The following is a 72089-nucleotide window of genomic DNA, read 5'->3' on the forward strand; positions in this document are numbered from 1 at the left end:
CATAAAGAGAAAGAGGTTTGGGCAGATGATAAAAGGAAGGGATTTGAGAAATTATTTTCAGAAGAAATTATTTTCGTCCAATTTGAAATTGGACGAGCATAATTATGGGAGGTTTAATAGGCTGTTCAAAGGGACTGCTAGACTAAAGTGAAGGAAGTAATGTGTGAGTGCCCAGAGTCTGGGCTCTAGAGCCACTTGGACTGGGGTTTGAATCCCAGTGTTGTTACTCCTGCTCCAAGTTTCCATATTTGTGAAATGAGAATAGAATAGTACCTACTTGTTGTGCAGTATAATTGAAATAGAATAGAAAGTACGTAGAAGAGTTGCATGGATCAGAGTCAGCATCCAAAAACATGTTAGCTGCTGTTATTATTAGTGTTGCTAAGAAAATTACATAAAGATCAGGAAATTCTTGGGCAGGGGTAAGTAGAGATACTTTGCCTGTCTTTGCCTCATTTATTCCCAAGTACAAAAAGAAAAAAAATGGCCAGGCACAGTGGCTCACACCTGTAATTCCAGCACTTTAGGAGGCCAAGGCAGGTGGATCACTTGAGGTCAGGAGTTCAAGACCAGCCTGGCCAACATGGTGAAACCCCGTCTCTACTAAAAGAGAGACCCCGTCTCTACTAAAAATACAAAAATTTGCTGGGCGTGGTGGCAGATGCCTATAATCCCAGCTACTCGGGAGGCTAAGGGAGGAGAATCACTCGAACCTGGGAGGCGGAGGTTGCAGTGAGCCAAGATCGTGCCACTGTACTCCAGCCTGGGCAACAGAGTGAGACTCTGTCACCAAAAAGAAAAAAAAGAAAAAAATTGGGCTGAATAATATTTTCTGTATAGAAGATAATAAGACCATGAATGACCCTAAAACTCAATGTTAAAAGTTTAACATTTAAGTTAAATTACAATTAAGGTAGGAAACATTTATTAAAGGGCTTGGGATAGAGGGATGGATCTCAAGTGAAAGAAAACCTGAACTTGAAGTTGGTTGGTTTCAAACAGAAGTGAAAAAAGAGGGAGGGAAGAAAGAGGAAAGAAGGAAAAAGGGCATTCACCCAGCCATGTGGAGAAGTGATTATTTTCCATCTACAGCTGGCCAGCATTCAGAAGCTGTCACTCTGGTATTTATAACAACTACTACTAAATTGAAAAGGAACAATAACATTTGCATCAAAACAGTTTACCCCTCAGTGTTTTCTGCATGGCAGCCTTTACTTCCTTGTTCCTCAGGCTGTAGATTAGGGGATTCAACATGGGGATTACCGTGGTGTAGAACACAGAGGCCACATTCTCCTGGGTCAAGGAACTGATTGTGGAGGGTTGTAAGTACATGAATGCAGTTGACCCATAGAACATTCCCACAGCTGCAAGGTGGGAGCTGCAGGTGCTGAAGGCTTTGGATCTACCCTCTGTGGTGCTGATGCCGAGGATGCTGGAGAGAATGAAGGTGTCAGAAACAAGAACTGTTAAGCTCGTGACTATGATGTCGAATTCAGACAAAAAGAAGACTGTCATCTCAACATCATAGGTGCTAGAGCAGGACAACTTCATGAGAGGGAGGATGTCACAGAAGTAGTGACTGATGAGGTGCTCACAATATGGCAGTTTTAACATGAGGCCAGTTTCTATTGTGGAGCCAATGAGTCCGATGGCACAGACCACAGCCACCAGCAGCAGGCAGGTGTGATGAGACATAATGATGTTGTAGAGCAAAGGGTGGCGGATGGCAACATAGCGGTAGTAGGCCATCACTGTCAGCATGTAACACTCAGCAATGACAAAAACAAGGAAGAAGTAGAGCTGTGACATGCACCCTGCGTAGGAGATGATGTTTTTCTCTGACACAAAGTTCACCAGCATCTTAGGGGTAATGACGGAGGAGTAGCAGAGATCCACGAGTGACAGAATGCTGAGGAAGTAGTACATGGGGGTGTGAAACTGAGAGTTCAGACAAATCAGAGTGATCACGCCCAGGTTCCCCACCATGCTGACCAAGTAGATCCCGAGGAAGAGGAGAAAGAGGGGGAGCTGGAGGTCTGCTCTCTTCGTTAATCCCCTGAGAATGAACTCTGTCACTGTAGAGTGATTTCCTGCAGCCATTCTCCTCTGGGTGGGAGGCCTGCAGGGATGCATGGGAGAAAGGAACCCCCTTAAAAGACTAATCTTGGATGGCTTGGGGAAGCCAGTCTTGAGCCTTTGGTGCTAGTGAAACATCCTGGACTCTGTGCTGATGCATCCTCCCCGCCCTCCTCCCCTCGTCCTGCTATTTGATGGTCTTCTTTGCAGGAAGACCAGCCTGAGTGTTTCAGGGATCATGAAGATGGGAGGAAAGCAGGCCAAGGTCTGGATCTTTTACCATGCACATTTTTCTAAAGCATCCTGGGGCAGTGTTTCTCAAAGGGTAGTCCTTGGACCAGCAGCACTGACATTACCTGGAGATTTTTAGAGATGCACATTCTCAGGCCTCAGCTCACACCTAATTAATCAGAAACTCTGGATATGGGGCCCAGCAATCTATGTATTAACAATCTTTCTGGTCATGGTGTTGTGTAGTAAAGTTTCAGAATCTCTACACTGTAGATAAGTAGTGTATTTCATATTTTGTAGTTGGAGATGGATTTTGCTTTAGAAATAAACTTCCCTTGTCATGTATATAATTCCTAAATATTCACTGAATGTGAACATGTAAATATCTGTCTGAAATTTATGCAGTGTCAGGGTGATAGGGTAGTTACAAGCTGTGTCATTGGCTGAACATTGATGTCAATTTCTATGTCTGAAAGATGAAGAAATTAATATTGATTCCAAAGGTGGTTGTAAAAATAACACAGGATAATGCATATTTAGAAATCTTTTTTCAAATACTCAGTGCCTATAAAAAAATGTGAATTGTCATTAAGAGTCTGGAATTTGTTCTTAATTTCTTACTTGACCTGAGGTCCTAAGGCAGTGGTTCTCAGCATTGGCTATACATTATAATCACGTGGAGCATTTACAAAGGATTGATGCCTGGGTTCTACCCATAGATGTTCTGATTTTTTTTTTTTTTTTTTTTTGAGACGGAGTCTCACTCCGTCACCCAGGCTGGAGTGCAGTGGCGCAATCTCCGCTCACTGCAAGCTCCGCCTCCCGGGTTCACACCATTCTCCTGCCTCAGCCTCCCAAGTATCTGGGACTACAGGCACCCGCCACTACGCCCGGCTAATTTTTTTGTATTTTTAGTAGAGACGGGTTTTCACCATGTTAGCCAGGATGGTCTCGATCTTCTGACCTCGTGATCCGCCCGCATCGGCCTCCCAAAGTGCTGGGATTACAAGCGTGAGCCACCGCGCCCGGCCCAGATGCTCTGATTTAATTGATCTGTGGTGCACCATGAGCATTGACCCATTGAATGTTCCATAGTAAGTGCTAAATAGCTAATTATTATTATTATTATTTTCAGATCATAATATCAAACCATTGTCCTATTACATCCCTGATGACAAAGTATTCAAATTACAGGCATATCTCCAGGAAGCATGAATAACCATTGCTGGATACAATATGTATAGACAGTCTCATCTGTGGGATGTATTTCTTAAGCTATAAAACTTAAATTCCCCCTATTTTAATTGCTTCCTTATGTAATTACTAACTTTTGCATAATGCTTTACAGCTTACACATTTCTTTCAAAGGTCAATCTCATTAACTTCTGAAGTTTTGGGAAATGGGGAGAAATGTGTTTAGGGAAGGATTTTTATTTTCATTTTTGTATTGAGAAAACTGAGGTGCCAGACACTAAGTGATTTGCCCAAGGTTTACTAATTATTGGTGACTTGGAACTCAAACTTACCTCGGCTCCGTCCTGATCATGAGTTTCCTCTTTTGCCTCACATGTGTAGCCTTGTAAATCTGCACACTCACAGCTCTTAGCAATGTATGATTAAAACAGATTTATGCTTGATATCTTAGTATATGCATAGCATAGGAAAAATGCTGTATTTTGTTTCATTGTCTAGGAAATTGAAGCTCTAAAAGTTAAATAAGTCACCCAAGGTAACAAAGCTAGTAAGAGGCAAAACTGGGCCTAAAACTCAGGACTTCTGACCACCAGTGTGTTTTGTCTCCACTAAACTGAATTGTTTTGTTTTAGCTTATCTTTGTGTAGCACTTTATTATTATTTAATAGCATTTAATTTATGTAATTTTTGAAGATAGAGGAAAGATCTATTGCTAATTTTGGATGCATTTAAAAAATTATAAAGGCAATATATAGGCATTGTAGTGAATTAAAAATGCAAACAAGCAAAAATTTAAAACAACCATTTTCCACTGCTTGGAACCAAATGGTGGTAGTGAATATCCTTCTAGACTTTTCCTATGCATATATGTATTTACATGTATATAAATATATATGTATTTTTACAAAAACATTTGTAATCTGCTTTTTAAACATAGCATTCACAAATGTATTGTCTCATTTGATTCCTATAACTGGCACTAACTGTATTCTTTTTTCTTAGAAGTAAGAGTCTTTAAAATCATTAGGATGTGGTGTGAAGACAAAATCTGCATTGCATTGTAAGCTTTTATATCAAATTATTGGTAATGAGGCATTTAACTTTACAATAACTAGTATGAGAAGTAGCTAAGACTTTTAAAATTCGAGTTAAGCGTTCCCAATCTGAAAATTCAAAGTCCAAAATCTGAAACTTGTTGAGCGCCAACATGAACCACAAGTGGAAAATTCCACACCTCTTCTCATGTGACTAGTCTCAGTGAAAATACAGTCAAAACTGTTTCATGCACAAAATTATTAAAAATATGGTATAAAATTACCTTCAGCCTACGTGTATAAGATGTATATGGAGCATATATAAATTTCATGTTTAGACTTGGATCTCATCCTCACGATATCTCATTATGTATATACAAAAATTCTAAAACCTGAAAAAAATTCGAAATTCAAGACACTTCTAGTCCCAAGCATTGTGCATAAGGAGTTATTCTCATTTATTACAATGGAAATAGAAATGTATTATTTTCATTTATCACAAAGAAGAATTTTTTCTAAATAACAACAGTAGATTTAAAAAATTTTACATATCTTTTTTACCCAATCTCTGCCTCTTAAAATGAAACAGAACACCCAACTTGAATAATTGTAACTGTAGATCGTGTGCTTTACAAAGCAGTGTGGAATGAACACCGTTCACTGAGTGCATGGCAGGTGGGAACACCATTGTGTAGGAGAATGCTAGACAGCACTGATTTAATATTTCACTCTCATAGTCTTCTAATAACATGAAAGAGGCAAATATAAACCACATATTTCTTTTACTTTCCTGTTTTTCCTCTTTTTTAAAGACAGAGTCTCACCCTGTTGCTCAGGTTGGAATGCAGTGGTGCGATCATGGTTCACTGTAACCTTGAACTCCTGAGCTCAAGCAAGCATCTCACCTCAGCCTCATGAGTAGCTGGGACTACAGGTGTATGCTACCACACTGGGCTACTTTTTAAAATTTTGGGTAGAGATGGGATCTCTCTGTGTTGTCCATGCTGGTCTCCAACTCCTGGCCTCAAGCAATTCTCCTCTCTTGGTCCCCTAAAGCTCTGAGACTACAGGTGTGAGCCACCATGCCTGGCCAAACCATATATTTTATATTAGTTACTACAATTATTACCTTTAGTTTCACTAAGCAATCGGAGCCTTAGGATTACTGCCAATGCGAACATAGCACACAGATTAAAAAAGCACATAGATGTGAAAATAAATATATGGTTGTAAATAGTCTGCATCATAAACAAGAGTTCATGGAGGAAATATTTTTCTCAGGCAATTGCTTTAAGTTTGTAATTAAATACCTGTGATGAGGAAAAATAAACACAGTCTGCTGGAAACTTTAAGGGCTGCCTTGGTTTCAACAATCAGAAAATGCAGGAACCATATTGTTTTATATTGAGTCCTACATTTACTCAAAGTCATTAAAAAATGGATCACTAAGACTGGGGGCTTGGGACTGTGTTTACGAATATATGGGCACAATATCTCCTGGGCTATAATCACTTGAGAGGCTGGGGTCCTCACTAATGGAGCAATTAGAGCCTTGCTTTACACGGGCTCTGAGAAGCATGCTTTGTCTCCCAGGTGTGTTAATTTTCCTGTTATTGGTAGAGTGATCTTGCAGCTAGGGAAACTTACAGTCTAATGCCAGCTTTGGAATATTTTACCATCAACAATCCCATTACTATTGTCCTATCGTCATGATTATGATCATTATGTCCATCATCACCACAACCACCTCACTCATTGCCATCAACACCGTCATCAGTTACTACCACTATGGTTGTTATTTATTATTCATGATTACGCACAATTGACTAGCTTTAAAATGTTTATTATAATGTGTTTTACAAACAAATTCAATTTTTTAAAAAACAAGCTGTATACTTTTAGTAAAGGAATGTTACATTCCTTACATTTATAAGGGAATGCTGAATTTGGCACCCTGCTACTGCACTAAGTAAACTGACAGCATAGAATGGCAGGAGGTTGAGGAGTATGTGAAGGTGGACTAAAAGAACTCTTCATTTCTATAGGCTCATTCATAAGAGATGTGTGTTCATAAGGAAATTTCCTATTCAACAACACATTCAGTATTTTGTTATCCATGAATATATTGCAATGAATATTTTTAAATTAAACTTTTTATTTTGAGATAGTTGCAGTTTCACATATTATTGTAAGAAATAATGAAGAAAGATTCCTTGCTGTCTACTTTATGCCATTTCCCTTCAGTGGTAACATCTTGCAAAATGATTGTACAATATCATACCCAGGATTATTGACATTGCTACAATTCATGGATCTTATTCAGACTTCCCCAGTTTTACTTACACTCATCTGTGCATGTATTTAGTTCTATGAAATTTTATCAAACACATAGGCTTGTGTATCTGATACCACAGTTAGTGTAAAAACACATCACCTGCATTTTCTAAGTTTCAAAACAATAACTTGATATCCTGTTATACTCCAAAGGTGACCAGTTATTTTTCTTTATTACAAACTCACCACTGTAAACACAGTTTATGTGTAAAATAAGTGTAATGGATAACAAAGGTAACTTATTGCAGTTATTTTTGTTGATCACATTTTTCTATCTTTGGCCTGTAGAATTCTCTTCAGTTTGTCTCTGGTGTCTTTGACATGGTGTTAGTAGTTTCTAGTATTATGCCTTCCTTGCTATCTGATATGACAAGATGTTATGAACTCATTTCTGTTGGGAGCAAGCCCCCCAAAGTCTGGCCATAAACTGGCCCCAAAACTGGCCATAAATAAATCTGTGCAGCAATGTAACATGTCCATAATGGCCATAACGCCCAAGCTGGAAGGTTGTGGGTTTACGGGAATGAGGGCAAGGAACACCTGGCCTACCCAGGGCGGAAAACCACTTAAAGGCATTCTTAAGCCACAAACAAAAGTCTGTGTCTTAAGGACGTGTTCCTGCTGCAATTAATTCGGCCCATCCCTTTGTTTCCCTTAAGGGATACTTTTAGTTAATTTAATATCTATAGAAACAATGCTAATGACTGGTTTGCTGTTAATAAATATGTAGGTAAATCTCTGTTTGGGGGTCTCAGCTCTGAAGGCTGTGAGACCCCTGATTTCCCACTTCACACCTCTGTATTTCTGTGTGCGTGTCTTTAATTCCTCTAGCGCCACTGGGTTATGGTCTCCTGGACTGAGCTGGTCTCGGCACATTTCATACATTTAATTCCTCAGACCTGGAATCAACCATTTCTCCAAGAAATTTGATTCTTTTAGCAGGGAAATGATATTTCAAGAACACAAATTAGGTGCTAGAGAGGCTCATTGCTCTTGGCTTAGCCATTGCTTTTAGGTCTTTTCAAACAGAACTAGGAAATGTAGGACTACATAGTTACCAAAGTGTCTTTTTTTTTTTTGAAGTCCAATAATCTTACTAGGATATATTTTAATGTTCATTCTGAGACAATTTTCTTAGGTGTGATGTTTCTTTTACTATGTTACTTTAAATCTATTTTTTTTAGTGCCAGAAAGTTTCTTGAATTATAGTTTTTATTACTTGTTCTATTGGTTTAGATTTCTCTGTTGAGGTTCCTACTCTATGCCAGTTGCCAGCTAGATCTTTACCTAGTGTCTACATTTGTTACTTTCCCCCAAATCCTCTTCATTTCATTTTTTCTCCCTTGTTTTCACCTTTGATTTCTCCTAAGGCACTATCTGTTGTGTTTATTTTATTTTGGTTACTCCTAGTTCAGTCTCAATTTCTGAAACTGTTTTTTATTTCTAACAATTTCCTGAGTCTTGTTGCTTAATTTATAATTTTTTACTAATTGTGAGTTTTATTATTTGTTTGTCGGCATGTCTTTGTGGCTTGCTCTATATTTTCTGTAGAAAATAATTCTTTTTTCTTATAATAATAATAACTTTATATGGGATTTACCTTGATTCTTTTCTATTCATTTTAATATGAAATTAGTTTTTTCCTAATTTCACACATGTGGAACCTCTTCTTTGTTTTTTCTGTGAAGTGCTGAAAATATGATGCCTTACCACCTGAGATCTCTTGGTTCTGCCCGTTTTCTGCTTTTATCTGGATTGTTTCTTTTGTCTCTAATGTTTCTATTCTGCTTAGTTTGGGTTTTATTCCTTCCAGTTTATTCTTGTAGGGAGTTTTGGTAGGTTTGCTTTGAGAGTTCATGGTTTATAGCGGCACTATTCACAATTGCAAAGAGTTGGAACCAACCCAAATGTCCAACGATAGACTGGATTAAGAAAATGTGGCACATATACACCATGGAATACTACGCAGCCATAAAAAATGATGAGTTCATGTCCTTTGTAGGGACATGGATGAAACTGGAAAACATCATTCTCAGTAAACTACCGCAAGGACAAAAAACCAAACACCGCATGTTCTCACTCATAGGTGGGAATTGAACAATGAGAGTTCATGGTATCCAAACTTCTGCACGTCTTCAGATCATACACCATTAAGGAAATGAAAAGGTGAGACAAAGATTGGGAAAAAATATCCAATGCATATATCAAAAAACTTGTTTTAGGAGATAAACCAAGTCTCTTACAAATCACCTAAAGACAAACAACCCAATTAAAATTGACTCCAAAATTTAGATAGTTACTCCATAAAAGAAGATATGCAAATGGTCAAGAAATACGTGAAAAGATGCTCAATATCATAAAACATCAGGTAAATGCAAATTAAAAACACACTGACATAACACTATATACCCACTAGAAATGTTAAAAATTTAAAAATCTGACAATAGCAAGTTTTGTTGAGGATGTAGAGCAACTGGACCTTTCCTACATTGCTGTTGGGAATGTACAATTGAATAACTTCTCTGTAAAGTGGTGCTATGATTTGAGTGTTCCGGGCAAAACTCATGATGGAAGCTTAATTCCCAGTGCAGCAATGTAGAGAAGTGAAACTCTTAAGAGGTGGGGCTCACTGGAAAGCATTTGGGTCATGAGGGCTCACCTTTATGGGCAGCTTGGTGCTGTCCGTACAATAGTGAGTTCTTGCTCACAAGAATGAGCCCTCACCAGAAACCAAGCAGACACCAGCGCCATGCTCTTGGACTTTCAGACTCTAGAATCATGAGCCAAATCAACCTCTTTTCTTTATAAATTACCCAGCTTCAGGTACTCTGTTACAGCAACACAAAACAGACTGAAACAAATGGTTTGGCAGTTTTTATAAAGTTAAACTTGCCTATGACCCAACAATTCTAACATTAGGTATTCATCCAAGAGAAATGAAAATACACACTTATAAAAAGCTTTGTACATGAATGCTTATATATGCTTTATTCATAAAAGCCTGAACCAGAAACAGTTTAACTGTCTATCAACAAGTAAATGGATAAACAAGTTTGTGAAAATAATCATACATCAGATTACTACTCATCAATACAAAGGAATATACTACTGATATACTCAACAATAAGGATGAATCTCAGACGGATTAGACTGGGCAAAAGATGCCAGACACAAAGGGGTAGGATTTCATCTGTATAAAATTTTACATCAGGCAAAATAAATCAATAATGATAAAAAGCAAGTCAGTGGTTGCCTGGGTTTAGGGACAGTGGAGGGATTGAATGCAGAGGTGCATTAGGGAGCTTTTTGTGGTAATGGACATGTTAATGTACAATAGGTGCATTTTGCATGGTATTTAATAATTTACTGTACTTCAATCAATAAAGTAGATTTAAAATGAAAAAAATAGATATGTTCAACAAAACATGTCCAATATTCAGCACCACTAGTAATCGAAGAAATACGATCAAAATATGTCATTTTCAGAATCAAATTGGATTGAGAAGTTTTTTGAATGATAATGTCCACTGTAAGTTAAGGTGTGGGGAAAAAGGTACTCTCATATATTACCTGTGGGGTGTGTATAGGTAAACTGTTTACTCCAGCTGAACCCATGGCTGGAGTCACCTCAAAACAGTGGCAGGGGAGTTTCCATAAGGATGTTCCCCAAACCTTCCCAAGATGGGTCTGGTTGAGATTCCAAAGACATAGTAAATGCTAGAGTGATCAGCATTTATCAGGACAAACTTACAGAGGGCTATGGCCACCCTCACCAGAGACAGCAAGAGAAAGGAGCTGTTCTACATGGGTATGTCCACAGTGACGGGGCCAAGGTATGGAGGCTTTATGAGGGCTTAAGGAATTTGGCTCAGGGCTGGGGCTAGTTTCTTTCAGTGTTTTGGGCAACAACCTAGATAACCTTTATCAGTGCCTGAGAATGTTCAAGGGCTTGGGTTTGAGCCTGCTGGGTAAAACCTGCAGCTGGCTGGGTCACAAAGTGGTCAGGGCACTCTGTGATTTTCAGTGAGGACACAGAAAGGAAGTGGGGAGAACTAGGGGACACTACACAAACACTTATATATGTATAGTTCAGCAGCACGTATAAAGGAATTTAACAAAGAGCAAGTCTGCAGATACAACAATTGCACTTCAGGAGTTTATCCTAAGAAAATAATGTAATGTTTGCAAAAAATGCACATTCTTCTCAGCATTCTTTATCATAGTGAAAAATTGGATGTACAAATTGTCAAAGAGGAATTGACAGATTTAATTATGGGTCTCCTGTCAAAGGAATACCATACGCCCATTAAAAATGATGTTTAATTATATTTATTTATATGAAAATGTTAATAATATTTTTAAATAAAAAACTTAAAAATATTATATACAATATGATCTACTTTTCTTAAAAACAATACTATGCAAATTAAATGAATGTGTAAAATGTATGGAGAAATATACACTTAAATGTTAGCTGATTATGCATTGTGGAAATATGAGTTATTTAAATTTTCTGCTTTATGTTTACTTATGTTTTGTAGTTTTATGAAATAAGCATATACTTCTTACAAAAAAACTTGAAAGTAAAACTAAATTTAGCAAACTGGTCATTTTACAAATTGAGTGTTCAGTGAATTGGCTTTCAGTAAATTGACTTTTTGGTTAATTATCTTTCAGCAAATTGATTTTCAGGCAACCAGTATGTATCATTAAAAGATAAAATCAGGCTGAGAGTGATGGCTTATCCCTGTAATCCCAGAACTTTGGGAGGCTGAAGCAGGAGGACTGTTGAGCCCAAGAGTTTGAGACCAGCCTGGGCAATAAAGCAGGACCTTGTCTCTACCAAAAAACAAAAAAAAGATAAAATCAGGTGGTTGATGCCTGTAATCTCCAGTGCTTTGAGAGGCTGAGGCAGTAGAATCAAATAATACAGGAATTTGAGACCAGCCTAGACAACGTAGTGAGACTCCATCTCTACAGATAATTTTAAAAATTAGCTGAGTATGGTGGTACATGTCTATAGTCTCAGGTACTCAGGAGGCTGAGGTGGATGGTTTATTTGAGCCCAAGAATTTGAGGCTGCAGTGAACTATGATTGCACCATTGCACTCAAGCCTTATTTATTTATTCTCTCTAAGAATAAATAAATAAATTTAAAGAATATTTAAAATAGATGAAATTAACATATTTTGAATATTGATGAAGGGGATTGACAAACTAGGAAAATGGTGCCATATTTTGACACAGGGTAACATGGGGAAAAGATAAATTTTAGAAAGAATGATATGGTTTGGCTTTGTGTCCCCTCCCAAATCTCATCTTTAATTGTAATCCCATAATCCCCACATGTTGTAGGAGGGACCCGGTGGGAGGTAACTGAATCACGGGGGCAGTTTTCCCCCATTCTGTTCTCGTACAGTGAGTGAGTTGCATTTCCCCAGCTGGCACTCATTCTCTCTCCTTCTGCCCTGTGAAGAGGTGCCTTTGGCCATGATTGTAAGTTTCATGAGGCTTCCCCAGCCATGCAGAACTGTGAGACAATTAAACCTCTTTTCTTTATAAATTACCACATCTCAAGTATTTCTTCATAGCAGCGTGAGAACTGATTAATACAGGGAAGATAATAAAATAGGTTTTCAATGTGTTGAGTTTTAAGTGTCTGCAGGACATTCAGGTGGAGATGTCTAGTAGGTTTTTGCTATTTCAGGTAAAAAAATCTAGCCTAGAAATAATAGATTTTATTTTCAACAGACCAAAGCATTCAAGGTGTGGGTGTAGTTAAGATCTTTCAGAGAAAGTATTTAGATGAGAGGAAGAAGGTTGAGGATCTGTGGGTCATCAGCACTTATAGGCAGATGAAGAAGAAGACTCGAAGGAGGAGAGTGAAAGGAAGTAGCCAGAAATTGGAGGAAAATCAGAAAGTTCATGGGCCTTGAAAGTGAAGGGATATGAATAATTCACGAAGAAGTTAGCTATCAACAGCATCGGGTAAAACAGTACTGAAAAGTTTTCACTGGGTTTAAAGACATCTTATTTGATTTATTCAATGACATCATGACATAGATAATAGATAAGTCAGGTTTAATTATTGCTGTTCTACAGACGGAGAAATGCCAGGCAAAGAGAACTTAATGTCTTGTTCAAGACAAGGCACTAAGAGCCAAATCTTTAGACTCTGCTCCTTCCACAATAACATATTTCTTCTTGATTTAAGATAGTAATCAGAGTAAAGTTCCTGAGAGCAGGCTTTGTGAAATTCTGGAACACCTTACCAAGAAAATCTGTGGCTTTCTTTCTCAGTAAAGGTCTTTGTAAGACATTTTTAAAAAAATTTTCTTGTCCATGGAGATGTCTCCATTAAACTTGGAATCACCTCCCGTCTTCTATCTATTAAACCACGTACCTTGCACTTGTAGGTCATCCCTGCTTAATCCCTTCTTTATTTTAATCCATCACATATCTTGATTTGTTTTTCACCCTTGGGAAATTTTAGATTTTATAGTATTGTACGGGCAGATTTTGCTTTATGAAATAATACATATGTTCCTGAAATGTATTTTTCTTTTTGAGGCAGAGTCTCACTCTGTTGCCCAGGCTGGAGTGCAGTGGCATAATCTCGGTTTGCTGCGGCCTCCATCTCCTGGGTTCAAGCGATTCTCCTGCCTCAGCCTCCCGAGTAGCTGCAATTATAGGCACACGCCATCACACCCGGCGAATTTTTATAATTTTAGTAGAGACGGGGTTTCATCATATTGGCCAGGTTGGGCTCGAACTCCTGACCTCTGGTGATCCACCTGCCTTGACCTCCCAAAGTGCTGGGATCACAGGCGTGAGCCACCGCGCCCGGCAATGTGATGTTTAATAATTTTATTTTGAAGAGGTTTGTGGTGCCTACTTGGGACAGCTCTGTAAACCAAATTCTTTCTACTGCCTTTGTGGTAAGTTTCTGTGTAGTTTCTTCTACAAATACCTTGACTTTGGAAGTCTCACTCAGTAGGCATACATTTTCTGGCATAATTGTCAATAAAACACCAATACTAGCATATTAAAGGCCACAAATTAATTTTTTAAAACGAGTTCTCTCTCTCTCTCTCTTTTTTTTTTTTCTGGCATGGAGCAGGGTAGCTAAGGAGAGTCACCAGATGACTACAGGAACTCCTAATGTATTACTTCAGAAAATAAAAGACCATCCCTGAATTTACGGGTTTGCAATATGGATTTTTACTGAAGTGTATTCATATGAAAGTCTGTTATATTCTATAATATTTTAAAGGAGCACCTATAATATGTTCATCACTGTATCAGATACTGAGTGTGTTAGTGTACACAAAAGTTATAGAACGTTGACTTTTCCTGAAGAAGATTTTTATCTAGAATAAAATAGAGTCTTGAAATAATCAATTAATAGTAGAAGGCTCTTTTAGACTAAGCACATAAGGAGATTAATGTAAAAATGAGTGAACAGGAGGGCAAGAGAATGATCGAATTCAAAGTTGTTTTCAGTTCTTCCTCTTGACTGCTCAGGAATATAACTATTCCTCACCCTTGAAATATGCTTCTCTTTTGGCATCAGTGAAATTCTCATTTATTCCACAATTATTTTCTAAGTTGAATATTGACTAAGGCCACATATATCCTCACAAATACCTTCAAGTTTCTTATTGTGATGCCTGTTTTTCAGATGGGAACACCGAGTTTAGACAGTGTTAAGTAACTTTTGCAAGTTCACACAATTAATGAGTAATAGAGTAGGGATTTAATCCCAGGGCTGTTTGACTCCAAAGCCTGTTCTTGGATGCGACCTGTGCCTTTTAAACACTTCTGTTGGTCAACTTCCTTTTCCCATTTGTGGGCGTTTTTGAGGAAAGTTTCAGTCCTTAGATTGCAATTATTTTCTCTTTAAACACTTGTTTGGAGCAATTCACCATTCCTCTGCTTTTTGTGATCTTCTCCATTCTTACAATTCTCCAGCTTTCATCTCTACCTCTTTTCTCCCAAGTTGTGATCTTTTATTGCTGACTTCTTTCTGATCTTTGCCTTTTAAAGGTTCTGCCAGCATTCTGTGGCCTTGTCTAAAATTGAGTTCATTACCCTCGTCACCCTTTGATCCTTCATTTATGTCATCCTATTCCTGACTCCCTGGGCTTAAAATCTTAGTAAGATTTGATTTGCGCCTCTTTCCATCATTCTCTCCTGTAAAAATTGAGACATCAAATCATGTTAATTATCCAATTACCACGTCTCCTATACTGTTCATCTCTTTCTGGATTTACTGCTTGTGGAAAGTCTTCTAGCTGATCTCCCTGCCTGCTGTTCTCTCCGTTTCAGCCTATTCTTACACCACTAGCTACATAAGGCACCACTGTTATTAAGATAAATAATTTTGAATGCTAGTATTATTTAAACTACTTCATTTTATGTCTTCTAAGTGCTGTAATCAGCACCACTTATTCATTACGATAATCATTTGAGGTTGGTTATTATATTCATTTTAAGATTAGGGACTTGCAGTTCAGAGAGAGGTTAAACACTTCCTAAGGTCACACATCTAATAAGAGGTAGAGCCAGGATTTGTACTGATGTTCATCTAATTCCAAAGTTCAGTTCTGAATACTTAGGGAAACCATAATTTATCATTCATTAGAATATATCTGAGACAGAAAGAAGGTGCTATTAATAGTTTTGCTGAAACAACAGGCAAAAACTGGGGGTATTCCAGGCAAACTGACAGTTGGTCACCTTATAGATACTATACTGTAGTTCCTTTCCAATGGTTATACCCACTTAAACAGTGCTTTTGCAGAAGAGAACACGAGCTCAGCTTTCAAGTTAGTATTTGTAATGAGCACTAGACAGCCTATTGGAAATATCTAGTAAAGTGATTGGATACCAGTTTATGGGCTTAATAGAAATACGAAAGCTATTAAATAGAGAATCATTTCCCCATTGCTTGTTTTTGTCAGGTTTGTCGAAGATCAGATGGTTGTAGATGTGTGGCGTTATTTTTGAGGCCTCTGTTCTGTTCCATTGGTCTATATATCTGTGGCACATATACACCATGGAATACTATGCAGCCATAAAAAAGAATGAGTTCATGTCCTTTGCAGGGACATGGATGAAGATGGAAACTATCATTCTCAGCAAACTAACACAGGAACAGAAAACCAAACACCACATGTTCTCACTCATAAGTGAGAGTTGAACAGTGAGAACACATGGGCACAAGGAGGGGAACATCACACACCGGGGGCTGTTGGGAGTTGGGGGGCAAGGGGAGGGAGAGCATTAGGACAAATACCTAATGCATGCGGCGCTTAAAACCTAGATGACGGGTTGATAAATGCAGCAAACCGCCATGGCACATGTATACCTATATAACACACCTGCACGTTCTGCACATGTATCCCAGAACTTAAAGTATATATATAAAAAAGAAATATGAAAGCTAAAGTTACAAATTTGGGAGCCTCCATATAGAGGAGCTTGTTGATTAGATGAGCTCACCAAACCTTAAAGAAGAAAAGGAAGTGCATAGGACCCTGAAAAAGGTGAAATGCGAGGGGAGAGGAAGAGAGGAAGAACCAACAGTACCAAAATGAATGTAGTCAAAAGTGTTTCTTTCTATGCTGTTTCCTGCTTGTGCTGAAGCAGGTCATCAGTGACTCTGACTTTGGAAAAGCCATTATTGAAATGCATTTGAAATAAAATTTTCATGGCAATGGTCTCTGAAATGACATCAACCCACAGAAACATTCCCTGGTGTTGCATCATCCAGATAAGAAACTTCTAAGGCTCCTAGAGAAAAGCCAACTTTTAATGAACCCCTAAAGTTTTCTCTGCCTTTGAGTCCCCAAGAGAGTTTATGATAGTTAATTGGTTTTCTCCATTTGTAACTTATGTGTAGTGGGATTAAGATCAGGCGTTGGGACTCATTAGAGACACCGTAGGACACAGCAAAGTTGTAAGTGTAAATCTACAGATGAGGCACCATTATTGTGGAATACTGGTTGAAAAAATCTCCCAGAGGTTGATAAGCAAACAGATGCTGATGTGTGTACACATACAAATGTGAAGTGATTAGTGCCGTGATTGAAGATGGACTTGACAAGGAGTCATACCTTTATGGTATGATTTCATAAACTTAAGAGAAACCATGATCAAAAACATAGCTTACCTACTTGCTCAATGAGGTTTGAGTTTCTCCAAATAAGTTTCTTTCCTTCTTGGCTAAAAGCATTGTACATGGCCCTGTGAAAGGATTTGGAGTGTAGGTGGCTGTTCAGCAGCTCACTCTGTCCCTGTAGAAATGACTTTATCAGATCCCTTCCTAAGAACGAATGTGAAAACTAAGGGAATTTAGAGCAGCTAGTGCTGGTTGTTTAAAGACCAACAATGTGTGCAGGCACTGAACTTCATTGCATAACTTGTGATTTTGTAAAAAGCTCGGAAAGGTCTTTTGCTTCTCTAACTTGTCACAATGTCCAATATTCGTTCATTCAAGCCAGTGCTATAGGTAGAGCTATTGTCTGAAGCATGAAACAAGGATGCACTGGGATACGCTAAGCAACATTCACCTGGTGGTCACTAGAGTAACTGCTATTGACCAGCACAACTCTGATCACAGTCTTTCAAGACTGCTTAAATGTCACCCTCTCAAAGACGCCTAACCCTACCATCCTATTTAAATGCATAACTTACAATTCTTGCCCTTTGTATTCTCTTTCGTTACAACTCTTGCCCTTTGTATTCTCTTTCCTTGCTTTTTTATTGCTCTTATTATCATCTAATATATAAGTTATTTATTTATTGTCTGTCTTCCTCCTACTAGAATACAAGCTCAGTGAGGGCAGAGACTTGTTTTGGTTAGGGCTTTATCTGCAGACGCTAGAACAGTGTCTGACACAGTTTCCCAATATTTGTTGAATGAATTAATGAATGTCATTCTCTTACTCAATGACTATTAGAGGTTACCCACTGGCTAGTAAATTGTGGTTAATTATAGCATTGTAGATTATCCTCAGTGTGTTCCTAGCATACTTTTCCAGACAAATCCATTATTTCTTTTCAAGATTTCTCCCAGGTTGCTGCACATATCAATAGTCTGCTCTTTTTTTTATTGCTGAGTCATATTCCATTTAGTGATTATACCACGGCTTATTTCTGTATTCTTCTGTTGATGCTTATTTGGGTCATATCTACTTTTTGGCTGTTAGGAATAAAGCTGCTATAAATATTTGTGTTTGAGTTTTTTTTGTGGAAATATGCATTAATTTTGGAGGTATATACATAGAAGTGAAATTGCTGGATCCAAGGTATTTGTTTTGTTTTATTAGATACTGCAACTTTTACACATGATTGTACCATTTTACATTTCTACTAGTGATATAAGAGTGTTTTATTTGCCCCACATTCTTGCCAACGTTTGGTCCTGTCAGTCTTTTTAATTTTAGCTACTGTGATGGGTATGTGGTGACAGCTCATTGTGATTTTAATTTGCATTTTTCTAATAAATAATGCTTGGAGCAACTTTCTGTATGCTAATTGGCCATTTGAGGTATCTTCAGAAATGTCTGTTTCAGTCTTTGTCCCATCAAAAGTTTTTAGTATTTCAATAATTTATTTGTAGAGTTCTTTATATATTATAGATGAGTCTTTTGTTTTTTTTTTGTTTTTTTGAGATGGAGTCTCGCTCTGTCGCCCAGGCTGGAGTGCAGTGGTGTGATCTTGGCTCACTACAACCTCCACCTCCCCGGTTCAAGCGATTCTTGTGCCTCAGCCTCCTGAGTAGCTAGGACTACAGGCATGCGCCACTACGCCCGATTAATTTTTTTTTTTTTTGTATTTTTAATAGAGATGGAGTTTCACCATGTTGGCCAGGCTGGTCTCGAACTCCTGGCCTCAGGTGATCCACTCGCCTAGGCCTGAGTCTTTTGACAGATACATATATTGTGACTATTTTCTCCCTGTAGTTTGTCTTTACATTTTCTTAATGTTGTATTTTAAAAAGCAGAAGTTTTAAATTTTGATCACATTGGGTTATTTTTTTCTTTTATGGTTATTGTCTTTTATGGTCAAGAAATCCTATTCTAAGGTCTTGAGAATAGGTCCTATTCTAAGGTCTGATTTTCTTCTAGATGTTTGTAGGCTTAGATTTTATATTTAAGTCTCTGATCCATCATGAATTAAATATGTATAGAATAAGATAGGGGTTAAAGATCATTTTTGTTTATATATTGCCATCTAGTTGTTCCAGAATCATTCATCAAAAATTTTTTCTCTTGTTGAATTGCTTTAGCACTTTTGTAAAAAAGAAAAATCAACTGACCCTATAAGTGGGTCTGTTTGTGGGTGCTGTGCTCTGCTCTATTAATCTATTTGCCTGTCTTTACTTCTCTACTAAACTGTTTTAATTTCTGAAACTTTATATAATTCTTGGAGTCAAACAGTGTAAGTTCTCCAACTTTCTTCTTTTTCAAAGTTGTTTTGGCTATTCTAGGTCCTTTGCATTTTCATATAATTTTTAGAATTATTTTGTCAATTTCTGTCAATATGTCTGCTGGTATTTTAACTGGTATTGAATTGAATCTGCTGATTAATTTAGGTAGATATAACAATTGAATGATATTTAGTTTTTCAATCCATGAATATGATATATTTTTCCATATATGTAGATTTTCTAAATATTATTCAGTTATGTGTTACAGTTTTTAACATAGAGGTATACAAAAATTTTGTTAAATTCCTAAGTATATCAATTTTTGTTGCTAGTGTCAATGTTGTCAGAAAAATTTCATTTTGTAATTATTTTTTGCTAGTTTGTAGAAATGCAGTTAATTTTTATACATTAACCTTGTATTCCATGACTTTATTAAATTCACTTTGAAGTTCTGATAGCCTGTTCATAGGCTTACTTTGATTACTAGGTATATTCAAGTCATGTGTAAATTAAGATGGTTTTATATCTTCCATTTCCATCTTTAGTCCTCTTATGCAAACAAATCAGAGACAGCAAACTGACACTGGCAATCTTATGGGGGAGGATTTAGTTTGAGAACACTGAGCAGCTGGATGGTCAGGTGCAGTGTTCAGCAAGGTGGTGGAGGGAGAGGCAGTCAAGAATAATTTTTTATTATATGCTTGATATGTTGACTCATACATGGTAGAGACTAAATTATGTTGTCCTTTTTTTTTTTTTTTTTTTTTTGAGACAGAGTCTCACTCTGTCACCCAGGCTGGAGTGCAGTGGCGTGATCATGGCTCACTGCAGCCTCACCTTCCCTGGGTTCCGGTGGTTCTCCCACCTTAGCCTCCTGTGTAGCTGTTGCCCAGGCTGGTCTCAAACTCCTGGGTTCCTGTGATCTGCCCACTTCAGCCTCTGAAAGTGCTAGGATTACAGGTGTGAGCCACTGTGCCCGACTTGTTCTTTTTGAGATTGTTGAGAAGCTCAACGTTTTCCCCTATTAAGTGGGCTAGGACTTCCCATAAAATGTTGAATAAAACTTATGAGAGTGGACATTTTAGACTTATTATTGACCTCACAATAAAAACAATCAGTATTTCACTATTGAATATGATGTAGGTTTTCAGCTGTAGGTTTTTCATGGACATCTTTTATCAGATTTAGGATACTCCTTCCTATTCCTACATTGCTGAGCATTCTTATCATGAATAAGTATTGTGCTTTATCAAACACTCTTTCTGCATTTATTGAGATGATTATATAATTTTACTGTTTTATTCTATTAATGTGGTGGATAATGATTGATTTTTAAAATATTAATTTAAGTTTGTTCCTCTTAGGTTATTTAAATTTTTAAAAATAGTTCATTTTAGGCCTTTTGTTGGAATCTTAAGTATATCTCTCTCTGTTATTTTTATTGCATTATTTGTATTACTGTATTATGTATTATTGTGTTATTGGCATTTTATATATTTTACTTCTACACATATTTTAAATCTACCATAAATTGTTTTCTATTGCTTTAAATGGTCAAAGTAATTTAAATTTAAGGAAAATTTTAAAATAGGATTTTATATTTACCCACATATTTCCTATTTTCAGTGTTTCACATTTCTTCCTGCAGATCTAAGCTTTCCTCTGGAACCATTTCCCTCTCCTTTTCTCAGCTTTTTTTGCAGTGTAGGCTTATTGGTAACATATTCTTTCACCTTTTGTCTGAAAATTCCTTTTTTTTTGAAGAATATTTTAGCCAGGATATTTTTGCCAATACTAGGTCGACAATTTCTTTCCTTTCAGTATTTTAAAGGTCATTTCATTGTCTTCTGACTTCTATTTCTTTTATTGCGAGTCAGTTATTATTATTTTTGCTTCTTTGAATGCAATACATCTTTTATCTCTGATTGCTTTTAAGCTGCTTTGTTTTTGTTATTGGTTTTCAACAGTTTGACTATGTATAATATGCCTAGGTGTGGTAGATTTTGTATTCATCTTGTTTGTGGTTTCCTGAACTTTTTGGGTCTATAGATTCATAAATTTTATTAAACTTGGGAAAATTTAAGCTATTATCTCTTAAAAATTATTTCTACCCAATTCTCACTTGACTCACCTTTTGGAACTCTAATTATACGTATGTTGGACTATTTAGCATTGCCCTAAAGGTTTTAGTTACCATGTTTTTTTTTAATATTACTTTTTTCCTGTCTGTATTTTAGTACAGATAATTTCTATCGATTTGTCTTTGCTTATACTGATATTTCCTTTGACTGTGCCTGATCTGCTATTAAGCTAATCTGGTGAATTTTTATTTCCAATATTTTGAAATTTTCATTTGGTTATCTTGATTGTTTCTATTGCTTTGTTGGAACTTACCATATATTAGCCAATTCTGTCCTTTTATCTAAATTTTTAAAAATAATATATAGAAGTTATTTTAAAGTCCTTGTCTGTTAATTTCAACATCTAGGTCAGATGTGGACCTGCTTCTAATATATTTTTCCATCTTGACTTTGGGTCAAATTTTCTTGCTTCTTTGTGTTTCTGGTAATTTTTGACTTTATGATATTGGACACTGTGGATATGTTTTAGAGACAGTGGACTATGTTGGCCTTTGTTATAGAGTGTGAAATTTTGTTCTGGGATGTAGTTAATGTAGCAGATCCCTCTGATCCTGTTAAGACCTGGATTTAGCCTTTGTTATGATTCAGTTTTGCCCTTAGCACAAAGGCATAGTCTTTACCCTTAGTGTATGACTTTTCGGGGGTCTCACTTAAAGCCTGGTTTGCTGACCAAGGCCTCTCCATTTTCAGTAGGTCAGAATTCTAATTTTTATCAGGCACTGTGGATCCTCTGTGATCTCTTTTCAGTTCTTAGCCCCCGGCAGCTGTTGTCTCCTAAGCTGGTAGAACCTTGCCCTACAGATATAAAATTTAGGATTCAGCCAAGAATTGAAGGGAGTCCTTTGTGCAGGTACCTGAGGGTCCTTTTTTTCTTTTTTTTGGCTTCTTGTTCTCCATTCCTTGCTCCACAAATTCCAGCTGTCTTAGCCTACTTACACTTTTTCATTCCACTACTAGAAGCTGCTGCCATTTGTTGGGGCACCACTTTACTATACATGGTTTAGAAACTGGCCTTAGAGAAAGTTGGGGAGAATGTGTTAGTTACCTCATTTTCTTGCCTTTTCGCAAGAATTTCATCCCTATGTTGTCTACTTTCCAAGTATTTCAAATAGTTGCTTTATATACTTTTTCCAGTCTTTTTTTTCTTTCTTTTTTTTTTTGTGGTCAGAGGGGTAAGTGCAATAATAGCTATACCATCACACCTGAAATAAAAAGTCTCATAACTTATGTTTCCATTATTTGTGTTTTACATTCCAGCCAAAATGAAGGTCAGGTGAGTTCATGGATGAGGAGAGATTGGAAATGTGGAGACTTAGAAGAGATCTGTGACCTTGGGTGAATGGCTTTACTTCTTTGAACTTTTTAGAGGTCTTTGTCTGTAAGATGAGGGCAAATAATTGTTCTGTGGATCTATCAGTTCCTGGCATTGGAAATGCTTGGGAAGATTTAAAAAACACAGCCACCATATCCATATCTATGGAGATTCTGATTCCAAAGGTATGGTTGGAGCCCAGCATTTCTTTTTAATGAATATTCTAGGTAATTGTGATAACCAGCTAGGTTTGGGAAACACTGGATGAGATACTCTCTCAAGTCTTTTCAGCTCTAAAATTTTATGAGTTTGTGGGTCTGATGTTAAAGAAAATAAGTAAATATCTTAGAGACAGAGACATAGGATAGACAATTTTAATCCAGGCAGAGGTTGGAGGTATGGAGTAAAAGACAGAAAAAGACAAATGCAAACCAAAGAGGAAGAACAAACGTGGATGTGTTCCTGCAGTGGGAATCTGGTCTACTAGGACTCAGTTTGAGGGCACTGAACAGATGGAAAGTCAGCTGGGAGAAGTGCTCAAAGAAAAGTGGGTGGAAGGCAGGGACAGCCAAAGGAAATTTTGACTAGTTATTAATTTAGAGAAAGGCTGGTCTCGGCAGACGTTGACAGCAGTTACCTGATAGGGATTCTTGTTACCATTAAACATATACTCCATGAGAGGACGGGGAGGGGAATGAGAGAAGTCTTTTCTTGTCTGAGCTGGGAGTAGAGTAGTGCAATTAATTCCTGAGATGAGTGGAATATGAATAAATTATTGAATATCCTATTCTAAATTACAATAGCCCTTTGTGTTAACCTTTCCAGGCTCTAATTGCTTCCTTTTAAAAATTAAATTCATTGAATATTTACTTGTTATTTTCCAAGAGACTGTCAGATCCAAGAAGGCAAGGGCTCTGCTTTATGGATTTCGGTAGCTGTCCTTGGGAGGTAGTTTAGTCTAGCAGCCACATAAGGGGCTTGGAGTCAGACAGACCTAAGCATACCTGTGGACTCTGAAACATCTTGTCTCTGTGAACAACTTACCTGTAAAATAGGTATTGTGAGAAATAAATAAAGATATGTTTGTATATGTGTACTTTGGATCTTGGCAGCAGGAATAAGGGTACCACGTCAGGTACCAAATTATTGGGTATTCAAGAAATGGTAATGATAATCATTTTTTTCACAATGATTTTCTCTTAATAGTACTGGATACATGTTAGTAGAAAGACAAATCAAGCAATTCCAGGAGATAAACAAACATTTCTTCTTCTCTAGGGAAACTAATCGCTAAGCAAGTGGTCTTCAGGGAGTCTCTATCTTAATAGTCAGATCATTGAAGTCTGTAATCCAGAATAAAACTCTTCAGTCTTTTGTTATTCACTGGTCAGGAAAAAGCTTTGTCTCCTTCCTGGAAGCTGGAGAGGCCTTTGGGCAAATGAACAATTGGAAGTCATGTCCTTCAGTGCAGGAAGCGTTATGAGATACATTAGAGGTTCTGATCCTTTGACCTGTACTGGGAAGAGAGGGCTTTGAGCTCAAATCTGTCATCTCATCTTCACTAGGGTCATCTTCCTCCCCCAGAATGTGGAAAAGAGGCAGTAGAGTATAGCATTTATGGCTCTAAAGGGAAGGAAGGTGAGTGCCTGCCCCGATGCTGGTCACTTATGTAACATGGTGATTTCAAGTGCAAACCATTTGAGCCATACTGCCGAAATTCACCTTCTGGCTGCAACTCGGTGGTTTGGGGACTTTTGTCTAGTTATGTCATCTTACTTGTTTCATCTGTAAAATAAAGATAATAATATTGCTACATGGCTCTTCAAACAGAACCTCTTATAGTAACCTCTCAATAAGTGTCAGCTTTAAAAAAATTATTAAATGTACAGCCACTTGAGCTAAGAGATCTTGGAAAAGCTTGAGCTCACCTACTTAATCTGACAGTGTAGACCCAGAGGTGGAAGCTCTGAGCAGAGCCACTGTGGCTTCTGCATCTCAGGATTCCCTTCAGGGAAGAGGTCCAGGTTTTACCAACAGAAGCAGAGACAGGAGAGGGAAAGACATAGAAAAGGGACTGACTTAAGGATCTAAAAGACATTTGGATTATTTTTGGTACCCCTTTCTACAGCAGATCCAGCTCTCATTCTGCAGTTACAGTTTAGTCTCATATTACACTTTGGGAGTTATAATCACTTGGACTGTGAAGATAGACCCATAGTGAGTGGTAAAAACCTTCCTACCAAAGTTCAAATCTCTCTCCTTGGATTCCTTTTCTAAGAATGGGAGATAGAGACTAAGAATGTGGTGGTGACGTTTCTTTCTAAGTGGTCCTGTTCTCTTGTCCCCTCAGACTTTCCTGCCCGACCAAAAAGAATGGCAGCCAAAAACTCTTCTGTGACAGAGTTTATCCTCAAAGGCTTAACCGACCAGCCGGGACTGCGGATCCCCCTCTTCTTCCTGTTTCTGGGTTTCTACATGGTCACCATGGTGGGGAACCTGGGCTTAATAACCCTGACTGGGCTGAACTCTCACCTGCACACTCCCATGTACTTCTTCCTCTTTAACCTCTCTTTAATAGATATCTGTTTCTGCACTACCATCACTCCCAAAATGCTGATGAGTTTTCTCTCAAGGAAGAACATCATTTCCTTCACAGGGTGTATGACTCAGCTCTTTTTCTTCTGCTTCTTTGTCATCTCTGAGTCCTTCATCCTGTCAGCGATGGCGTATGACCGCTACGTGGCCATCTGTAACCCACTGTTGTACACGGTCACCATGTCTCCCCAGGTGTGTTTGCTCCTTTTGTTGGGTGCCTGTGGGATGGGGTTTGCTGGGGCCATGGCCCACACAGGAAGCATAATGAACCTGACCTTCTGTGCTGACAACCTTGCCAATCATTTCATGTGTGACATCCTTCCTCTCCTTGAGCTCTCCTGCAACAGCTCTTACATCAATGAGCTGGTGTTCTTTATTGTGGTGGCTGTTGACATTGGAATGCCCATTGTCACTGTCTTTATTTCTTATGCCCTCATCCTCTCCAGCATTCTACACATCAGTTCTACAGAAGGCAGGTCCAAAGCCTTTAGTACTTGCAGTTCCCACATAATTGTAGTTTCTCTTTTCTTTGGTTCTGGTGCTTTCATGTATCTCAAACCTCCTTCCATCCTGCCCCTGGAGCAAGGGAAAGTGTCCTCCCTGTTCTATACAATAATAGTCCCCATGTTAAACCCATTCATCTATAGCTTGAGGAACAAGGATGTCAAAGTTGCCCTGAGAACTTTGGGCAGAAAAATCTTTTCTTAAGAAAGGAGTAGTATTGGAGGAAGGAGATACAATGCTTTGCTCATTAGCGTGTGTTTTCAGTGAGATTCAAGGTCCATTTTTTTCCTGTCTTGTACAGAAAGAGAATTTTAAATCTTTACATTTGGATGAGTGTTAAGTGCACATATTTTCTCCCTGTCTCTGCTCCACCTCAGTTATTCCAAGATTTCTTCATTTTATGCAAATTTTTCTATAATCATAGATCATTTAATCGTGAATTGGCCTTACACATTATTTAATCTAGCCTCTTCAATTAACACGTGTTGGAGACTCAGAAATATGTATGTTGCTCAAGGACACACAGCTACTTGGTGCCACAACTGGGACTGGGATCCAGGTGCTTGAATTCCAAGCTGCTTTTTTTTTCTTTATGTCATTTTTTCATGCTTGATCGCTGCCCTTGCAGATTTCCTTTTAAAAGTATGAAAACTTAACACATTAAAACCTAATTCTATTCATAGTAATTTAATGTGACCTCTCAATAAATAATTTTTAAATATTTCATTTTTTTTCAAGAGGATAGAAGGTGAAACATTTTCTTAAGTTGGTCTTTGCCAAATGAGAAGAGAGTTGTGTCAAGTTTGTAGTATGTGAGTGACATTGAGTTAAGATTGAGGTTGTGTGGAACCCTAGGAACCCAGTCTAGGGAATTAGGACGTCCATAGGATTAAGGGTTATAAAGATGCAGAGTAGAAATCGTACATTCATTTCAAGACTTAAAGAATCAGAATGTAGAGCTTTTTCAAGGGTTAGTTTGGGTGTTTGAGCTGTGACGGAGAAACATGTGGCTCAGCATAATCAACCAAGAGTCTGGAAGTTTTAGAGGCACAGTGAATAATGTTGAGAATGTAGTTAGTTATTAAAACAGCACTAAGCAGCTGATTATTAAAAGAGGCAATTTCCATTGAATTTTAAGTTACTGCAGACAGCACTCATATAAGCATATTTGGTAAAAGATAATTCATCCAAGACTGGGTTGTAAATCCACAACATATAATGATAATTATATAACACACCAGATCAATACACTTTGATCTAAATAATTTATTAGTAGCAAAGGAAGGTTCTTTGGATTAGCATTAATATGTTAAGTGCTGGGGAGACACTTTGATTTCTGAGCTTTTCCTTGGGAATATTCTCTTCTTTGGGAAAAAGGGAAGTTTAGATGAGGGTGTAGTTTTGTTCTTTGGTATGACACAAAGGGCTTGAAGTCATAAGACTGAGTGTGTGTGTGTGTGTGTGTGGTGGGAAAGATTTTTCTTTAGTCAGAATGGAATAGGAAAGAGAAGTGAGTTCAGGAGACTTGTGGGTGGGCGTCTTGTGGGTGAGGTGAATAGGCTATTTGAGGTAGAGAGCAGATGAAAACAGCGATTCGTGAGGCACATGATGAAGTTGGTTTTGTATCCTGGCTCAGTTGCTTAGTAATTGTGTGATTTTGGGCAAATTACTTAATGTCTCTAAATATTAATTTTTTTATTTTTGAAAGTGAGGTAATGATTCTGACTTCGTGGGGTCTTTAAAGAATTAAATGCAAGGCACTTACTACATTTTAGTTATCACCCTGCAATAATTCTTTTACATCATTATCAGCACTTCCTTGAGTTTTTCCATGAGCTGAGACAAGTCACTTCATCTTCCTGGAACTCTGCTTAGTCATGAGAAAAATGAATTCTAAGTAACATTAAAAAAGTCATATATTTTGACTAAGTAATATTTGCATATGGTACAGCATTAAACAATATAAATGGGGGTTATACAGTGAAAATATGTCTTCCTCCTATCTTATCATTCCATTCCTAAAATCTCCTTCCTAAAAACAACAGTTGTTGCTGATTTCTTATGAATCTTCTCATATTCGAGCATATCTATCTATGTATCTTTCTACCTATGCATGTATCTATGCATGTGTGTACATATCTATCTAATTTATCTAATCTATCTATCTGCCTATCTATTCATCCACCTATCTTGTTTTAAAGTTGTATAAAAAGGCATTTTCCAAAGGAAACAGCTTAGAAGAGGATGGGATAAGAGAACAAGGCAGGGGTAAAAAGAAGAGGAGCCAGTCACTGAAGAGGTCTGGGAAGGGATGTGGCTGAGGAAGGAGAGAAAGAACAGAAGCACACTTGGCCCTGGATGCATCACTGTGGGCCGCAGCCCTGCAGCCACAGGGTAACATTTTGGTTCCCTGATCTTCTGTCCTCACCTCGTGGTTGCACCACCCACATCACTATTTGTTTGATGTTGTGGTGAGGTCAGAGCCTCTGACAGTTAAGAATATGAGGATGGCAAGTATTTTAATCCATCACAAAGTTCTATACGTGCTTATCTATTTTAACTAATGAGGCACATGGTTTTTCTTTTTCTGATTCTTGGAGCAACTCATATATTATTGTTGAAAATTTGGAATGTGAAATATGTGTGAAGAAAATGATTACCTATATCTCAATGTGGTAGTTTGCGTTATTGGTCAAAATTTGTCATTCATCTAGTAGTATTATATATCCATTCCCTTGCCATTGTCTCATAGAGGTAGGGTATATTTCCTTGCCTATGACTGTTGGCTGGGCCAGATGAACTATTTTGGCTAATAGGATATTAGTAGATGTGATGTTAGCAGGAGCTTGGAATATCTTTGCATGGCATTTGCCCTCTTTTGCTTCTGCCATTGCCTTGAGAAGAGTCCCTCCTGGGTAACTGCTGCCGCTCCCAACTAATTCTCAATATGAACACACAAGGAGCAGTGTTCACTGTGCAGAGCAAGCAGTGCAGCCCAGCTGAGCCCAGACAAGATGAACCACCACAATCAATTTGTAGACATATGAGAAACAAATGTTCCTCGTTGTATGCCAATGAGATTGTGTTTGGTTGTTGTATAACAATAGCTAACTGGTCTACTCCACCATTCGGAGAACAGGAAAGGAGAATATCATCTGGAATATGAAAGTGTCTTCCAGTGGGACCATCCTGTATGTGCTGTGTTACAAAATGTTGTTGAACTTATCACTGTAATGTGATCTTTATTCCTTATCAATTTTTTTGAATTGTAATTTTCCATGGACTTAATCATGCAGCTATGTAATATTTTATTTCAGCTTTTTCCTGTTGCTAAACATTAACACTGTGTCAGTCTCCCCAACATTTAATTGATATAAATAATACCATAACTATCACTTTTGTGTTAAAATTTTTTAAAAAATTAAGCAATCTCCTACTAAAAGAATGTGTTAAAATTTTTATCTAGATTTCTGATTATTTTCTCAGGACAGATTCCTGTTGTGTCTTTCTTATTTTTCTATTCAAAATATTTTTCTATTTTCCCTGTGATTTCTTCTTCCTTGACCTATGTGTTGTTTAGAAATGTGTTGTTTAGTCATTCTTTTCTCAGATATATTTTCGCTAACTTGACAGGTGAGCCAGAGCTTCAACCCTCTCTCTACTCTGTGTTTTGGTCACCCTAACCGGAATGAATTCCCACTGCCACATCTCCATGTACCTTTATATCTTTAGCTTTTCCTTCATAGGTTTCTTCTATTTCTCTGTCACTTCTCCCCAATTGGTGATAAGCTTTGTGATGGAAAAGAACATCATCACCTATGTGACATCAAACACTCAGCCTTTTCCTCTGGCTTCTTTGTCATTAGTGATTACTCCATATTTATCCCACTGGCCTTGGATCACTATGAGGCCATGACCCTGCAGGTCTCTTTCATAAGTTTCATTTCTGTAGATGGTTCATAAGTTATAGAATTTGCTGATGCTGTGGTCCATCAGGGGACATGGACCGATTCCTGTTTTGTGATCACAATTGCATGAGCCTTAACTTGTGTAACATAGGCCCGCTTCAGGCTGCCTGAATCAGTACCTATGTCAGAAGCAGGTGGATTTTATTTATGAGAACCAGCATTGTACTATGCTGTGTTATCATTTTCACATTTTGTTTTCATTCTTTTCATCATTTTTCATTAACCCAGTTGTCCAAATCTTCAGCCAGATTCCATAAATCTGTTTATTTCTTTTTTTTTTTTGATTAGGGACATTCATTTACCTCAGATCTCCAGGAGCTATGAGTTAGTGTAAATTACACAGTCTCCTTCACCAAGATAAGGCCAGTGATGAACTGTCTGTTCAACACCTTGAGGAACAAGACTATCTAACTTGCTGCAATGAAACCTTTGTCATTTTCTTGACTTTGAGCGGTGATGGTTACTAGGACTCTTTTCGAATGCTTTCCAAAGAGTATTTGTCCTCTTAATGTTTTCCTTGTAGTGTAGGCCATATTTAACCTTTCTACCAATGGCTAGAATCATACACAGTCTTGGGATGGTCCAATTATGTTACACTGGCAACGGAATATCACATACACCACCACAGCTGGTTGCTGGAAGACACTGTCTTTGTCTTTGCTTTGTGAACTCTGTATGGCCCTGGTTTCTTCATAATATTTGTTTTGGAAGCCAAGACCTACGCAGAGCATCTGATTTGCTGAGATGGGGTGGTGTGGTTGGGCTGTGGATTCCAGGAGTCTGGGAGCTAGTGTCTGGTCATACTAGTGGGGAGATTTCAACTAAGATTCATACAAGGGCAGATTCCCCAGTGAGAACAGGGTTCTGATACTGAGAAGCCAAATATCTCTTGACCTTAGCCAAAAGGCACAGAAGCAATGAGAAGCCAGATAGTGACTGCATTTCCCTATCCTTCAGGTATCTGAATTTCACTTCTTCAGAAAGGCTGTACCTTACCTTAGAAAGTCAGTTCAGTTTCCCCAGTTAATGAGTCCGTAAGACCCTCAACTTACCTTTGGAGCACTTAACCCATTTCTAATTAGTTATAAATAATGACATCTAGGACCTTTTTCTAATAGATGTTTGGCTTGGGGTTTTACATGTCGTGTAGAGGTAATGTAAATTCCAGGTCTATGCACCTGTGTGTGCTGGTGTGGTAAGGAATTCTTAAAGCAGAGGCTTTTCCTTTCTCTCTGTTTTCCCTTTCCATCCAGAGTCAAGGTTAAGACCAGCCTGTATCCTCACCATCTCCCTGAGGGGACACTTCTTTTCTGGTTCATTCACTCAGGCTTTACGTACTTTGGGTGTGGGTTTATGAGGGTGGTGGGGAGGTAAGGTGGCCTCTGATTCCACATCCTTCCTGCCTGGGCTCCAGGCTTTATCTCTCGCCCTTCATGTGTCAAAACCCAGGCTGCAGGCTTCCTAGGACTGGCAGATACCTTCCAAGGGAAACAATGGCTCCAGCCTTATCATACTGGTAGATGCTGTGCTCCTGTCTTTATTTTATACTTTTAAAATCTCTCTTATTTTTAGACCAGCTAAGCCAATTAGTGGGTTAGTATGTTTGTTATTAACATTTTCACTCAGCATTTTTCTCTGTTTTAGAGGGAGGACATTTTTTTTTTTCCTGAACATTCAAACTGCTAAGTGGTTAGAAATAACAATTCAGAAAATTAATAAATAGACTTGTTTTGTGTTTTAATAAGCACAAAATAATTCCTTCTCTCTTATGCTTTCTTTGGCTATTTCTTTGTATTGGGTGAAACTCATGGGAGAAAAATAATGGGGAAAAAAGTCACATTTTCTAAATAAAAGTCAGAAATCAATTAAAATTTAGAGCTGGAAGTTGGCTTACAGACTCCTGGACAGAGTTTGGGTCACTGGGCCCAATCATCTCTCCTATGACAGTTTTACCCAGATTATGGATGAAGCTGGAAACCATCATTCTCAGCAAACTATCGCGAGGACAAAAAACCAAACACTGCATGTTCTCACTCATAGGTGGATATTGAACAATGAGAACTCATGGACACAGGAAGGGGAACATCACACACAGGGGGCTGCTGTGGGGTGGGGGGAGGGGGGAGGGACAGCATTAGGTGATATACCTAATGCTAAATGACGAGTTAATGGGTGCAGCAAAACAACATGGCACATGTATACATATGTAACAAACCTGCACATTGTGCACATGTACCCTAGAACTTAAAGTATGATAACTATTAAAAAAAGAAATACCAGTTTTACAGACTAATGCAGGTTACGTGGTGGTTGCTCTTTCACTTTGCTCAGTGAGGTGGCCTCTATTTGCTGTAATGTGGGAAGCCAGAGGGTGCTGTGTTTTATCAGCCTGGCTCATCCTGGTTGCAGTGGCCAAGGCGAACCCACAGGAGCCGTCTGTGTAGGCAACCTGCTTGGAGCAGATGTTGCAAGAGTAGACGCTGGGACAGGAATGTGGCTTTGACGCAGCCCCGAGCTAGCACAGAGGAGGAGGAGGAGCTTGGAGAGCCACCGTCTAGGAGTCGCTAGAGGCCACTTCTTTTTTTTTTTTTTTTCTGAGAAGGAGTCTCGCTCTGTCGCCCAGGTTGGAGTGCAGTGGCCGGATCTCGGCTCAGTGCAAGCTCCGCCTCCCAGGTTCACGCCATTCTCCTGCCTCAGCCTCCCGAATAGCTGGGACTACAGGCGCCCGCCACTGCATCCGGCTAATTTTTTGTATTTTTAGTAGAGACGGGGTTTCACCGTGTTAGCCAGGATGGTCTCGATCTCCTGACCTCGTGATCCGCCCGCCTCGGCCTCCCAAAGTGCTGGGATTACAGGCGTGAGCCCCCGCGCCCGGCCGAGGCCACTTCTTTATCTATTTATCTACTCTTCCAGTTTTCTTCCCCTGCCTCCTGCCATGCTCCTGTTTTCTGGGTTGGTACCTGCTGGGCCACAGTAGTACAGAATGTGGCAGGGGACAGCACCTGCTGTTTGCCTCAGTTCAGCCAAATGTTCTGACTCAGGCTTCTGGTCTTACAGCTCTTGCCTCCCAAAGATTCCTCTTGACTCCCACGCAAGTCAGCAATGGGCTGTTTTTGTTGCACCAGGGTGCCTTCCTAGGACAGCTGTCATTTGTAGAAGAGTTTCTGCCTAGATTTCTGAAACAGAGGAGTGTGAGGGCATGATGCTACAAAGAGGAAAGGAGCCTTGAGTGAGAGCAACCCTTGTCTCCATCTTATGGCTGAAGGACGAGGCAGTGGGGAGACTGGGGACATGCTCCTGGGAAGTGGCTTCAGCCTACAGCACAGGCAGGGGAGAGAATCAGAAATCCTAATTCTCGCATGGCCCATGTTCTTTTTAATAGGGGTTGTGGAATTGCTGAGTTGGAACCTAAAAAGACAGATATGTGTGTTTGCTTGTGTTTGTGTGTCTTGAGTTTGTAGAGAGAAACACAGGGAAGTGGAGAAAGAAGGGAAAGGTAGTGACGATTATTCACCACCTATCATGTGGCAGGCATTATGTCACTTAGGTGATGCAATCAGTCTCCTGGGAGGAGGGGAGTAAAGAGGTCTTGGATACATGACTTGCTAAAGCACGGCCTGATTCAGACCTTTAGAGGCCACCCACTGGAAATTCAAATAAAAAAGTTTTAATTCAACTTACATATTTGCAGAAATTAAAGTAGCTTCTCTTTAGAGTTTTGCTGTTGTGGTTGCTGTTTTCATTATAAAATTTTAGAAACGCTTTCAAGGACACTCACTGTGCTGATGTCCTAAGCATACAGTTCATCTGCCTGTTGGGTACCTCAGCCCAGCCCAAGATTAGGAAATCCAGTCACTGAGGGATTCATACTTTGAGTTGTCTTACTCTAAAACCTACAGAAAGAGTAGTAGAAGGTGGCGAGATCCTTTGCTGCTCTGAGACAATTCACCAGATAATTCCTGGCCAAATGTCAGGGACTTCAACAACAGGGGAAGGTTGCAGCTGCAAACGACCATTTAGTGGCGGCGATGGGGGATATAGCTATAAAGTTGACCACTTGGTTTGGTTGGGTGGTTGGCGGAGGTGGATCCAGGCCTAGCCCCTTCAGGCAGGGTCACTAGTCAGGCAACAGGGCATCTGACAGCATGTCCTCTGTAGCCGTGTGAGTGAACGACATGGTCCTGCTGAGCTTGGGGTGCAGAGGTGACTAGATGAGATCCTAGTATAGGGTGTCAACATGGTAACTGCAGGAAGCTGGCTCACAGTAGACAGCATCTGCAGCTGCAGTCTTGTATTTATTTGTGCTGTGAGCAGGGATGATTCTCTAAATAAAATGCTAGGCCCTTGTCCAAGCATCCTGGTAATTAGAGAGAGGCATAACTTGAGTGGATCTTTTCTGGAGGAGGGTCAGACTTTATCCAGGGCTGCTGCAAGCTGCATCTCTGAACAGATAAAGCCCAGTGGCTTTCTATTGTCCTTTCATTAATGAAGTATTTTCAGTGGGGTCGTATGAAGATTGAAGGCTTGAGAACATATCCTCCAAGTAATTGGTGTGGAATTTGGTTAGCATTTGTTTAAGTGCATTAAAGGCCCTCATTTTGTGTTTTGGGATGAGAATGGAGCATGAAGACCTTGCCAGAGAATGCTGTCCTTGTGTTTTATTCTTCCTGCCATGATGGTTTTAGATCTGAGCCCTGACTGTTTTTTTATACCCTCTCTGCATTTAGTGATAAAATCCTCCGCCCCAAACTTTTTGAAGCTTTTTAAAGACCAGATTAGATCCTCCTGCAAAGCTGGGAGATGCATGGCAAGGCTGAGTAGTAGAATTTCGCATGAATTTTGAAATTTATAGTTTAAAAAGCCTGAATTTTTGAAAGCTATAGTTTAAAAAAGCATGAATTTTGAAATCTACAGTTAGAAGATACGGGGTCGGGGTGTCAATTTCTCACTTGTGCCTTTGGGCAAGTCGCTTAACCCCAATGTTCTTATCTGTAAAATGGGAATAATGTTATGAGGTCATAAGAACGTAAGATTAATTGATATTGAGTGTTAATGTGCTTTATAAATTGTAGTGTGAAGGACAAATGTTACTTTTTATTTCAGTTGTGGGCTTGGCTAGTTTGGAGGTAGGAGGAGAGGTAGAGAAACAGTGACATGTCAAATGCTAGCGGTAAGGGAGTGCATCTGTGGACCTTCTTAGCCTTGTTGAGAGGGCTCCTTTTCCTGGACTCTGCTCTGGCCATCCACTGACCATATCTTCCAAATTAGTCTGCAGAACCAAAGGGAAAGCATCTAGCTGGAGCCTATGCTCCCATTTCTAAGATATTGAGACAAACTGAAAGTGACAAGGAAGCCTTTATTCACTTATTGCAATTTGCTTATTGTGTAAGCAAGAGGCAAAAAGAGAAAGAAGGTGGTGCCCTCTCCCCCCCGCAGAACAGCACAGCACTGGGAAGGGTCAGGTGGATCAGCCCAGACGGGGTGGGAGTGGGGAAAGGATCGGGGTCAGTGAGAGGGGGAAGTTCTCTGTGTGGAAAAGTCTGAGTACTAAAGAAAAGTGTCTTCAAGTCTCTCCTGTGGCAGACACACTGAGCAGTGTCTCAGCAGAGGTCCCCCTTCCCTCACTCCCTCCATCGAGGAGGTCTCTGAATGGAAGCACCTAGGGTAGGAATGCAGATATACATAAGGTTGTGGGCCAGGGTGGGAGGGGCCAGGAGAGGGTGTGAGTCCTTGACTGCAAATCTCTTAGAGACTGCAATGCATTGGCTATGCACCAAGTCTGGTGAGGGGAGGGCAGATTTTCCTCGCGAAGAAATTGCTTGTGTGTCTTGGTAATTGCTATAGTCAGGCCTGAAAGATCACACATAGATCTAGTTTGGGGCTAGACTCCTCATCTTCCAGGGTCTGTGTAAGCTTCTTTCCTGGCTCTAACCCTAACCATAACCCTAATGTTCACCCTAACCCAGCTGGCAGTGGGAAGTGGAGGAGGGAAGCTTGGGGCCATGGGCAGGCACCTGGGAGCCAGGGCAGCTTTCCCTGGCCACCTTCTGACATGGAACTTTGAAGATTCTCAGGACTCTAATTTGAATCTGGCTTTGTAGGGCTATAAAAGTAGCTTGTCAAAGCAAGAGGTAGAAACATATTTTATTTAATACTTTATTAGATTTATTTTTTATTTTTAAATTTTTTATTTCTTTTATTTATTTTATTTTTTGAGACAGAGTCTTGCTCTGTCACCCAGGCTGGAGTGCAGTGGCGCAATCTCGGCTCACTGCAAGCTCCACCTCCCAGGTTGACGCCATTCTCCTGCCTCAGCCTCCCGAGTAGCTGGGACTACAGGCGCCCGCCACCATGCCCAGCTAATTTTTTGTATTTTTAGTAGAGACGGGGTTTCACCGTGTTAGCCAGGATGGTCTCGATCTCCTGACTTCGTGATCCACCCGCCTCGGCCTCCCAAAGTGCTGGGATTACAGACGTGAGCCGACACGCCCAGCCTTATTTTTAAATTTTTAATTGTGATAAAAACACAATGGAAAATATACCATTTTGACCATTTTTAAGTGTACAGTTCAGTAGCATTAAGTATATTCACATTGTTGTGTGACAGAGTTCCAGAACCTTTTCATCTTGCATTTCTGAGACTGTATACCCTTACACAACAAATCCTACTTTCCCACACACCCCCAGCCCCTGGTAACCGTTCTACTTTCTGTTTCTATGAATTTGACATTTTAAGCATCTCATGTAAATGGAACCACACAGTATTTGTCTTTTTGTAACTGTCTTATTTCACTTAGCATAACGTCCTCAAGGTTCATCCATGCTGTAGCATAGGACAGGATTTCTTTCTTCTTTTAAGACTGAATAATATTCCCTTGGATGAATTTTCTTTATCTATTCATCTGTTGATATACATTTGGCTGTTTCCATATCTTGGCTATTGTGATTAATGCTGCAGTGAACATGGGAGTGCAGACATCTCTTCAAGATCCTAATGTCAGCTGGGTGTGGTGGCTCATGCCTGTAATCCCAGCACTTTGAGAGTCCAAGGCAGGTGGATCATCTGAGGTCAGGAGTTCGAGACCAGCCTGGCCAACATGGTGAAACCCCATCTCTACTAAGAATACAATAATTAGCTGGACATGGTGGTGCATGCCTGTAATCCCAGCTACTCAGGAGGCTGAGACAGGAGAGTTGCTTGGACCCAGGAGGCAGAGGTGGCAGTGAGCCAAGATCATGCCATTGCACTCCAGCCTAGGCAACAAGAGTGAAACTCAGTCTCAAAAAAAAAAAAAAATCTTGATTTCAATATTTTTAGATATATCCCCAGAAGTGAGATTGCTGGATTATATGTAGTTCTATTTTTTATTTTTTGAGGAATCTCCATACTGTTTTCCATAGTGGCTATCCCATTTTACATGCCCACCAACTGTTTACAAGGGTTCAAATCTCTCCACATCCTCACCAAGAGTTGCTGTCTTTTTTTTTTTTTAATAATAACTATCCTAACGGGTAGGCAGTGATTTCTCATTATAATTTTGATTTACATTTCCTTGATGATTAGTGATGTTGAATATTATTTCATATACCTGCTGGCAATTTGTACGTCTTTGGAAAAATATCTCTTCAAGTCCTTTGCCCATTTTTAATTGGATTATTTTTGTATTTATTTTGCTATTGAGTTGTAGAAATTTCTTATACATTTTGAATATTAGCCTTTCATCTGATATATGATTTGCAAATATATTCCATGTATTAACTTGTCATTCTGTTGATTGTTTCCTTTTTTGTGCAGAAACTTTTTAGTTTGATGTAGTCCCACTTGTCTATTTTTGCTTTTGTTGCCTATGCTTTTGATGTTATATCCAAGAAATCATAGTCAAGACCAATGTTAAAAATCTTTTACTCTATGTTTTTCTCAAGAAGTTTTACAGTTTTAGGTCTTATGTTTGCCTTTCTTTCATCTGCTTGACACTGACTTTTGTGTATGGTAAAATAGAGGTCCAGTTTCATTCTTTTGCATGTTGATATCCAGTTTTCCTAACATGATTTGTTGAAGAGATTACTCTTTCCTATTGTGTATTCTTGGCATCCTTCTTGAAAATCAGTTGACTGTATATGCATGGATTTATTTCTGGGATCTTTATTCTATTCTGTTGGTCTATATGTCTGTTTTTATGCCAGTACCATACTATTTTGATTACTGTAGCTTTGTAATATATTTTGAAATCAAGACATGTAATGCCTCCAGTGTGATTCTGTTTTTCTTTTGGTTCCATATGAATTTCAGGATTTTTTTCCACTTCTATAAAAAAAATCCCACTGGGATTTTGGTAGAGATTGCATTGAATTTGTAGATCACTTTGGGTAGTATGGACACTTTAACACTATTAAAATTTCCAATCCATAAACATGGATGTCTTTCCATATATTTGTGTCTTCTTTAACTTCATTTATCAGTATTTTAGTTTTCAATGTGCAAGTCTTTCACTTTCTCAGTTAAGTTTATTCCTAAGTATTTTATTATTTTTGATACTATTAGTGGGATTGCTTTCTTAACTTCCTTTTTAGATAGGCCACTGTTAGTGTATAGAAATGCTAATGTTTGTTGATTTTGTATCTTGCAACTTTACTAAATTTGTTTATTAGCTCTAACAGTTTTTTGTGTGTGGAGTTTTAGGGTTTTCTAAATATAAGATCATACCATCTGCAAACTAAGATAATTTTATTACTTTCTGATTTGGATGACTTTTATTTCTTTTTATTGCCTAATTGCTCAAGTTAGCACTTCCAATACTATGGTGAATAGAAGTGGTAAGGGTGGGCATTCTTGCCTTGTATCAGACCTTAGAGAGAAACCTTTCCATTTTTCACCATTATGATGTTCCCTGTGGGCTTGCCTTTTATGGTTTTATTATGTTGAGATACATTCCTTCTATACTTAGTTTATTGGGTGTTTTTATTATGAAAAGTTGTTGAATTTTGTTGAATGATTTTTTGGATCCATTGAGATGATTATGTGATTTTTTTTTTTTTTTTTTTTTTTGAGATGGAGTGTCACCCAGGCTGGAGTACAGTGGTGCGATCTCAGCTCACTGCAACTTCAGCCTCCTGTGTTCAAATGATTCTCCTGCCTCAGCCTCCCAAGTAGCTGGGATTTCAGGCACGTGCCACTACATCTGGCTAATTTTTGTATTTTTAGTAGAGATGGAGTTTTACCATGTTGCCTAGGCTGGTCTTGAACTTCTGACCTCAAGTGATCTTCCTGCCTCGGCCTCCCAAAGTGCTGGGATTAAAGGAGTGAGCCACCACACCCAGCCGATTATCCTTCATTCTTTTAATATGATGTGTTATATTCATTGATTTGTTTACACTGAACTATTCTTGCATCCCTGGGATAAACCCCACTTGATAATGGTATATGATCCTTTAAATGCACTGTTGAATTTTGTTTGCTAGTGTTTTGTTGAGGATGTTTTCATCTATTTTCATCAGAGATTTGTCAATAGCTTTTTGTTTTTTTTCTTATAGTGTCTTTGTCTGGTTTCGGTATTAGGGTAATCGTAGCTTCATAAAATGGGCTGGAACTAGAGAAAAGCATATAATGCAGCTCATCCATCAAGAGCAACATGATTTGAGAGGGAAAGGGGCATTTTCCCTGATGCCCCTCTCTGCGTAGGAGATGATGTTTTTCTCTGGCACAAAGTTCACCAGCACTTTAGGGGTAATGACGGAGGAGTAGCAGAGATCCACGAGTGACAGATTGCTGAAAAAGTAGTACGTGGGGTTATGAAGCTGAGAGTTTAGCCAAATCAGGGAGATCATGCCCAGTTTTCCCACCATGGTGACCAAGCAGATCCTGAGGAAGAGGAGAAAGTGAGGGAGCTGGAAGTCTGGTTGCTTTGTTAATCCTCTGAGAATGAACTCTGTCACTGTAGAGTGATTTTTTTCTTTTATTTTTCTTCAAGACAGAGTCTCACTCTGTCACCCAGGCTGGAGTGCAGGGACGCGACCCTGGCTCACTGCAACCTCCACCTCATGGGTTCAAGCAATTCTCCCACCTCAGCCTCCTGAGTAGCTAGGATTACAGGCGTGTGTCCCCATGCCTGGCTAATTTTTGTATTTTTAGTAGAGATGGGGTTTCATCATGTTGGCCAGACTGGTCTCGAACTCCTGGCCTCAAGTGATCCACCCGCCTCAGCCTTCCAAACTGTAGAGTGATTTTCTGTAGCCGAGAAACTCACTCCTCCCCTGGGTGGGAGGTCTGCAGGGATGAAAGAGAAGAGCCTAAGGAAGGCTATATATGAGGCTTTCTGGTTAGGCTAGATATAAGCATCTGCCCCTGAGTTTGTTATCTTGAATTCTTTCCTTACTGTTTATCTCCTCATTCCTTCTAATGTTTTCCAGGATTCAGGCAATTTTGGAGTGTTTTGGAGATCATGAAGGTGGGAAAAAGCTCCACCTGGAGTTTTACTATCTTTATCTTCCTTAATTACCTTAGAAGCCACTACTAGTATATCTTATTTCTTGGAATTAAAGACGTATTTTGTCCTGGAGATGGTATCTCCCTTGTCATCTATGCAGTTCCAAAATATTACCCCCAAAATGAAAACATGAGCTCATCTCATCTCAAATCCTAGTAGCATGGGCCAACTCACAAGTTAACTCCTATTTCTGAAAAATAGAGTTATAATACCAATTCTCAAGACTGTTTTAAAAATAAAAATCAATAATATACATGGAAATGTTTTCCAGATAATTCAGTTGCTATACAAGTATGAGTTTTCATTAGGCATCTGGAATTTGTTCAAGTTTTTCATTGAACCTGAGGTCCTAGGGTAGTTATCCTTAATTCTAGCTATACATTATGATCACCTAGGGAGCCTTAAAAATAATTACATCAGGTTTCAACCTATAGGAATTCTGTCTTAATTAATTTGTGGCATTTTCTGGGCATTGAGCTCTGTATCTCTGGGTATGCAGAGAAGTTCAGCCATAGAAGAAAGATTTTGTTATTTGACTGTTTTGTGTATATTGAACTAGAATAACTTTGTAGCTTGAAGAATTGGGTCAATTAGGCCTGGAATACAGTTTCTCTTGAGTAAAATAAAGCACTGAGGAAAGATCTGAGATTGTTTGCTGTCTACTGTGCTCAGAGGATTCAGAAAAAGTTCAGATTGAATCAGGATTAGGAGTAGGTAGAACTAGAAAAAAGCATATAATGCAGCTCACTAGCCAAGAACAAAATGATTTGAGAGGAAAGTGGGCATCTTCCCTGATGCCCCTCTCTGCATATTCTTAAATCCTGGGATTCTTAGGGATCAGTCTATCCTTAGCCACTTTCTCTCCTCACAGCAAATGTGTTCTATAGAATAATGTCAAGATCTCTTATGCTTTACCATTTCTCTGTTTCTACTGTATTGATTTCAAAATCCTATTTATAGTTTGTCTATTTTTAGAGCAAACATCATCAATGCAGAGAAGACATTCAGTTGATGGTAATCATGTGTAGATGCCCAAAAGACCCCTTAGAAGGGGTCTTGTTACATCTAAGTAAAAATGGCAGTTCACAGTTGATCTCAAGACACAACTGTCACTGGAGCATCTTCTTAGGATAGTTTTTTTTCATTTCTCCTTTCTATCTAATGAGAAAAAACATAAGAAAACATAACTTATAAAAGCAGATGATATTTTTTTTCTCATAAGTTATTTGCTAGAGGTAGTTTGGTAGATTGTGTTGAATAATTATACAGTGGAGAATGTAAGTTCCTTGAAGGTCAATTGCCTGACATTGGCTAAAGATTCCTACATTCTAAACAAGAAGGGTCATTAGATGAAATGACATTAAGCTATTTTGATCCTTAGATTTTACAATTTACCTTATGGGTGAGCAAAAAAAATTCCATGTGAGTGAAAATAATATTTTTTGAATTTGAATAATTTTTCAACATAGTGATTCAGCATAGTTAAAATTTAGTGAGTGAATTTTCACTGCCATCCATGAAAGATAAACTCCTATTGAAATTGTCTTTGGGCCATAAACAACTAGATAATCAGGCAAAATAAATGAAACACAACTTTTCTGATGTTTGACAACAGACAATATCAAACTGATTTCTGAAAGGAGGGAAAGAAAAAAAAAACATGAGCCCTGTGATTGTTTGGCTTTCTTGACTGTAGGTATTTTTCATGCCACAATCTAGAGTGGTCAAAAGAAAGAGATCAGTGATGTCTAAGTTGAAAAATCAGAAGTCAGTATTTGGAAAGATGTGTGTGGCTAGATGATGCAGGGCAGAATACCCAAGAATGGGGGAGCTATACATAGAAAATCAGAGATCTGCAGAGGAACGTCTATTTCTTGATCTGCATATGTGTGGGATAAAACTTGATCTGCATATGTGTGGGATAAAATTTCAGAGTGAAGGACTACATGAAACGAGTGGTCAAAAAACTTTAGAAACTTATAAAAAGCTTGAAATAGTTTGATTTCCTTCAAGCCACTGTGTAGACATCTCATAATACATACAGCATTAGGTAGAGACTTTAAAAGAGTGAAACAGCTTTGAATCTTCCTAACAAAGCTTTAAAACAAGACTTGGGATAGTCAAACTTTTATGTAAATAACTTAACTATGTGCCAGAAAAATATCTGATCGTCTTCAAAATAATACAACAAAATCTTCCACTCGATAATGTAAAAATCACAATTTCTGGCATCCAATAAAATGTAACCAGTAAAGGAAGCAGGAAAATATAAGCACAACGAGAAGAAAGAGCAATCAATAGAAATAGACCCAGAAATGACAGCAATGATAAAATTAATAGGTGGAGACCTTAAAAAAGTTATTATATTTATTAAAAACACGCTCAAGAATGAAAAGGAGAACATTAACACAATGCAGGGAAAAATGAAAAGTATAATGAAGACCTAAGTTGAAGTACTAGAGATGAAAATACAATATCTGGGCTGGGTGTGGTGGCTCATGCCTGTAATCCCAGCACTTTGGGAGGCCAAGGAAGGTGGATCACCTGAGGTCGGGAGTTCGAGGCCAGCCTGACCAACATGGAGAAACCCTGTCTCTATTAAAAATACAAAATTAGCCAAGCGTGATGGCTCATGCCTGTAATCCCAGCTACTTGGGAGGCTGAGGCAGGAGAATTGCTTGAACCTGGGAGGCGGAGGTTGCGGTGAGCCGAGATCATGCCATTGTACTCCAGCCTGGGCAACAAGAGCAAAACTGCGTCTCAAGAAAAAAAAAAAAAGAAAAAACAATATTTGAAATAAAGCATACACTGAATAAGGTTAATAGAAGATTAGACACTGAAGGAAAGAAAGATCCACAAACTTGAAAGTATAACAATAGAAATAATCCAAAATAAGGAACATTTTGGATAGTAAAAGGACTAAAAAAGTATAGAAACTCATTAACTTTGGAACCATACCAAATAATATAACATGGTTTAATTGGACAATCCACAGAATGGGAAAAATATTTGCAAATTACCCATCTGACAAGGGATTAATAATCAGAATATGTAAGGAGAACAAACAACTCTATAAGAAAAATCTAATAATCTGATAAAAAATGGGCAAAAGATTTGAATAGACATTTCTCAAAAGAAGACATACAACTGGCATACACGTATATGAAAAGGTGCTCAAAATCATTAATCATCAGAGAAAGGCAAATCAAAATTACAATTAGATATCATCTCACCCCAGTTAAAATGGCTTATATGCAAATTACAGGCAATAACGAATTCTAGTGAGGATGTGGACAAAAGGGAACCCTTGCACAATGTTGGTGGGAATGAAAATTAGTACAACCACTATGGAGATTACTCAGAAAATTAGAAATAAAGCCATCACATGATCCATCAATCAACGAAAAGAAAGGAAATCAGTATCTCGAAAAGGTATCTGCAATCCCATGCTTGTTGCAGCACTGTTCACAGTAGTGAAGATTTGGAAGCAATCTAATTGTCCATAAACAGATGAATGGATAAAGAAAATGTGGTATGTATACACAATGGAGTACTATTCAGCCATAAAAAAGAACGAGATCCCGTCACTTGCAACAACATGGATGGAACTGGAGGTCATTATGTTAAATGAAATAAGCCAAGCACAGAAAGACAAACATCAATCACATGGTCTCACTTATTTGTGGGATCTAAAAATCAAAACAGTTGAATTCATGGACATAGAGAGTAGAAGGATGGTTACCAGAGTCTGGGAAGGTAATAGGGGGAAAAGGAGGAGATGGAGATGGCTAATGGATACAAAAAAAATAGGAAGGATGAATAAGACCTACTATTTGACAGCACAACAGGGTGAATATAGTCAGCAATAATTTAGCTGTACATTTAAAAATAACTCAAAGAATGCAGTTGTTTTGTTTGTAACTCAAAAGATAAATGCTTGAGGGAATAGATACCCCATTCTTTATGATATGCTTATTTCACATTGCATGTCTATATGAAGCCATCTCATGTACCCCATAAATATATACACCTACTACATACCTACAAAAATTGAAAATAAAAATAAATTTATAAAAGGAAAACAAACAAAAATAATACAAGTTCTAAAGCAATACATAGAAGGAAAAAAAAGCTTTTACAACCTTGGGCTAGGCAAAGAATTTTAGACAGAACAAAAAACATCACTAACCACAATATAAATGGGACTTCATAAAAATTTAAAACTCTATTCCTTGCAAACACTACTAAGAAAATGAAAAACAGGACACTAACTGAGAGAAAGTATTTTCAAAATATATTTGACAAAGGACTTATATCTAGATGCAATAATAAGAAAACATAATAGCCAAGTAAGAAATACATAAATAGCTAAATTCATCTATAAGAACATGAAAATAGGATTAATATCACTAATAGTGAGAGAAATGTAAATAAAATTGTGACACCATTTCATACCCAATAGAATGGCTAAATTAAAAATACTGACAATACCAAGTATTGGTGAGCACCTGAAACTCTCAGTTATTGCTTGTAGGAGTATAAAATGGCACAACCACTTTGGAAAACATTTTGGCAGATTTTTACATAATTAAAAGTACACATTCTAGCTCACCTAGCAATTCCACTGCTAAGATATTTATCCAAGTGACATGGAAGCATATGTCCACCAAATGACTTACATATGGATATTTGAGAAGCTTTTATTTACATTAGTCTCAAACTGGAAACGATCCAAATTTCTCTCAATGTGCAAAGGCGTAAACAAATTGTGGTCTATCAATATGAATGATTATTATTCAACAATAAAAGGAATGAACTATTGATACACCCAACAACATGAATGAATCAAAAATGTTTATGCTGAGTGAAAGGAACTTGACAAAAAAGTGTATATACTGAATGATAACATTTTTACAAAATTTGATAATAGGCAAAAACAATGCATAGTGACTGAAATCAGGCAACATTTGGCTCAGACCAAGCTTGAAGGTCATTTATTATACCAGGGAACTTTTTATGGCAATGAAAATGACATATACCTTGATTGAGTGATGGCTGCATGAATATATACATTTGTCAAAAATTACTGAATTGTATACATCAATTGAGTTCACTTTATTTTACTTCAGTTATACCTCAATAAAGTATTTATTTTATTTTTATTAATTACTTTTAAAACTTATAGTTGACATATAATAATTGTATATATTTATGGGGTACAGTGTGATGTTTCAATGCATGTATGCTATAACGACCAAATCAGGCTAATTACCATATTAATTGCTTTAAACATTTATCATTTCTTTGTGGTGATAACATCCCAAATCTTTTCTTCTAGCTATCTCGAAATATACATTACATTGTTATTTGCTATAGTCACCTTACATTTTTAGCTTCCACATTTGAGTGAGAATATGCAGTATTTTGTCTTTCTGTGCCTGGCTTATTTCACTTAACATAATGTCTTCCAGCTTCATCCATGTTGCTGCAAAAGATAAGATTTTATTCTGCTTTATGGCTGAATAGTATTCCGTTGTGTATATATACCATATTTTCCTTATCCATTCTTTATTAGATGGGCATTTAGTTTGATTCCATATCTTAACTATTGTGAATAGTGCTACAATAAACATGGAAGTGCAGGCATGTCTTCAATATACTGATTTCATTTCCTTTGGATATTTGCTCAGTAATGGGATTGCTAGATCATATGGTAGTTCTATTTTAAAATTTTTGAGGAATCTCCAAACTGTTTTCCATAAAGGCTATATAATAAAGTAGATTTAAATATTCCTGTAGTGTGTATAAATGGGTAAGGTCAAGAAATATAAAAAGAAATTCCTAAAGCCTAACATATAATCGAAGAACTATGAATTAAAACAATGCGATGGCATTTTTAGCATGTATTGGATGCATTAGGAAATTGTTAGAAAAGCGATGGGGAAAAAGACATGCTCAGACATTGCTAGTAGGAGTGTTATTGCAAAAGCCCTTCTTGAGAACATTTCCACAATATTCTTAAACAGCATATTTTTAGACTTAGCAATTTGACTTCTAGGAATTCATCCTCAGAAAATAAATGTTTAGGTTTCCCAAAATGCATATTCATCTCCGCTGTGTTTATCATAGTGAAAACTGGACATAATAAAATGTCAAACAAAGAATTGATGTATGAAATGATAGTACTCCCATTGAAGGGATATCATAAAGCTATTAAAAATAATGTTTAAGTTTATTTATTGGCATAAGAAGATGACAATGATATATAGTTTAAAAAATATCTCAAGATCATATGTACAATATAATCTAACATCAAACATAATGCACCTAAATCTTAACAGTGGTTATTTATGGGTGGTGGAAATACGAATAGTTTTTATTTCCTGCTCTATTGTAAAGTACTATGTATAAAATATTATAAAATACTATGTATTTTATAATTTTTCTAATGCATATGTATAGTACTTGTAAAAAATAAATTGTTAAAAGGGATAACAAAGTTTTGCAAATTGCTCATTGTTGAATTGGTTTTTGGTAAATTGTCCTGTTGGTAAATTAAATTTCAGTGAACTGATTTTCAGGGAACTGGCCTGATTCTTTTAAAAGTTAGAATCAAATTGACTTTATTATTGATGTAGGTGATTCAGCAGCTGGGAAAATGGTGTTGGTTATTAAGATGGGAAATATAGGGGAAGGAGAAGTTTTTTGAGGAAAGATTGTGATACCGATTTTTTAATGTGTTGAATTTTAGGTGTCTGTTGAGTGTTCAGCTGTGGACAGACATACAGATCCGGAAGTCATCAGCAGAGGGTAATATGAGACAGGAGAGTAGGCAATATTTCGGAGTGCATAAGTAGAAAGCTGAGAGAAGACTGAGGCTAGAACCCTGAGGAATATCCAACTTTTGCCATTGAAGGAGACTGAGAAGTAGCCAGAAGTTGGAGGAAGATCGGAAGGATGATGTGTCTTGAAAGAAGGAAAATGAGTGTTTCAAGGAGTTAGCTGTCCCCTGTGTCAAGTAAAAAGAGACTGAAAAATGTTCATCAAATTTAACAACTGCTGGTTTGATCTATTTAAGAATGTTGTGGCATATATAAGGCAGGTGTTTTTTTTTTTTTTTTCCTGGTGAGCATGCCTTTATTTATTTTCAAGTTAGAGTCCTCAGAATAACCTTGGTGGAACCTCATAATTGTCAGAACATGAGATCACAACTCAAAAAATCAATTTAAAACTTCAAATTTGAATTGATTTTTTTGCCTAGTAAGGGAGGGGTCTTGTCCAGCAAAGCAAACCATTGACCTTACAGGGATTTTTGAAGAATTTTGTTGTGTTAGTGAGAGAAGTGGGAGTGGAATTATCTCAGCCTTATTTTGGATGTTGTAGTTTTCATACCTAGATGCTCCATTAGCTCTTTCTCGTGTCTTCTCTCTGTTCACGTTTTCCTTTAACTTCCTGGAATAGTTATAACAGTCTTTTACATTTTTTTTTTTTTTTTTTTGAGATGGAGTCTAGCTCTGTCGCCAGTCTGGAGTGCAGTGGCACGATCTCGGCTCACTGCAACCTCTGTCTCCTGGGCCCAAGCGATTCCCCTCCCTCAGCCTCCCGAGTAGCTGGGACCACAACTGTGCGCCACCGCACCTGGCTAATTTTTTGGATTTTAATAGAGATGGGGTTTCACCATGTCGGCCAGGATGGTCTCAATCTCCTGATCTTGTGACCTGCCCTCCTTGGCTTCCCAAAGTGCTGGGGTTACAGGCTGGAGTGCAGTGGTGCGATCTGGGTCCACTGAAACCTTTGCCTCATGGGCTCAAGCGATCCTTCTACCTCAGCCTCCTGAGTAGCTGGGACTATAAGGGCGTGCCACCATGTCCAGGTAATTTTTCTAGTTTTTGTAGAGACAGAGTCTCACCACGTTGCCCAGGCTGGTTGCAAACTCCTGAGCTCAAGTGATCGCCTGCCTTGGCCTCCCAAAGTGCTGGGATTACAGGCATGAGACACTGTGTCCAGCCCAACAGTTGTTTTAAAGCCCTCTTTCTATCATTTTAAAAATCTCTTTTTAGTAACCAATTTTTCTTTTGGGTTATGGACCACATTTTCCTGCTTCTTGGTTGGTCTAGTAATTCTTTCTTAAATATAATAAAATAGAGACAAGGTCTCACTATGTTGCCCAGGCTGTTCTCAAACTCTTGGGCTCAAGCAATCTATAAGGCAGGTTTTAATTTTCCTTTTTTTAGAGGAGGAATTTCTAGGCAAGGACAACTTAGTGACTTCTCCAAGACTGCATGACTAGAGTCAGATCTTTAGACTCCTAATCCTAGCATCTGTCTAGGATGCTACATTGCCTCTTGATTTCTGTTAGTCACCAGAATAAAGTTCCTGAGAGAAAGCTTTGCAAAATATTGGAATGCATCACTGAGAGAGTGTGTGGCTTTTCTTTTCAGAAGTCTTTAGAAATTGTAGACAGTCTCTTCAATCCTGCAATTAGGATTAGAGAGGAGTCTCTCCAACAAGAAAACGTTGTTACCTTGCTTTCTTTATAAAACCGCTTAGTTTCTTTGCACATAAAAGACATTTAACTTAATTTTATTATTAGTCAATTAAGATGTCTCTGTTATGCTTAGAATAATTTCCCTGCTTCTACTCATCAAACCACGTACTTCACTTCCAGTAAATTGCTTGAAGGTTTTTTATAGGTTTGTCCTGATTAACCCCACCATATTGTACTTTCTAGCACAGTCTTGATTTCTTTTGTACTCTTTACACTCCTTGTAAATGATAGATTTTACAGTATCTTTGCATAAATTAGCACTTTTCCAGAATTTAAGTCCCCTAGGAAAGAGAATTCAGTTTTGAGAAGTTTTAAGTTTCTTGGCAGCTCTCTAGCTAAAGCCTTCAGAGCAATTTCTGCCATTTAGCTACTTTCTTTTGCCAGTACCTACAAGAAAGGGGGAGATGTCTTCTACAAACACTTTGACCTTGACAGACAGAAATCTTCTGGCATCATTGTCATTTCAGTGTCAATGAATGTCAGTATCGATGCTAACATAGTGAAGCCTTCTAACTTAGTTTCAGTAAATTTAATTATGTGTAGCTCATATTACTTTTTTCATGAGAATAAAATGTGGCAAATTATTTCAGGTAGTTAAGAAAATCCCCAGAATTATGGTTTTGTGATATGGATTTGTATTGCATTATACTTACATGCAAGTTTATTACATTCATCATTTTTTGAAGATTATCTATAAAGTATTCTTCATCTGATAAATAATGATTATGTTAGTGTACCCCCAAAGCTATAGGATTTAAAATTTTCCTTGAAGAAGTATTTAATCTAGTTGGGCCTTATGGAATACAGTCTTGAAATAATCAATGATTAGTATAAAATTTTATTAGACTAAGCACAGTAAGAGTGATACGGAAAAATGAGTGAATAGAAAGGCAAGAGAATGACTTAGTTTAAGCTTATTTTTCAGTTTTTCTTCCCATGAAACTCTTGGTAACATATATTCCTCACTCTTGAAATTCTCTCCACCTTTGGCTTCTGTGACATTTTATAAATTCCACTAATATTGACTAAATGAATATTCACTGGGGCACAAAGTAATTCTCACAAACATCTGCAAATTCGATATTGTTATCCCTATTTTTTTTTTTTTTTTAATATAGGGTCACTGAGTCTTAACTGGGTTAAGTAACTTACTCAAGTTCACCCGGGAAATGAGCAACACAGTTGGGGTTTAATTCCAGATATTTTTCTTCTCAAATGCTTGCTCTCAGTTGCTACATTCGCTTTTTTATTTTTTGACATTTCCTTTTGTCAATGTCCTTCTTTCATTAACTATTTGTTGGCGTTTTTGAAAGAGTCAATCCTTGTCCAGATTATTCTGTCTTTAAACACTCCTCCTTGTGGCTATTTCCCCATTTTTCCATGACCACTTCTGCTCAGATGATTCCTCTATTTGTATCTGATCCCTTTACCTAAGTTCTGATTTTCAGTTTTCTACTTATTTCTGATTCTTGTCATTTGGAGGTCCTGTTAATATTTCATATTTTTGTCTAAAACTCAGCTCTTTACCCTTCTCCCTCCTTATTTCTCCATTCTTGTCATTCTGCTCCTGTTTTCCTGGGCTTGAAAACGTAATCAAACTTGATGTATGTCTCATCGTCTCTGTTTTTCTCTCTCCAAGCACAGAGATGCCAAACCCTGTTTTGCATTTCATCGTAATGTCATAACATGTGGCACTGTTCATCCTCTCTCTTTCTACTCTTGTGCAAAGTCTCTGAGCTGATTTCCCTGCCTTCAGTCTCTTTCTGTTCTAGCCCATTCTGCAATTACTTTTATCCACGGAGATAGTAATTGTTATTACTCTAATAAATGATAAGTAAATTTTATTTATTTAATAAAAATTAAATAAAAGTAATACACTTAAAATAATTATTTATGAAATAATAATAAATAATAATAGATTTTTTTGTGTCTTTGTGCCAGAAGGTGCATTATTTATTCATTAAAACAATCCTTTGAATTACCAGTATTTTTCCCATTTTAACATTATAACGCTAGAAACTCATAGAAGGGTTAAACAAAGTTCTGTAAGTGTCAGAGATTTGAGCTGAGTTCTGCCAGATTCCAAAGTTCATGCTCTGAATGCTTATTCAACTGGGACATATTTCAGAATGAAAGGGGAGATACTAGTAATTTTTCTGAGATAATAGGCATAAACTGGGATGGTTCTAGAAAAGCCAGGATTTAGATTAACTTTATAAGTTCTACATTCGACTTTCTCATCATTGATTACAGCCAAATAAATAAAGGGAATGGTTGAGAGGACATTTACTTTTGGGGTAAAGAGCCATATACTCATCTTTGTACTCAAGTTCAGGGATGATTGGAGAACAGCCTCTTAGAAATATCCAAAATAAATGTGGGATACACAGGAAAGGAGCTTAACAGGAAACTGAGAACTAAAGACACAAATTTGGCAGCCATCCATATAGAGGGTTTGTTGAAGCCATGAAATGAAGTAGCTCACTGAAAATTTAAGGAAGCAGAAAAAGCGTGGAAACAAGGCACGGAATTGAATCCTGGTAAATGTGAAATATGAAGGGACAGAAGTAGAAAGATGAGCCAATACGGGAGGTGTTTTTATTAGACTATGCATTTCTTTCTGGCACAAACCATGCCTTTTGTATCCCTGACCTCACATATTACTATACATGCTAAATACACTTATTAAATCAATTTAACATTAAGGACATTGCAGGCCCATATGACTGGTGATAGGTGAATTTAATTCTAACTTCTTTCTCAGGAGTTAATTAAGGCCATTTGAATGATATTGAAATGACTATTTTGAGTGCTGTCTCTCCTGTCTGGCCAGGTTTGTGCTTCTTCTTATTGTGGTTGGGAAACTAGTAGGTTTAATGATTGACCCAGTGCCATACTGTCACCACTTGATGATCTGCCAGAAGTCTGAGAGCTAACACAGATGCATGAGACATATATATAAAGATATTTTATTGTGTGTAAATGTTCACATGCGCTGTAATGTAACATGTATAACATATAGTTTAAGAAATAGATACAAGAAGAAAAAATTTTTTCGGATAGGTTTTTTTTTTTTGCTTGCTGCTTGTACTGAAGTGAGTCATCAGGTAACACGGCTTTAGAGAAGCCTTGCCTAAGATGCATTTGGAAATGTAGTTGCCATGGCAACTGTCTCTGAAGTAACAGACAAAATTCCCCATAGAGCTTCCAGAGAACCTCCAATGTCTTCTTTGCCTTGGATCTGAAGGAAAGCCTGCTTAATGGACTCATGTATATTTTGTTTAATGAATTATTTTTCTCCCTTTGTAACTTTTGTACAGTGGGACTGAGACAGGGATTGGGATCCATTAGGGTCACTCTGGGGTGTGGACAATTCTAAGTGTATAGTGACAGATCAGGCAACCTCATTGCTGAGACTGAGCTGAGAGTGAGCATGTCTTGACTGACATATGTGCACGTCCTCATAAACACACAGGCTTGTGTGCAGTGGTTTCACCTGCACTTGCCTGAAGATGGACTTCTGCTTTTGTGTTAAGATTTTATAACTTCTCCAAGAACATTTCTGCCATCGAAGCAGGATCAAAAACATATCTAACCTGTTGGCATACTGAAGGTCTAATTTCCCCAAATAGAGATTTATTTCTTGGCTATGAAATCTATCATCCTTAACACACAAAAGCCCCTGGTTAGGGGTGTGAAAGGCTAGTTGCCACAGGAAACTATATTAGTCCCTGTATTAATGAGATCCCCTCCTGAAAATGGTTTTGACGATGTTTAGAGGAGCCAACTCTGGTGTCTGGAGACAAGATTGGGTGTTGTCAGTTACACACACTAAGTGTCTTGTGATTGCTTAAGAAGCTCACCAGGGTCCCTTGCCCCTGTGACATTTGGAGCTGGACAGACTAGAGTTTGACTCAAGATTCTAGAATCTATTAGCTGCGTGTGCTTCTCACTTTTAAAGTGGAGATTAACATGTCTAATTTATGAAGGTATTGTGAGAAATAAATGAAGTAAAATTGTCTGGACAATGTTGTTGGATCCTTGGTGTCTGTATGAAGGTGCTGGGTCAGATACAGTGTTTGGTACACAGTAAGTTCTCAATATAAGATAGCAAGAAAAATTATGCTTAAAACGACGTGACCTGAATGAAAGATTAGGTCATTAAAAGCCCCGTGGAGCATTATCAAGTGTGAAAACAAACATTTCCTTTTCTTTAAGGAACTTGGTCTCTGGCAATGGCCCTGAGGGAAGCCTCTGTAACTACTCTGAGGTCTCTACTCCAGCATAAAACTCTCCAGACGCTTGTTATCCACAGTGTTGGGAAAGACTGCTGTCTCATCTCTGGAAGCTGGGCAGAAGCCTCGGGGCAAAGCCATAATCAGAGATAGTGTTCTTCATCTCAGCAAAAGAATCAAGATAAATTGGAGGTTTTGATCCTCAAAGTGGAGAAGCAGAAGCAGAGGGGGTCTGGGCTCCAAGTTGTCACTTTCTTTACAGCAAGGCCATTTGGATTTCTGCAAAAGAGATGGGCGAGAGGCAGTAGACAGCAGCACTGTGGCTCCAAGCTGTAGGGGGTGAGTGCCTGCCTGAGCCACTGGGTGCCACAGCAGAGTGGTTAAAAGCTCAGACTAGGGGAGCCAGACCACGGAGTTTCCCCGCTGCTGCAACTCAGTTGCACTGGAGCTTTGTGCAAGTGGCTTAGGCTTGGTATCCTCATTTGTTGAATGGTGATGGTTGTAATGCCAGACAGCATTCAGACACATTTGACATATGTTTCTCTTCTTTTTTCTTAGCTTTTAATGAATAACGTTACATAATGACTCTACCATTATTATCCTATACTAATTCCACAGCCATGCCAGTAAAGACTGTGGACAATACAACGTCATCTTACTGCTGCATTTAGTACAGACCCCAAAGTAGAAGGTCTGGAAAGGTCAAGTGGTTCCCATCTCTCCAGAGAAGGGCCGCTGGTTTTACCGACTTGATCAAGGGCTGTAGAGGGAATGAAGTACACAGCGGGGAGGGCCACGGCGAGGGTTGGAGGGTTGTTCCAGCTCAATTCTGCCAACTGTCTCCTTAGTCACAGCAGCCTTCACTCTGCAAATGTCACCCTCAGACAGTTATTAGGATGGCTAAAGGCACTTGGGGAAGGTGAAAACAGAGACAAAGGAATCAGGAAATATCCTCTTGAAGTTCAATAATCTCTCTGCTCAGATGTCATTCTTAAGAAGGGGAGGATTCTTTCTTGTTCTCTCAGTGACTCTTTTTCCTTCACAGCTCTTCCTAGAGGAGAATGGCTGCCGAGAACTCCTCCTCCGTGACAGAGTTTATCCTCGCAGGCTTAACCGACCAGCCGGGACTCCAGATCCCCCTCTTCCTCCTGTTTCTAGGTTTCTACGCGGTCACGGTGGTGGGGAACCTGGGCTTGATAATCCTGATAGGGCTCAACTCTCACCTGCATATTCCCATGTGCTTTTTCCTCTTCCACTTGTCCCTCATAGATTTCAGTTTCTCTACTGCCATCACTCCCAAAATGCTGATGAGTTTTCTCTCAAGGAAGAACATCATTTCCTTCACAGGGTGTATGACTCAGCTCTTCTTCTTCTGCTTCTTTGTCTTTTCTGAGTCCTTCATCTTGTCAGCGATGGCGTATGACCGCCACGTGGCCATCTGTAACCCACTGTTGTACACGGTCACCATGTCTCCCCAGGTGTGTTTGCTCCTTTTGTTGGGTGTCTACGGGATGGGGGTTTTTGGGGCTGTGGCTCATATGGGAAATACAGTGTTTCTCACCTTTTGTGCAGACAACCTTTTCAATCACTACATGTGTGACATCCTGCCCCTTCTTGAGCTCTCCTGCAACGGCTCTTACATAAATGTCCTGGTCATCTTTATTGTTGTGACCGCTGGCATTGGGGTGCCCATTGTTGCCATTTTTATCTCTTATTGTTTTATTCTTTCCAGAATTCTCCGTGTTAGTTCTGCTGAGGGCAGGTCTAAAGCCTTCAGTACCTGCAGCTCCCACATAATTGCAGTTTCTCTTTTCTTTGGGTCAGGAGCTTTTATGTATCTCAAACCCCCTTCCATTTTACCCCTGGACCAGGGGAAAGTGTCCTCCCTGTTCTATACCATTGTGGTGCCCATGTTTAACCCATTAATCTATAGCCTGAGGAATAAGGATGTCAAACTTGCCCTGAAGAGAACCTTTTCCAGAATAAGCTTTTCTTGAAAAAAATTTTAGAAACTGAGAAAAGAGATACTAGGATTTTTTTTTAATCAGATTGTTTTTGTGATGAGTTTTTTTTCAGTGAGGAATCTAAGCTTCCAGTGCTTTCCATCCTATACATAGAGAAAATTTTAACTCTCTTTTCTGTGTGGATTTATTCTTCCCTACCCTCACCCCCATCTCTTCCTTGTTTTATGAAAAAGTTTCTACACCTATGGAATATTCAATGTTGAATGAGGCTTAGGAATAATTTTATCTTCCCCCTTTATATAATACACCACACATTGCAGACTCAGAAGTATGTGTATATTTGCCCAGGAACATAAAATTACCTAGTGCCAGACCTGGGACTGGAATCCCAGCTTGAATCCCAATCCACATTGTTTTCCTTTATGCTATTCTTTATTGTCTCATCTCTTTTTGGAAGATTTCATTTCACATGCTAGTTGACCTAACAAATTTAAGTTCTAAATATATTCACAGTAATTTCATGCTATTTTTCACAGGATAATTTTAATGTATCACTTTTTGCAAGAACGTAGGAGGTGAAACGTTTTGTTGAGGTGGTCTTGGCAAAATGACAAGATCAGTGTTTGATGAAATTTATAATGTGTAAGTGGGAAGTATGTTAGGTTTCATATAGAAGTAAGCGTGGGGCCCACTGACTTGGTGAGTAGAGCCCTAGGGTTTAGAACTAGTTTAGTGGTTTAGAACTTCCAAGGGAGAGATATAAAATTTTAAGGGATGTAAAGATGTTGGATGGATGTGTCATAAGTTCTTTTAAGACCAACAGAGACAGCATCTGGAGTTTCATTTCAAGGGTTAACTTGGGTGTTAGAGGTCTTATGGAGAAGTATGTAGTTCAAGATGATTGGGAGCTGTACTATCCAATATGGTAGTGACTAGCCATGCATGTCTATTGAACACTTGAAAAGTGATGATCCATATTGATACATATTGTAAGTGTGCAATGTAAGTATAAAATACACATTAGATCCTTGAAAAATTATTATAAAAAATACAAAACATCCCACTGAATTTTTTTTTTTTTTTTTTTTTTGGTATTTTAGTAGAGACGGAGTTTCACCATGTTGCCCAGGCTGGTCTGATGCTCCTGAGCTCAGGCGATCCACCCGCCTCGGCCTCCCAAAGTGCTAGGATTACAGGCTTGAGCCACTGCGCCTGGCCCCCACTGATAATTTGTATATTAATTATATGTTGAAATAACATTTTGGATATATTATGTTAAATAAAATATATCATCAAAATAATTTCTGTTCACTTTTTTAATATATGTACTAGAAAATTTAAAATTACATACATGGTTTGCATTATTTTCTAATGGATGTCACTGGTCTAGAGGAAGTAACAGAGCAGAAAATAGTTTGGGGCACATATGAGGGCAGCACCAAGCAGTTGCATGCTTATTTATTTATTTATTTATATTGAGTCGGAGTCTCGCTCTGTCGCCTAGGCTGGAGTGCAATGGCACAATCTTCGGCTCACTGAAACCTCTGCCTCCTGGGTTCAAGCAATTTTCCTGCCTCAGCCTCCCGAGTATCTAGGATTAAAGGTGCCCATCACCACGCCCGGCTAATTTTTGTACTTTTAGTAGAGACGGAGTTTCACCATATTGGCCAGGCTGGTCTCTTGGCTAGGCTGGTCTCAAAATCCTGACCTCGTGATCCACCCGCCTTGGCCTCCCAAAGTGCTGGGATTACAGGCGTGAGCCACTGTGCCCGGCCGCAGTTGCTTATTAGAAGAGGCAATTGGACTAAATTTTCAGGCCTTGCAGAAAGCCATGATATTTTAATAATGGGACATGTGGTGAAGCAATGATGCTCTCTAGATAAGCCAATACATCCCCAATATTATGTAAAGGGTAATATAGCTGTATATAAAGAATCTAAACCCACCAGGAGTGGTAAACTTCCTTTGAGAAGCCATGATAAATGAAATGCTTAGGAACTTTTCTGTAGGAAAGTCCCCTTCTACTGGTAAATAAGGGAAGTTTGGAGAAATGTTTAGTTTGCACTACGATGATTCTGTTCAATGTTGGTGAAATGAAAAGAATAAGCGTACAGTGGCGGGATTGTGGTTTAGATGGGATTGAATAGACCACTGAATCCAAGGGACCTATAATTTGGGAGTGGGGTGGGTGTGGTGGGTATGCAGTCCAATATCCGTAATAAAATAAAATAGACACTACCTTTATAAAATGTTGTAGGCTAACTTACAGTAAAGTGTACAAATTTTAAGTGTGTAGCTCATTGAACTTTTTCATATGTATGTGCCTGTGTAACCACAACCTGGATTAAGACGTAAAATGCTTTCAACCACCTTAGAAGGTTTTCCCTTGTTTATTCCCAGTGAACACTACCCTCTCTCAACGCCCACTCCCAGAGCTAGCCACTGTTCATATCAACATGTACTGTACTGTTTCTGGTTTCTTTTCCCCAACATAAAGGCTATGATACTTATCTGTATTGTTGCATGTATGAAGAGATTAACATTATTATTTTGTCTCTATGTAGTATCCCATTATGTGAATATACAATTATTTATCCTGTTAACGAACAGTTGGTTTCAAGTTTTTGCTTATTATTAATAAAGCTTCTATGAACATTTGTGAACACGTATTTTGGCTGAACTATGGAAACATTTCTTTTGGGTATATAATGAGATGTGGACTTACTCGATAATAGGGTAGACATAATGTTTAGTTTTTATAAATACTGCCAGATGGTTTTCAAAAAAGTTTGAGTCAAAAAAGGGTTCAAGTCCTTTTTCAAGTTTTATTTTATTTTATTTTTATTTCAAACTTTTATTTTAGGCTGAGGGCTTATGTACATGTTTGTTACATAGGTAAATCGTATGTCACTGGGGTTTGGTGTGCAGATTATTTTGTCATCCAGGTAAGAAGCCTAATACTCATTTATCAAATTTTAAATTTTCAAATAGTTCATGGCTTATCTTTTAATTATATTAACAGAAGTTCTTAATTTCAGTGAAGTCCAATTTATCACTTTTTAAATTCATGAATTGTAGATTTGTTGTTATATCCAAAACTTTTTGTTTAAGAAATGTTACAAAGATTTTCTCCTACACCTTATTGCAGAAGTTTTGTATGTTTTTTTTTACATTTGTATCTGTAACCCATTTTGAGTTTATCTTTGTACATATTGTGAGGCATGGATTATTAATTATTATCTATAATAATAATAATTTTTTTGCACATAGCTTTCCTGTGGTTGTTCATCTTAGCTAAAATTCAGCTGATCCTATTTGTGTGTGTCTGTTTCTGTTCTCTCTCTTCTGTCCCTTTCATTTATCTATCTTGAGAGCAATATCACACAGTTTTGATTACTGTAGCTTTAGGATAATTTGCGCCACTGCACTCCAGCCTGGGAGACAGAGCGAGACTCCATCTCAAAAAAAAAAAAAAAAAAAAAAAAGAAACAAACAAACAAAAAAGGATAATTCTTGAAATCAGTTAGTGTAAGTCCTCCATCATCATTCACCATTTAAAGAGTTTTTTGGCTATATTAGGTCCTTTGAACTTCCATATTAGTTTTTAGAATAAACTTATAAATTCCAACAAAAATAACCTTCTGAAATTTTAATGGAATTGTCTTGAATATGTGGATCATTTTGGGGAGAACAGGCATTTGTATTTTCTGTAGCAGTGGATGACAGTGCCTACTTTCCTATAGTCTGTCCAACCCAGCATCTTCTCAGAATTTTCAAATTTTCCAACCTGATAGGTGAGAAACGGTTTTTGTGTTGTTTAATTTTGCATTTCTCTTATTATGAGAAAGATTGGGGATGTTTTCATGTTTTTAATGGCTATTGGTATTCCTATATCTATTTTTTTGTAACTTTTCCCCACTTAACTACTGGGATTTTGATCTTTTCAAGTTTTAAGAGAGTAGTATATTAGGAATAATAGCTTTTAGTCTGCGGTGTAAGTTGCATGTATTTTTTTTTTCCAATTTGTGATTTGGTTTTTGACTTTTCTCATGACACAATTTTCTTAAATGTATTAATCTTTTATTATTTCAGGTATTTTAATCAAAGTTAGAAGTGTTTTGTTGCTTCTTAGGTTATGAAGAAAATTCATTTTTTTATAATATTTTTATGGCTTCATTCTTTTACATTGGGATGGCTCATCTATTTGGAAATTACACTAGTGTATCATGTGAGGAATAGATCCAACTTTGTCTTTTTTCTTATGGTTATCCAGCTATTTTATTGTCATTTATTAAATAGTCCCTCTTTTTTCTACTTTTGAGCTCCTGCCTTCATCTCATACTAAATTTCAAAGGCAGCTGGGCTATTTCTGTGTTTTCCCATTCTGTTCCATTGGTCTATGTATCTATCTACCCATAAGCCAATATCACACTACTTTAACTGTGGAAGCTTCATTATGTTTTCATATCTTGAGGGTAACCTCCCACATATTGTTTCTCTTTTTTAGGGTTTTGCTGACTATTCATGTTTAACCATAATCTTTATAATTAATCTGTCTAGCTCCAGAAAAAAACCTGATGGCATATTTGCTGCACAGATGCATTTAAGATTGCATCTTAAATTTAGAAGTAAATTTAAGGAGAATCAAAATCTTTGGATCTTGAGGCTTCCAATCATAAACTGTGATATGCCTTTCCATATCTTGGGGGTCTACTTTAGTATCTTTTAAGAGTATTTCGTAATTCCTCATCTATGTTTTGCATATTTCGTATTATAATTGTGCTTGGGAATTTTGTTTTATTTTGTCTTATCTTTCATTACATATTATTATTACTTATATATATGCATTCTATGTATTACTCTGTTAATTATCTACTTTGTAATGTAATTGTTATTATTTGTAGACATTTTTCCATAGATTCTCTCAGGCTTTCCAAATACATAATAAATTTTCTCTGTATAGAGATAGCTGTAATTTTTCCCTTCTGACACTTATGCCTCTTCTTTCTTTCCCATTTACAACTGCATTTTCTAATAACTTTAATACAGTGTTAAATAATTGCTTACAGTGAGGGCTGTAAGCATCCTGGTTTTGATGCTAGTGTTTTCAAAGTAAGTTGCTGGCTTTGGGCTGAAATTTATATATTTTGCCATCTTAAAGACGTATCCATCATTCCTTGGTTTAATGAATATTTTAAAAACATGAATGGAAACAAGAGGAGGGCAAGATGGCTGACTAGACGCAGCCAGATGGAGCACCTTTTACTGAGGGACTGAAATGACTGGCGTGCTCCTAACAGATCTTCAGTGGGAAGGCACTGAGGGTGGATGGAGGGAAGACACAGAAGCTGGGGTGAAGGGGAAGAAAGCTGGGAATGTGCATGGAGCTGCCATGCACGAGGACTCATTCCTGGCCCCCAACAGCTCTAGGGGAATGAGTGAGTTGAACTGGCAAGGAACAACCTGCTCTCACCATGGGGCTCTGGAACCCCAGCAGGAGGAGATCCTTCAGCCACCATGGACACTCTAGTTGGCAGGGAGGGCTACTTAGAGAAGTGGTGGGGGCAGCAAGCCTGATTATGAGCCCAGAGGGTTTGGTGTGGGAGTATCTGTAGCAGAGCATGGGCAGGGACAGCCATTCCCCTAGGCTCAACTTACTCCCATAGGAGACTTTAGCCCAAGGACAGTCAGACCTCAACTCTGCAGGGCAGTCTTGCCCATCAGACAGGACTGGTTTGACCTGAGCAACCCTTGGGCTGCTGGCCTCTTCTGGGTCCTCAGCCTGGCTGTGCCTGCCTGCAAGGCAGTCTCAGGTGCCATGGGGGCTGCATCATAGCTTCTGCACTGGCAGATTGTGCCTGACTGGTGGAGAGCTCCCAAAGGGCAGCCTACTATGGCCACACACCAGCCCACATGCTCCCTCTCTCCTCATATGGTAGCTTCCTTCAGGCCCATGGCAACTCCCCACCTTGCTTTGCTGGTGAGTGCCTGCGTGGGCAGGTTTTGTTTTCCTTGCCTTGCCAGTGTGCAGAAGTGCAGTCTGCCCTGCTGTCCCCTGACTGCCATTGCAGACAGAGCCTTGGAAGCAAAGACCCAGCCAGCCTTACTCCCGCCAGTGCCCCACCATCACCTATCCAGCAAGGGGTCTGAACTGGGCTGAGATGCTTGAAATGACAGAAATAGAATTCAGAATATGGATAGGAATGAAGGTCATTGAGCTACAGGAGTACATTGAAACCGAATCCAAGGGGCTAAAAATCATGATAAAACAATGCAGGAGCTGACAGACAAAATAACCAGTATAGAAAAGAACATAACTGACCTGATGGAGCTGAAAAACACACTACAAGAATTTCATAATACAATCAATCACAAGTATTAATAGCAGAATAGACCAAGTGGAGGAAAAAATCTCAGAGCTTGAAGCCCAGCTTTCTGAAATAAAATGGTTAGACAAGAATAGAGCAAAAAGAATGAAAAAGAATGAATAAAACTCTGAGAAATATGAGATTATGTAAAGAGATCAAATCTGTGACTCATTGGTGACCCCGAAAGAGTTGCGGATAATGGAGCCAACTTGGAAAACATATTTCAGGATATCATTCATGAGATCTTCCCCAATCTAGCTCTCTCCCCAATCTGCCTCTAGAGAGGGCAACATTCAAATTCAGGCAATGCAGAGAATCCCAGTAAAATACTTCATAAGAAGATCATCCCCAAGACACATAATCATCAGATTCTCTAAGGTCGAATGAAAGAAAAAATGTTAAAGGCAGCTAGAGAGAAAGGTCACATCACCTACAAAGGGAAGCCCATTAGGCTATCAGTGGACCTCTCATCAGAAACCCTAACAAGCCAGAAGATATTGGGGGCCAATATTCAACATTCTTAAAGAAAAGAAATTCCAATCCAGAATTTCATTTCTGACCAAATTAAGCTTCATAAGCAAAGGAGAAATAAGATCTTTTTCAGACAAGCAGATACTGAGGAAATTTGTAAACACCAGATCTATCTTAACAAGAGCTCCTGAAAGACCCCTACTGGCCACTACAAAAACACACTGAAGCACACAGACCAGTGACACTATAAAGCAACTACATAAATAACTTTGCAAACTAATCAGCTAACATCATGATGACAGGATTAAATCCATACATATCAATACTACCTTAAATGTAAATGGACTAAATGCCCCAATTAAAAGACACAGAGCAGCAAGCTGGATAAAGAACCAAGATCCATTGGCATGCTCTCTACAAGAGACCCATCTCACATGCATTGAAGCTGAAAATGAAGAGATGGAGAAAAATCTACCAAGCAAATGGAAAACAGAAGAAAGCAGGGGTTACAATCCTAGTTTCAGACAGCACAGACTTTAAAAAGCCAGGGACCAGATGGATTCACAGCTGAATTGTATCAGATGTACAAAGGAGAGCTGGTACTATTCCTGCTAAAACTATTCCAAAAAATTGAAGAGAAGGGTCTTCTACCTAACTCATTCTATGAAGCCAGTATCACCCTGATAGCAAAACCTAGCAGAGATACAACAAAAAAAGAAAACTTCAGGCCAATATCCTTGATGAACATCAATGCAAAAAATCTCAAAAAATTACTGGCAAATATGGCAGCATTTCAGAAAGCTTATCCACCATTATCAAATAGGCTCTATCCTTGAGATGCAAGGTTGGTTCAACACATGCAAATTAATAAATGTAATTCATCACACAAACAGAACTGAAGACAAAAACCACATGATGATCTCAATAGATGCAGAAAAGGCCTTGTATAAAATTCAACACTGCTTCATGTTAAAAACTCTCGATACACTAGGTATTGAAGGAACAAACCTCATAATAATAAGATCCATCTGAGACAAACCACAGCCAACATCATACTGAATGGGCACAAGCTAGAAGCATTCCACTTGAAAACTTGCATAAGACAAGGATGCCCTCTTTCACCACTCCTTTTCAAAATTGTGTTGGAGTCCTGGCCAAGGCAATCAAGGAAGAGAAAGAAATTAAGGGCATCCAAATAGGAACCAGTCAAGCCAATGGCCAAATCAGGAATGCAATCCCATTCACCACACACACACACACACACACACACACACACACACACACACACACACACACTACCTGAAATACAGGTAACCAGGGAGGTAAAAGATCTTTACAAGGAGAACTGCTCAAAGAAATCAGAGATGATACAAGCAAATGGAAAAACATTCCATGCTCGTGGATAGAAATAATCAATATTCTTAAAATGGCCACACTTCCCAAAGCAATTTATAGATTCAATCCTATTCCTATGAAACTACTACCACTGGCATTCTTCACAGAACTAGAAGAAACTAGTTTAAAATTCATATGAAACAAAAAAGAGCCTGAATAGTGAAGGCAATTCTAAGCAAAAAGAACAAAGCTAGAGGCATCATGTTGACTTCAAACTATACTACAGGGTTACAGTAACCAAAACAGCATGATACTTATAAAAAACAGACATATAGGCCAATGGAACAGAACAGAGAACCCAGAGATAAGGCCACACACCTACAACTATCTGATCTTCAACAAACCTGACAAAAACAAGCACTGGGGAAAAGATTCCCTATTCAGTAAATGGTGCTGGGGATAACTGGCTAGCCATATGCAGAAGATTGAAACTGGACCCCTTCATTACACCATATACAAAAATTAACTCAATATGGATTAAAGATTTAAATGTAAAACCCAAAACTATAAAAACCCTGGAAGGCAACCTAGGCAATACCATCCTGGACATAGGAATGGGCAAAGATTTCATGACAAAGATACCAAGAGCAATTGCAACAAAGCACAAACTGACAAACAGGATCCAATTAAACTACAGAGCTTCTGCACAGCAAAGGAAACTATCAACAGAATGAACAGAAAACCTACAGAATGAGTTGCAAACTGTGCATCTGACAAATGTCTAGTATCCAGCATGTATAAGGAACTTCAACTAATTTATAAGAAAAAAAACCATCCCATTAAAAAGTGGGCAAAGGACATGAACAAACACTTCTCCAGAGAAGACATACATGCAACCAACAATCATATAAAAAAGAAACTCAACATCACTGATCATTAGAGAAATGCAAATCAAAACCACAGTGAGGTACTATCTCATACCACTCAGAATGGCTGTTATTTAAAAAGTCAAAAAATAACAGATGCTGGTGAGGTTGCAAAGAAAAAGGAACACTTATACACTGTTGGTGGTAGTGCAAATTAGTTCAACCAATGTGAAGGACAGTGTGGCTACTCATCAAAGACCTAAAAACAAAAATACCGTTTTACCTATCAATCCCATTACTGGGTATATACCCAAAGGAATATAAACTATTATAAAGACACATGCACTTGTATGTTCATTGAAGCACTATTCACAATAGCAAAGACATGAAATCAACCTAAATGTTCATCAATGGTCGGCTGGATAAAGAAAATGTGGTACATATACACCATGGAATACCATGCAGTCATACAAAAGAATGAGATCATGTCCTTTGCAGGAACGTGGATGGAGCTGGAGGCCATTATCTTTAGCAAACTAATGTAGCAACAGAAAACCAAATACTACATGTTCTCACTTATAAGTTGGAGTGAAATGATGAGAACACATGGACACATATGTGGGAACAACACACACTGGGGCCTATTGGAGGGTGGATGATGGGAGGAGAGGGAGTATCAAGAAAAATAACTAATGGGTACTAGGCTTAATCCGTGGGTGACGAAATAATCTGTACAATAAACGCCCGTGACACAAGTTTACCTATGTAACAAACCTGTACCTGTACCCCTGAACTTAAAATAAAAGTTGTTAAATTTTTAAAAATGAATGGATGTTAAATTTTGTCAAATTCTTGTCTTCTTTGGGATTTTATTTTCTCAAAATCTCCTCGTGTTTCTTAGACCATCAATCTCTTCATCTTCACTGAATCTTTTACCTCTAAACATATGCAAACCTGATTTATCCTTAAAAGTTTCGCTTGGTACTTCTTCTGTCTTTCTCCTTTTCCTCTCCAAATTAAGAAAAGTGACCAATGCTTCTTTCCTCTCTACATTCACATTCTCATGGCCATTTTTGTTTGTGTTACATATACAGTTTATTCCCCATGTTTGCTTTTGTACCCTAGTGCAGGGTATAACACGCCTGTACTTGTATTTAAAAATCCGATTTTTCTATGCTGTTGAGGACTTTTAGTTCAGTTTTCAGGGCATCTTGAGCCACAGGTTTAGCTTCTGTTTATGTGTCTTGATTACTGTCCTGACATTTAGGTATGAAGTCACGAGGTGGAAGGGGCCACTCTGTCTGACCTAAGTTTACTTATTTATTTAAATTAAATGCTTGATTTTGATATAATTGAAGATTCACATGAAGTTGTAAAAAACACTGCAGAGATTCTACGTATCTTTTACCCAGTTTCTCCCAATGGTAACATCTTGCAAAACTATGGTGCAATATCACAACTGAGATACAGTGGCGCAGTCAAAATACAGAAAAGTTTCATCACCATAAGGGTCCCTCATGCTGCCTGTTGCCCTCTTATAGCCATACCTCCCTCCTCCAAAATAGAATAAATTGTTTATATGCACAACAACTTGGTTAAATCACAAGATAATTACGCTGCATGGAAAAAGCCAACTTCAAATATTAAATTCTGGATGATTCCACTTATGTAACATTCTTGAGATGACAAAATTGCAGGAATAGAGAATGGATTAGTGGTTATCTGGCCTAAACTTGAAAGTGTTATGTCCACTCCAGTTTTTCAACACTATATTTTATTTCAAATATATGAGGAAAGTAAATAGCATTATTTAAGAAGGTAAACTCCAGAAAATAATTGTACCATTATTCAATGAACATCATGTTTTGAAGGAAACTTTTTATAGCAATTGGGTATAATTTAATTTTATATTCTTTTCCAAATGTAGAAATTATGGAATTATGGAATAGTTATTGAATAAAGATATGAATCATTCATATAGTGAACTTCTGCCTTAGCCAAGATAATAGAGAATATGTACTGATTCTTGCCTCCGAAAGTGAAGTATCTTTAGAAAAATGTCACCATGGTTATGTGTGATTCTTCCCTGCTGTCTCTACACAGCTCATCACTGCTTCCATACAGCCAATGGTAATATGACATTTACTTCTCTCTCTCCTTTATGAGCAAGTTTCAAGCCCTTGTGGGGCAGCTTCCATTGTTATTTGAATACCAAGAGTTTTCGGTAGCTTTGAAAGTTTCTAGATAATCTTTCTGAAAAAGATAATATGATGCTGGACTTTGCTATGTTGGGCATGTTAGGAGCCTAATCAATTGCCAGGCTCAGCTCACAAATTGTGTTCTTGAATATTTGTCATTATTGCGGGGAGTCAGTCTAGGGATTCCCACTTAAGAGTTAATCCTGCACCCTTTCCAGGGCTCTGGAAAGAGAGGCTGCTGATTTTACTCTGGAGATTAGAAGTCTTTGTGGGAAGTCAATTTTTTTTTAGTTGTTGTTTTTTTGAGATAGGATCTCTCTCTATTGTCCAGGCTGGAGTGCAGTGGTGTGATCACAGTTCACTGCAACCTCAACCTCCTGGGCTTAAGTGATACTCCTTCCTCAGCCTCCTGGGTAGCTAGGACTACAGGTGCCACCATGCCCAGCAGATTTTAAATTTTTTTGTAGAGATGGGGTCTCACTATGTTGCCGAGACTAGTCTCAAACTCATGGGCCCAAGAGATCCTCAGCCTCCGAAAGTGCTGGGATTACAGGTGTGAGCCACTGCACCTGGCTATGGGAAGTGAAGTTCTGGGTAGAAGTCAAAATGTGCTCTATTTGTAAAAACTATGCATTTTCTTGTTTATTGCAGAAACTCTTCCTAGGAGAGTATCTGAGGGAAGTTTCTTTGGGTTTCCAGTCAGATCTCTGATCTATACACATGTAAAAGACAACTCCTTTTAAATATCGTCTTACGGCCCTAATGCCATAGATGGATTTTTTTTTTCTTCAATTGGAGAGGCGTATTTAGGCACAGACTTGATTTGAAACCATGGTTTTTAGACAAGAAGTGATTCCAGGATAATGGAGGCTTTAATTTTCTTACCATTACAGAAAAAGAAAAGAATATATACTGAGGACTTCCCCACCCAAATACCATCCAAGCCACCTCCCTTCCTAGGAAGTGGGAGCTGAAAGACTCTGCACTGCTGACCCTAAGCTGAACAAGGGAGTGTGGCTGCGTGGTGGCATCATGTGTCTCTTTATATTCTTCCTAATATGGAGGCCTGAAAACGAGTATTTTGGAAATTCCTCCTGGCCCAATTTGATTCTGGCGTGGGGGCGACTGAAGCAATGAAGGCAGAGATCATGATGTCTCTAGGTCTCTTGCCAGTTCTCATTTCTGATTCAAAGCGTGGTTCCTGAGCAAGCTAGGCAGCTCCTGAAGCTCTCTGAGATACTGCTTCCCCGTATTTGCTGTGAGTACCAGGTTTCCTGTGCACACTCTTAGTATGGCCCAGCCTGAGGAGCTGGTTGTATCAGGGCATTTCAAACCTGGGAGTGCACTCACATGGGAAGGGCTCAGGAAGGTTCAGAAAGACACAGGAAGAGACGGACGTTCTTCCATTACTCATCTGTCCTGTGTTAAGGCTAGTCATTCTCTTGTTAAAGCAATAGAAATTCTCATTTCAGAGTCATGGAATCTGTTGGGTCCAAAAAGAGGTTCTTCTGTCCTACCTGCAGAGATGACTCCCCAGAAGTGAATGGCTGTGGGAAATGTCTCAATACAGACTACTTTTATTTTTGTTTGTTTCACAAATGGACAATTCCAGCCTGTATGCTTCTCCTCATTTTTAGTGCTTGGCCACTCAGTGCTTGGGCTAAGTTCTCTCCTCAACATCCTGGTGAACTTTGTCTCCAGCTTGTTTTCTTTTGTTTTTGTTTTTTAGATGTCCTACTCCTTTGTCATTTTAATTAAAATGATAATGAACTCTGTATCTGAGAGGTACATCACCACTAATTTGAAGTGCAAGATTCTGCCCTTGTCTTTATCTGCTTTGCTATCAGTGAGCACTCTAATACTTTTGGCTTGGGGTCACTGTGGGATCTGTGTGCCTCAGGTCTGTTCTCTGACAATGCTTGGCTTGCACTGGGGTAGGTATTGATGGTGTCATGGCCCACCCAGAGGCAATGGTCAGTCTGTCTTTCTGTGACCACAGCATCATCAACCCCTGTGTGTGGCACACTTCTTTTCATCAAACTCTCCTTAGAGCACCTGCTTCACAAGCTGGTGATTTTGTAGTCATTGCGTAATGACTGATCATTTTCATCTCTGACATACTATCCTTTCCACCATCCTCCATTTTCTCTTTCCTGAGGCAAATTCAAAAGCTTTTCTTTTTCTTTGGATTAGGTACATGCATGTATCTTAGTTCACTTCCTGAGTCCAGGGGCTACACCAGTAGTCTCTCGAAGGCTTGTGAAAATGCGGATTCTGGGCTCTGTTCACAGTTTCTGCTTCAGTAGGTTTAAAGTAGCACTCAGCAATTTTTATTCCCAGGAAGTTCCCAGGTGATACTTTTGCTATTGCTCTGGGAACCAACCTCTGAAAACGACTGTGTTACTCCATTATCTTCTACAGCCAGTGGCAGCCATGCTGGACTCAACGGCCAGTTTTCTGAGATGAGAACTCCAAGATTTTTCCTGTGATTTGAAGATATACTGATATAAAAAATGCATTTTGCTTTTGAATTCTTTTGTGATATATTCTGCATTCTAAACACTTTCCTTCTGAAAAGTGATGGTTTAACATTTTTCCTCAAATGGTTTTTTTCATCCTCTTTCCTCTGGGTGCAATCTTTATTTGGTTTTCTTCTTCTCAGTTACGGATTGAGTTTATCAGAAGACCCTAAGATGAAGATTCACATTGAAGTGATTTCTTTGCAGGCATTTCAGGCAAATCTAGTGGAGGGATGCACATGTGAGTCTGAGGAAGACTGAGAAAGTGTGCAATGGCAAGCACATTCTGATAATAGGCAGCTTTGGCTCAAATCTGCATGGAGTCTTTGAAGACATGTGACTCAGAATTATCCTGGGCAGGGGCCAGGCTTCTGGAATATTTTTGCCCTGACACATGTCAGTTATGGGTTCAGGGATGTTCCAGGGGACATACATTTCCCGGCTCTCCGGAGCAGAAGACGTGGGCTCTGGCACCTGGAGTAGAACTCTCTGGCAAATAAAAGTAGGTGCTGGCTGTTGGGAGTTTGTGAAAGCTTACTTGAAATTGGTGTGCATCAAAATGAGAACAGGATCTGAGCGTGTGGGGGTGGAGCACTGACAAGTATCTGGTACACCTACGACTGGCAGAGGTGTTTCTTTGTTACTGATGTAACATTAGGGAGAGAAGAATTGCCATCTGAATTGGTCATTTATCATTCATCTCCTGAGCTTCCCTCATTCTGGATACATTTTCTGCTCTTGATACGTGAACATAAACAAAACTCACAATGGAGCATATCTATCTTTATCCTGATGCTCTACCTATTGAGGAAAGTTTTGATTTTGCTAATTGTGAGTGAATTACTCCCCCTTGGAATGGAAAGAGAAGACTGTTTTGCCATTAGTGGTATCCTGGCTTCCTATGCCTTTGCTCTTCCCAGACATTTAGAGCTGGAACCACTGACTCCATACCATTTATCCTGGCCCTATTTCATTAGTAACAAAAAGCTGTGCAGTTTTCCAGAGACCTTACCCCCTTGGAGGGCTTGGATGACTTCTTGCTGCTCCCAGCACTCTTGTCTAATAAAACCAAGATATTTGGGTGGCCTACATTTTATCATCTTACTCTTCCTATCCATTTGGGGCTTATTTGTAGGGTTGTGTTTCTGACTATGCTGATTGTCCTCTGTTTGACTCTTTTTTCTTGTTTGTTTGAGACGGAGTCTGGCTCTGTCACCCAGGCTGGAATGCAGAGGCGTGATCTCTGCTCACTGCAACCTCCACCTCCCAGGTTCACGCCATTCTCCTGCCTCAGCCTCCTGAGTAGCTGGGACTACAGGTGCATGCCACCATGCCTGGCTAATTTTTTGTATTTTTAGTAGAGACAGGGTTTTGCCGTGTTAGCCAGAATGGTCTCGATCTCCTGACCTCGTGATCTGCCCACCTCAGCTTCACAAAGTGCTGGGATTACAGGTGTGAGCCACTGAGCCTGGCCCTTCTGTTTGCCTCTTAAATGCATTCTCTGCACTTACCCATCCTGCTTCATACCCTGGGAGTCTGGTGGATATGGGTGGATATGGACTGCATTAGCAGACTCTCTTGCCCCCCTGGGAGTCTGGTGGATATGGACTGCATTAGCAGACTCTCTTACCCTTTGTCTTAGCAAGAAATGCAGGGAAAGAAGCACGGCAGTGCATTCATTCCTCTGGCCTCTCCCTATGGGAGTGCTGGGAACTGTGTCCATCCACCAGGAGTCACACTCATGCCAAGTGCCTCTCCCACACACCTCCCCTTACCACTTCAGCCCGCACGTTGTAATGGTGCCTCCTTTACTAGTCCAAGGATGCTGAACACTCTCTCGTGATTTTCCTACATCCTACACATACTTTGAAATTAGTTTCTGTTCACTGCCTAACCAAATCATATCACATCTTGTGCACCAGAGGGCCTAGCTGGTGGCCAGTGGGATTAGTCTTCTGGAATCTCTTCTGGCTATCTCTCTGTCCCTCTTTACTCACACAAATAATGGCAGAATAGAGTGTCCTGTTACTGCTCTGAATTCAAGAATGTTATTGCAAGTGGGAAGTGCTGGTGAATTGTTGCAGAACAATGTCTACCCTTTTTCTTCTTGAAGTTACATATGGTGTGGGAAAGCAGGCTTCTAAACCAGCTCACATTTTGGTTATTTGTCCAAAGGTTGCATAGAATAATCTCGTTCCCCAGAAGTAGGTCAGGTCACCAACCAGTGTAGGGAAACGTCTGGGCTGAAGTGGAAATAGTTTTAGAGAGGTTGCCTTCTTTACATTTTCTAGTTACTTTTTCGAGATAATTTGAAAAATAAATATATCAGCAGTGAAATAGTTCTTAGCTATATTTACGGGGTGTTGGAAGCAATAATTTAACATGCAACTATGTACTTCTATGAGATACGCAATTACATGTTTTTCATAAGAGGAAACCTGGTTTTGGCAAATGATTTCCCGTCTTTCTAAATGGGCCAATTATTTCTGGCCGAAAGCAGATGATTCCTTTTAAATGGGCACCTATTTTTCATGCCCTAGCAGAGTAAAGAATGAGAGGAATCCTTTTATTTTATCCATATTTCTGCTTTTCCCTGCTGAAGCTGAGTAACTCAACTGGAGATGAATGGCCTGGTCTCCATAGGGTTCTCTTTTTAGGACTGGCCTGTCCTCTGGACCAGCATTTGTAGCCTCTTTTATGTACCCCATCCCCTTTGGTAGGGGAGGCCTGGTATTGTTTGTTTCTCCTTGTGCCTGGGTTCATTAGGCTTATCTGGCAAAAGCAATGAGGGAATCAGAAAACCCCAGTGTGGTTGTAGATTTAAGCTGTGTCCTCCAGTTAACTTTATCAGTATTAAAGCTTAAATTTTGGGCCGGGCGTGGTGGCTCATGCCTGTAATCCCAGCACTTTGGGAGCCTGAGGAGGGCGGATCGCCTAAGGTCAGGAGTTCGAGACCAGCCTAGCCAGCATGGTGAAAGCCCATCTTTCCTAAAAATACAAACATTAGCCGGGCGTGGTGGTAAGCACCTGTAATCCCAGCTACTCGGGAGGCTGAGGCAGGAGAATCGCTTGAACCTGGGAGGCAGAAGTTGCAGTGAGCCCATATTGCACCATTGCACTCCAACCTGGGTGACGGAGTGAGACTCCATCTCAAAAAAAAAAAAGCTGAAATTTTTATCTGCTTCTGTGATTATCCTGTGTCTTATTTCTCAATTTGTCTTCTAGCGAGGGTGCAAAGAATAGGATAAATGGTCATCACCTTTAACAATCTCAACT

At 38.7% G+C, this 72089-nt stretch overlaps 3 protein-coding genes across 3 annotated transcripts; 2 read left to right on the forward strand and 1 right to left on the reverse strand.

The window, feature by feature from the left end:
- Window positions 1-1017: 1017 nt before the first annotated feature.
- LOC100586970 (olfactory receptor 8A1) lies at window positions 1018-2227 on the reverse strand. The gene has a single exon (XM_003253322.2). It carries the CDS (start codon window positions 2131-2133, stop codon window positions 1171-1173), a length of 963 nt encoding a protein of 320 aa, XP_003253370.1. The 5' UTR covers window positions 2134-2227; the 3' UTR covers window positions 1018-1170.
- Window positions 2228-25113: 22886 nt separating this feature from the next.
- On the forward strand, window positions 25114-26095 carry LOC100586643 (olfactory receptor 8B12). Its single transcript, XM_003253321.3, has one exon. The coding sequence runs from the start codon at window positions 25132-25134 to the stop codon at window positions 26059-26061; it is 930 nt and encodes a 309-aa protein (XP_003253369.2). The 5' UTR covers window positions 25114-25131; the 3' UTR covers window positions 26062-26095.
- Window positions 26096-54153: 28058 nt separating this feature from the next.
- Window positions 54154-55089, forward strand: LOC100586304 (olfactory receptor 8B12-like). The gene has a single exon (XM_003253320.1). It carries the CDS (start codon window positions 54154-54156, stop codon window positions 55087-55089), a length of 936 nt encoding a protein of 311 aa, XP_003253368.1.
- Window positions 55090-72089: the final 17000 nt, after the last annotated feature.

The sequence above is a fragment of the Nomascus leucogenys genome, chromosome 15 (genome assembly GCF_006542625.1).
Source record: "Nomascus leucogenys isolate Asia chromosome 15, Asia_NLE_v1, whole genome shotgun sequence".
Classification (NCBI taxonomy): Eukaryota; Metazoa; Chordata; class Mammalia; order Primates; family Hylobatidae; genus Nomascus; species Nomascus leucogenys.

What these genes read in the sequence shown, in the direction of transcription:
- LOC100586970 (XM_003253322.2), bottom strand. Translation starts at nt 2,133, where the DNA reads ATGCATCCCTGCAGGCCTCCCACCCAGAGGAGAATGGCTGCAGGAAAT.
- LOC100586643 (XM_003253321.3), top strand. Translation starts at nt 25,132, where the DNA reads ATGGCAGCCAAAAACTCTTCTGTGACAGAGTTTATCCTCAAAGGCTTA.
- LOC100586304 (XM_003253320.1), top strand. Translation starts at nt 54,154, where the DNA reads ATGGCTGCCGAGAACTCCTCCTCCGTGACAGAGTTTATCCTCGCAGGC.